General features: G+C 35.7%; 2 protein-coding genes across 4 annotated transcripts; one reads left to right on the forward strand and one right to left on the reverse strand.

Annotated features, from left to right (window-relative positions):
* Nucleotides 1–11,121: 11,121 nt before the first annotated feature.
* On the reverse strand, nucleotides 11,122–16,986 carry LOC121251119 (protein TPX2). 3 transcript variants are annotated; one of them, XM_041150440.1, is made up of 20 exons: nucleotides 16,675–16,984; nucleotides 15,260–15,345; nucleotides 15,042–15,173; nucleotides 14,892–14,959; nucleotides 14,517–14,783; nucleotides 14,349–14,445; nucleotides 14,142–14,255; nucleotides 13,917–14,030; nucleotides 13,652–13,804; nucleotides 13,508–13,570; nucleotides 13,351–13,440; nucleotides 13,110–13,265; nucleotides 12,887–13,018; nucleotides 12,706–12,786; nucleotides 12,487–12,606; nucleotides 12,228–12,394; nucleotides 12,023–12,131; nucleotides 11,826–11,885; nucleotides 11,615–11,709; nucleotides 11,122–11,474 (listed from the first exon to the last, which is right to left on the reverse strand). In XM_041150440.1, the coding sequence occupies exons 1-20, from the start codon at nucleotides 16,844–16,846 to the stop codon at nucleotides 11,351–11,353; spliced, it is 2,400 nt and encodes a 799-aa protein (XP_041006374.1). In that variant the 5' UTR covers nucleotides 16,847–16,984; the 3' UTR covers nucleotides 11,122–11,350. The 3 variants fall into 3 exon arrangements, with proteins under 3 accessions (XP_041006374.1, XP_041006375.1, XP_041006376.1); XM_041150441.1 differs by having other exon boundaries at nucleotides 13,351–13,431; nucleotides 16,675–16,983; XM_041150442.1 differs by lacking the exons at nucleotides 11,122–11,474; nucleotides 11,615–11,709 and having other exon boundaries at nucleotides 11,839–11,928; nucleotides 11,971–12,131; nucleotides 16,675–16,986.
* Nucleotides 16,987–32,354: 15,368 nt separating this feature from the next.
* Nucleotides 32,355–37,021, forward strand: LOC121250723 (probable protein phosphatase 2C 58). The gene is made up of 5 exons (XM_041149919.1): nucleotides 32,355–32,513; nucleotides 34,356–34,598; nucleotides 34,748–35,024; nucleotides 35,607–35,761; nucleotides 36,372–37,021. The coding sequence occupies exons 1-5, from the start codon at nucleotides 32,481–32,483 to the stop codon at nucleotides 36,522–36,524; spliced, it is 861 nt and encodes a 286-aa protein (XP_041005853.1). The 5' UTR covers nucleotides 32,355–32,480; the 3' UTR covers nucleotides 36,525–37,021.
* The last annotated feature ends 23,927 nt before the right edge of the window (nucleotides 37,022–60,948 follow it).

Raw genomic sequence — 60,948 nt, forward strand, 5'->3', positions numbered from 1 at the left:
CACATGGGAAGTAGAATGCCCCTTGGTGATTGTGGTGGAGCGGTATCATGTTTAGCCTTACCCGATGGCTAGGATATAGAATACCTTAGAGCATCATGTGTTGGCATCCTCGAGTTGGCTGGCCGGGTAGACATTTCAATAGTGCAACATGTTATCTTTGTGTAAGAGTTGACTTGTGTTGGGGCACATACGAGTTGACTTGCACCATATTGGATAGGTATAAGGGATTTCCCTGATTCTAACAGTGGAACGACTCATCCTCTATTGGCCTATCAGGCAATGTATATCTGTGTGATGAATATCTATATGATTAGTATCTATGTGATGTCATTTGTGCCTTTAGAACCAATATGATGATTTGACCTACTGGAGTGAAGGGTGATTCCTTGCCATGCTTAAATATATATATATATATATATCTTACTAAGAGGGTGATTCCTCACCATGTTTATGTGTCCATGTGTTTATGCCAAAGAGGGTGATTCCTAGTCAAGAATACATGTATGTGTCCCCTCATTATTTACATAAAACTATTTATTGCATATACAGGAACATTATCTCTTATTAGCAGTTTTTTCATAGCTATCAAACCTACTTATTGTTTCATCCTCGGAACTAAAGATTTTGTTATAAAGTTAGAACTAGGAGTGATGCACAAGGAGGAAGAGCCGATCCTGTCCTAACCTTGATGACAGAGGCTTGCCTCTATTGTGGGAACCATGTATCATTTTGAGTTGTACCTTGTACTTTCTAAAGGGCAACCACTTGTATTCGTTCTGCCGCCTATTAGCAGAGAATAAACTATTTGAGATGTATGTATTTCTAAGTTGATATTAATAAGGAATGAAAATAAATGTTTCTACCTGGTGATGTAGATTTCTAGTACTTCAAGGTCTTAGTTTACCGACTAATTTTTTATTTTTCCAATATGACTTTACATCTGTATTCGACACATGCACTTCCATCTAGACGAGGCATGCCTAATCAAACCAAATCTTGGGTGTTAACTTTTAGGCAGGCACCCTCGGCACCATGCTATCTTGCCAGGACTTGTACAGAAGGACAGGGCGCCCCAACTTAGTATTAGAGCATGCTTATATGTGACTCTGGGTAAGCCTATGTGTTACGTAGGACAGTATAAAAAACGTAAGGGTTGGTCCTAGTATTGTATGCTTGAATATTTAAGTATCATAGGTCTGATCTACAAGTAGGAATGAACGATAGGATATAAAGTGATAGGTTTGAGTTATGTGGCAAGATTTGAGTATGGTGCGACCGAAAGCCCTGCGAGGAGAGCAACGACCTAGTGGACACGAGGGAGGACCATCGGGTGATAGGAGAGATTTAAAAAAATATTTGACGATTTTTACTTTCCAACTATAATAAGGCAGCAGAAGTCGAAGGATTTCACTAACTTAGTTCTAAGAAGTATGACCGTAGAGCAATACACTGGCTGCTGAATTTATGAAGTTAGGAAGATTTGCCCCTTGTCTTATCTCTATGGAGAACATGAGGACGGAACGATTCCAGGAAGAATTGCAAACCCGGATCAGGACCCAAGTAACGTGCCTAGAGATTAAGTACTTCTAGAAATCAGTGCACGTGACATTCATTGCCGATCACGAGCAATGAAATTTATTGACTATACCTACGGGTTTAAAGCAGGATTTTTTTTAGTGAATGGAACAACTCAAATGTCCCTCAAAAGTTTGTGTTAGGACGATTACCAACTACTCCCGGAGTATGCATGGGAGGAAGGATTCTAGCATGTGAAAATTGCCATAAAAATCACGAGGGGAGGACTTCCAATAGACTCTGATTTTGTGTGTAGGCAAATGGGACATTATATGACAAGATTTTCCCTCAATGCCACAAGTACAATGACTGGGACATGACATAGAGCATGGAAACCACATATAGGCCGTGTAAGCTAGAGTGTAAATACTCACTCCAGGAGAAGTCGACGAGGATGCCTTAGAGACCCAAGAGGCATGCATCATCAAAGGTACGGCAATGTTTGTAGGCATTTAGTATAAGTAGTAAGTCATAGTTGATCATACAGGGAGAGTTAGGATATTTCATTTCTATGGGAGTACACTATTTAACTCAAGAGCTTCCTAGTCTTTTGTGTCTACTACATTTGTTAGGACGATTAGTCTTCAGGTGAAGCCAATGCATCAAGAAGTTTCTGTAGCACTACCTAATAGAGGGATAGTGTATTGCACCAAGGAAGTTAGAGAGTATCTTTTGGAGATAGATGAAATCTCTATGGAAGCAGATCTAATAGTATCTGACATGTTGGGATTCGATGTCACGGTAGGAATGGACTAGTTGTTTAGGCACTTCGCAAGTATAGATTGCCAATCAAGGATAGTGACTTTCTTCTTACCATGGTGGATAGGATCTTCCGTAGAAGCAAGTTAAGAATGATGCTGAAAGTGATTACATAATTGCAAGCCAAGAAGGATTTGGCGAATGGGGTTGATGCCTATTTAGTCCACTTAGTGCTTAAAGAGAGAGAACCCAAGGAAATCGAGGACATACCGGTGATAGGGAATTTTCAGAGGTCTTTAGAGAACTTCCAAGGTTATCCCTTTCTAAAGAGATTGAGTTTTCGACCGAGATGGAACCAAGAGTAGCTCCAATACAGAGGGTATCTTACAGGATGGTCCTAATAGAATTGAAGGAGTTAGAAAGTCAACTACAAGAGCTGTTGACAAAATGATTTATCAAGCCTTGCATCTCACCTTGGGGAGCTTTGGTACTATTTGTGAAGAAAAGAGATGGGACCCTAAAGAAATCCAAAAAAAATAACATCAAGACTACAGGGAACTGAATAAGATGACCATAAAGAATAGGTACCCATTGTCGATGATAGATGATTTATTTTACCAACTGCAAGGAGGTGCAGTTTTCCAAGATTGACCTTAGGTCAGGTTATCATCAATTAAGGATTAAAGAAGGTGACATACCAAAGAAAGCCTTCTTGAACTAGGTATGTCCATTATGAGTTTATAATGATGCCTTTCGAAATAGCTAACGTTCCAACGACTTTTATGGACATCATGAATAGAATGTTTTGGCCATTTTTGGACTTATTTATAATAGTTTTCATAGATGATATTTTAGTGTATTCCAGATGTGATGTGCAATGAATCATAAGAGCCACCTAAGATTGGTGTTGCAAACACTCAAGGACCCATAAGTTATTTGCCAAACTCAACAAATATGAGTTTTGGCTAGTTCCAATAAAGTTCCTTTATAATGTGATATCCAAAGAAGGAGTCACAATCGACCCAGGTAAAATTGAAGCGATAGTAGGATGTCAACGACCAACCTCTGTGCAAGAAGTGAGGAGCTTCCTAGGATTGGTCGGCTACTATTAGAGGTTTATTGAAGGATTCTCTAGATTGTTGAGCCCACACGGTGTTAACTAGGAAGAATGTTAAATTTTCCTGGATCAACAAGTGTGAATGAAGTTTTGAGGAACTAAAGAGAAGATTGACTACCTCTGTTCTAACCTTACCCAAGCCTTATAAGCCATTTGTGATATTTAGTGACGTGTCAAAATATGGTCTAAGTTGCGTCCTGATGCAGGAAAGTAAGGTGGAAGCCTATGTGTTCAGATAATTGAAGGACCACGAAAGAAACTACCTAACTCAGGACATGGATTCGAAAACGGTATGATAGTATTACCTGTATGGTGAAGAATGCAAGGTTATACTGATCACAAGAGTTTGAAACATCTCTTCACCCATAAAATTCTTAGCATGAGACAATGAAGGTGGTTGCAGTTCATTAGTGACTACCAAGGCGAAATTAAGTATCACTTGAGAAATGCTAATTTGGTTGATAATGCCTTAAGTCACAAATTAAAGATGAGAGACATAAGAGAACTCTCAGAATTGGACTCACTCTTGAAAGGAATGAGAAATCTAATGGTAAAAGATAGGCAACTGGAAGAGATCCTCACTGCCCTGCAGAAAATTAGGGTAAGCAATTTTTTATAAGTTGAAGGACCAGCAAGAAAGGGATTCGAAATTGCTAGGGATTCGATAGAGGATCTGAAGAGGCAAGGGACCTATGTATTTCAACAGATCAAACTTATACGTGCGAGGATGGCCACAACACAGAGTAGGCAGAAGAGCTATGCCAACAATTGGAGAAGAGAGTCGACCTGAGGATGGAGGCTGGGTGTACCTCAAGATATCACCTATAAAAGGTGTTAAGAGATTTGGGCTAAAGGAAAAACTAAGCCCAAGATACATTGGACCGTACCAAGTAATGAGAAAGGTTAGCCCAATAGAATACCAAGTGGAGTTACCTACGGAATATGAGGGGATTCACAATGTGTTTCATGTTTTTTCGTTAAGGAAAAGTTTTGGGAACCAGCAAGCCCGAGTAACTAAATCGAGTTCGATTCCATTGCAACCGAATCTCACTTTCGAGAAAAATTCAGTAAGAATCATAGATTGGAAAGAGGAAATATTGCAATCTAAACTCGTACCATTGGTAAAGGTGCAGTACTTGGGAGATGCGGGAACCAAGTAGTTCAATTGGGAAAGTGAGAAAGCCATGTGAGAGCAGGTTCCATGTTTATTCGATCCGTAGTGATGAGCTATAACGCATGATATGAGGGTGATTTAGAAAATCCCAAGGAAGGCATGTCTATAAATAAGCATTCAACCTACTCCTCTCAAACTCATCACTAAGGACTCTCAGAAAAGCACAGTCATGGTGCGAGAGAAGAGAACTACTTGCAAGGCAACAATGCCACTTGAAATAATTAGTTGATTCCTAGAAAAATGATGTGAGAGGGAGCGATTAGAGGCAGAACAAAGGATAGTAGAGGAGAAGCGTCATCAAGTTGAAAAAATTACTCAAAGGACTAGAGCCTTAACAATGGAGATGCTACAACATGATGACACCACCATGGCAAAACGTGGTGAGAAATGAACGGTGCCAAAATGTGACGAGCAAGATGAGGACAAGGGTGAGGATTCCCCAACATCCCATGGGGTCGAACTGAGTAAAGGAGCTAAAATCCTAGAGAGCATAAGCGACTAGCAGTCCAGCCGGTGTAAGCGAATGAGACATGAGGAGTCATCATGTCCCTGTCACATATGGTGAAGGTCAGTTTGTGGATCTAGATGAGGGAAGGCCCCATCTGAAATCAAAGACGACCAGAGGAATCAACGAATCTCCCATATGAGATCCTCCCTTGGAAAGATAGAGAAAGGGAGAACCCTTATTGAATTTCGAGGACGAAATTCCTTGTAAGGAGGGGAGGATGTGAGGGCCTCCCAAGAACAAAAGGAGGTAGATCATCATTAGATTTGAGTAGAAAGGAAGATGAGGAACACTCCATTAGTTGGGCGAAGAAAATAGTTGTAGGTTTTGCAAAGTGCAATAACTTACTCAAAAATGAGTAGCACAAAGGCTATCCCAAGTACAGGAGAGTGTCACGTAATAATTAGAAATAAATTCCTAGATCGTCTCCTCAGGAAAAATTACTTAAAATCAAACTCGTTTAAAATGATGAAAATATTCATAAAGAGAAAATAAAAGTAGTGATATGTGCAATGAATAAAAGAGTGCAACGGGAATGAAAAAGACACTAGTCATGAACTATATTCATATTTTTGAGTGTTGAAATGAAATGTAAAATACTAACAAATTGAAATTAACAATCAAGGAATCAACTAAACTAAACAATCTTAATTAATCTGAAAATTAAATAACAAAACTGAAATTATTTAAGTCCTAATTAAACTTTAATTAATCTAGTATGCAATGGAACTAAGAGATTAATAAAACTAAGCTAAGAATTAAGCTAGATTAGAAAGTAATTGACAAAATACGAACTGAGAATTGAAAAGCCTCAAAATCAAGATTCTAGAATTCATCCTTATTCAAATCACAAATTCTCAAAATCAATCTATAACAATTGTAATCACTGTTAAATGAAAGCTTAAAGAAGCGAGAAAAATAAATAACATGAAGTAAATAAATAGCAAATAAAATGCCCAAAAGTCTAAGTCAAATATCTCAAAAATACATCACAAAATATAAACTAAAATTAAATAAATAGTAGAGAGTGAAAAGAGCAAACCAAATGAATGGAGATGGAGGTGGTAAGCAATGGAGGAGAAGGCTGGAGCGACAGTTGGACCCCAAAGGAGTTCTTCAAGTGCGTGCGACGCTTCCCCAAAAAAATGTGTTTTTTTTTTTTCTCTCTCAGCCGAAAAGTTCATTTTTATTTTTTTCTTGTGTGTTGCGTCCGACTCCTTACGAAAAAGAAACTACTTTGCATCTTCCAAAAACAAAAGTCCCCCAATAATAAAAACTCTAGGCCTCTTACGCAAAAGCCAAGTGAAAAAGGACCCCAGCGTCCTTAGTTTTTTTTTTTGTTTTTTTTTTTTTTTTTTTTTTTTTTTTTTTTGCCCAGTTGCCTTTTGGTGCTTTTTGTTTTTTGTTTTGTTTTTTTTTTTTACTTTTCTTGCTTTTTTTTTTCTTGACCTATAAAAAAATAAAAAATAGAAATAAAATAAAATAAATAAAAAAAGAATAATAGAATATCAAAAATATATTGTGCATGTGAATGAACATTATCCAATTAAATCACAAGTTATAAAATTAAACATAAATCATGCTATTAACCAATTTAAATACAACTCGTATTTATACATTTTAACCATTTTTCCATCTAAAACCAATAATAATGTAATGAAATAAATAAAATATAATAGTTCTAGATATATAAAATATGTAATAACTCAGCTCAATCATACAACTAGTCCACAATGTGGGAGAACAAGCTTCTTATGGAAGGCCTGGCAGATATATGTCAGCACGAGGTGGAGATGAGCATCTCAACTCATCGTAGGAAAGCTACGAAAGTAGCCCACCGTGAAGGTGGGAACGAGGAGCTTAAGAGGCCAGTGGCTTTCATGAGATAAGAGCTACCTACATTAGGCGAGCAAGGGTTACTCGCCCAAGACAAGCAACAGTCAAGGACAAACTGAAGTAAATATCAGGACAACATGAAAGTGCTCAGAAGAATGGCAGAGTCATACGTAGAAGCCCACACTCCATCTAAAGAGTCACATCTGGAGGGTGTTTGTAGAAGGGATTATGACTCGACAAGTCATATCACATGAACCTAATGCCACGTGGAAGACCCTCATTCAAGGAAGGACTGAGGAGTTGGCAGGCCTTAAGGAGATGCGAACCATGCCCTAGCTGTTTCTCTCTGTCATCTTGCAGTATGACAGTTGAGACTAAATGAGTCTTATCTAAGCATACTTGGGGTAAAAAATGTGTCAGAAGGACGTCTGACAGTCCTGCCTTATAAACATTTTTGAGATCTTAAACACCTAAGATCTCACGAAGCAGAATTATTCAGAGGAAACAAGGAAGGAATGGTGTAGTGAAGTACTAAACCTGACGTTCTAAGACTGCACTTGGAAATGTGGGGTGAATGTTGTATATAAGAGGTATTTGCGTATTTTGTAACCTTCCCCTTTTTGAGCATGAATATATCTTTTTTAATCATTATGCTTATCTTATATTCATTTCCTATTTTCTGAGACTTTGAATGTGTTTGATATTTTCATTGATTATGATCTCTGTGTGATAACCTGTCATCTCTCTAAGAGAGAGAGAGAGAGAGAGAGAGAGAGGTGCATCAATAATCATGGAACAAGAAAGAGACCATTCATGCGAGACATTGCCACAAGCTGAACACCGGAAGTAGAATACGTCGTGGTGATTGGGGTGGAGCGGTATCGTGTTTGGTCTCACCTGATAGCCGAGATGTAGAATACTCTGGAGTATTACATGGTGGTGTCCTTGAGTTGGTTGGCCAAGTAGGCGTTTCAACGGTACAACATGTTGTCTTTGTCTAAGAGTTGTCCTATGTTGGGGTATAGGCAAGCTACCTTGCACCAGGTTGGATGGGAAGAAGAGATTTCCCCGATTCTGACGATTGAGTGGCTCACCTCTTGTTTGCCCATCAAGCAATGTATGCCTATGTGACGAATGTCTATGTGATGAGTATATGTGTCATGGTGTTTGTGCCTTTGGAACCAATATAATGATATGGATCTGACCTACTGGAGCGAAGGGTGATTCCTCACCTAAATACTAATTATGCTTTAAATTATATTGCGTAAAAGGGTAATTCTTTAGAGGGTGATTACTCATCATGTTTGTGTGTGTGTTTTACTAAGAGGGTGATTCCTCACTATGTTTATGGGTCTATGTGTTTATGCTAAAGAGAGTGATTCCTTGTTAGGTGTACATGTATGTGTTCTCTCATTATTTATAAGAAAATGTTCATTACATCTTCACAAGCATTATCTATCATTAGGAGTTTTGTCATAACTGGCTAACCTCTCTTTGGTTTTCATCCTAGGAACCATAGACTTTGATACATAGTTATAACCAGGAGTGATGCTTGAAGAGGAAGAGTTAATGCCACATGAACCCTAATGATGGAGGCTCGTTTCTATCATAGGAACCATGTATCATTTGGAGTTGTACCTTATACTTTCTAAGGGCGACCACTTGTATTCGACATGCCTGCTTGTTAGGCGAAGAACAAAACTATTTGGAATGTATGTATTTCTAAGTTGATATTAATAAAGAATGACGATAATTGTTCCTACTTGGTGATGTAGATTTCTGAGGCTTCAAGGTCTTAGTTTACCGACTAAATCTTTTTTTTTTTCCTCTGCGACTTTACATCTGTATCCGACATGGGCAGTTCCATCTGGACGAGGCAAGCCTAATCCAACCAAACCTTGGGTATTAACCCTTAGGCTGGCACCCTTAGCACCATGGTACCTCTCTAGAATCTTTACACGAAGGATGCGGCGCCACATGATCCATCAGAGAAATATTATCATTCATTGTAGATTCAAAATATTTCAAAATAAACAATTTATCCGTATCTTATTTTCTGGTTCTATACTTGAATTCCAAATCTATTTTGGTGACTTGATTGATATCAACAAGTCATAGATGATCAGAAAATGTATTTGGAATGTGGCCTCTACAAACTACTTAAATCTTCTTCACATTTCTTGCGGTATGCCTTGATTTGGTCGTTGCCATTAGATTTGGGTTATAAAAGTACTCACAAGTTCAAATTTAAAACATATGAAATTTTCCACGTAGTAAGAAGGAACATCAACTTGTCTTCTGGTGAGTAAAATAATTTATCTTCAAGATACAACAAAGTTACAAACTATAAACGATAATTCTAAAGTTTTTCCTTTATAGTTTCTCTACAAAATTGTGTACAAAACTGAGAATAATAAGAAAATAGATTACTTAAATTCGTGGGTTATATCCTCTATTTATCAAGAATGAAGTGGCACCTCTTGAAAAATCATAACTCATAACTCATAATTTGTGACTTTTCAACTAACAATTATTAGCTTAAATGGTATAACGTTTCATTTAAAGATTGGGATATGCTTGGTAAAGTGGCTAGTTGCCTCTCTTCCCCAAGGGACGTCACTGTTTGAGACTCAATGATACTTTTGGATGTATAAATTCTTGAAGCATTGTGTCCAACCAAGTGCCTATTCGAATGAACCGGGGTTATAAGCTCGCGCAGCGAGTCATGTTCCACCCAAATAAGTCTCATTTAACAAACCCACATTTTTAATCTTAAATGATCTACAATAATAGGGTATGGTAGGAGGATGAAGGTGTGATTCTGAATTTTTTTAAAGACTTGTTTGTTGCCTCACCTTAGAGAGGGAATTTGGATTTTTTGGAAGGTTTAAATGGGAGAATCACAGATGATATGAACAATGAGCTTACTAAGGTGTTCACAGAAGAAGAAGTGTGTTCAGCTTTGAACCAGATAAATCCTACTAAAGTACCAGGACCTGATGGAATGGCGCCTATTTTTTTTTTTCAAAATTACTAGAACATAGTTGGCAAGTCAGTGACCTCTATACTATGTTACAAGCACTGAATAGTGGTATGTTTCCTAGCTCATTCAATCACACTTTAATTACTTTGATCCCTAAAAAGAAGAAATTTGAAAGAGTCATGGATTTTGGCCTAATGCCTATAAGTCTATGTAATGTGGTATACAAACTAATTTCAAAGGTGTTGGCAAATAGACTCAAGCATGTACTTCTATTTATTATATATGGTTCTCCAAGTGCTTTTGTTCGAGGTAGGCCAAATTACAGATAACATCTTAGTAGTCTACGAGATTATCCACTTCTTGAGGCAGAAAAGAGTGGAAAAAACTAGGTATATGTCTCTGAAGCTTGACATGAGCAAAACCTATGACAGAATTGAGTGAGATTATTTGGAAGAAACAATTCACAAGATGGTTTTTAAGGTAAAATGGGTTGAGCTTATCATGATGTGTGTGAAAACTCTCTCTCTCAGTTATGATTAATGGAGAACCAAAGCCCAATCATACCTTCTAGAGGACACCATACCTCTTTTTATTGTGTATAGAAGGGTTGATGTCTATGTTACAACAAGCTGGAACTGATAAATAGATCACTCGAATTAAAGCTTGGGCATACACGATATTTTCTTGGAGAGTGATTCGCTGCTGATGGTGCAAAAGCTTCAAGGTGCAAAAGAACCAATTTCACTGTTGGGCGATATTTTCTTGGAGGTGGATAATATTAGTATATAGTGGAAGTCATTCCGAGATGTTATTTCTCAAAGTCCTTTCGACTGAAGACGCTTGTAAGTTTTAATTCAATAATTCTGTTTTGAGATAAAAAAACAAAAAATCTACAATAAATCCAAAAAAGTGTCGATCAAAAAGTGGATCTAGCCAGAGTTTGTGGTGAAGGGAGATATGAAAAGTCTTCCGGTGTGCGGTAGATGATGGCGAAATGCACGGATCTAAACTGTGAATTCCCTAAAAAATAATCCAAAAATGGACAAAAAGCAAGGAAAACCATTAAAAAAAGAGAGGAGAGAGATGGATGGTGGAGGGTGCAGAAATATGGTTGGATTGCACTGTGGGTGGGTGCCTCAAGTGTAGGACAAAAATGATCGTGGTCGCTAATATGGGGTTGGTTGCGAATGTTATGCGAACGCTATAAAAATTAACATGAAATTGAATTTCTGTGCGCATGGAAAAATAATATTGCATTATATCTCTCAGTCGGAAATTACAGTTTTACACTTTCTTTCTAAGAAAACATGGCTTTAAAAAGAATAATAATAGTACATTACAAATTGGCAACAAAGAAAAGTTCTACATTAAAGGTGGTGTGTGTGTACAGAGGGCCCTTCTCTACGAGGGGTTCAAGAGTTCTTGAACACTATTCCCACTCATGAATCAACCAACAATCATCTATCTCATATGAGCAGCGGCACTTGAAACTGCAGTAGCCACAGCATTGAACGCTTTTCGCCTTTCTTTTCTCTGTAGCACACGCAAATTCGGTGATTTTGCCTTTGTTGTTTCCCTGGAAGACCTATTATACAAATAATAAACATATATATATATATATATATATATATATATATATCAATCACGTAAAACCCGTGTCATTCATTCTATCAAGAAAAATGGGAAAAAAAAACCAAAAAACAACAAAAAGAATAGTAGTCATACTTTTGGGGGCAGAAAGGCTGGTTGAAATTAGGCACTGGTCTTGCATGGGGAACCAATGTCCTTCTCAATTGTTTCAGGGCCTTCTCTTCCTCCATCTGAAAACACAACATAAAAAAGCTGAGCTTTCTTTTGACATTCATCACAACAAAGGCCTGCTGCTGCACGACAAGAACAATTCGAAATGAAACCAAGACTTTTTTATTAGCCATACCATCCGTGCCACCTCGCTCTCTTCTCTGTATCTCTTATACATCATTTCTTTTTCTTTGATCTGTGAAAATATACTCCCATCAGTAAATAAGAAAAAGCTGTCTTTCACATAAAAAGACAGTGCCGAGAAAAGACTGTTTTCAAATAAACTATCTCTTCTCTGTATGTTTCCTCAGCAAAGAAGTTTGGTCATTTTACCTTTTGATCAAACTCAGCTCTATCCACAGCTCGATTATCTACATGGAGATTAAATTCCTGAACTTGAGTGAGGGGTTTGCGCACTTTCTCTGGAACTGGAATAGGGTCCCTGCATGATGAGACACAGCCATGAAAAAGTTTAGAATGATGATTCACTTGTATTTCTCTTCTGCTAAGCCATAAATAAAAATTACTACTGCCTTACTCTTTCAGAATCGGCAGTGCCTTGAAAATTTTCTTCTGGGCTTCTTCTTTCTCCACCCTACTCCTTTCTTCTGTTTCCCTTTGCATTTCCTCCTCGTGCCTCACCAAACTTTCCAATTGGAAAGGTTCTGGTTTTGTGCAATGCTTGGGCTCCGGCTTTGGTGGAATCTGTATTATGAATTATAATTTATCTTTTCATCATTATTATTATTGTAAACGCAATTATAAATTAGAAATAAATAAGTTAGTTATTTCTTTACCACAGGATAGTCAGTGGTATATGGGTACGGGTTTGCCCTGGGAACCCTTGCTCTTTCCTCTTCCAACTGTTTCTGCCTGAGCTCCATATACAATCTCCTCTCTTTCTCGGCCCCTCTTTCCTGATGGCAGAAAGTCACAACAAAGTACCGTTGTAAATGTAGCTCCAAGGAGACTCTTATTTCAAATGTTCCATTGACAAAAAGAATTGAAAGGCACACCTCTGTGTGAAGGTGGAATGGATTTGGAGTAGTGTTTCTTGGAATCGGATTATCATGACGAGGTTCTGAATTCAAAGAAAGCTGCAGAAGAGAACAATATAAAACTGCACTTGTCTTCCTGTATATGTATTTTTTTTTCCAATGATTACAAATAGAAAACAAAAGACGCTTTAAAAATTACCTTGTCAAACAAATCAACAACAGCAACAGACGGTGGAATTCTCTCATCCGTTGCAAAATGAAATTCTTGAGGTACAGTAACGTGTTTCTTTGCATTACAGAACATTCCCAAATCCCCTTTGCTTTCAAAGATCTAACAAAGATGAGGAAGAAATATATGTTATCTATGGATACCATGGTTGGTTGAGGGTAACCACTTGTTCATCAGAAGAGTGGAGCCATACCTTCTTATTCAAAGGCTTCGCCTTAAATTTAGGTAGTTTTTCAAGCTCCTCTTGCTCAAGTTCAAAAGAGCTTTTCACCCGAGGGGGACGAGCCCTCAATAATGTCTGAAGTAAAGGGCTTTTTGGTGCAGTCAGATGAGGCTTCCATGGATTATTCTGTTGTAAAAAGGAGGAGATATAAACATAAAGCACGAATTATAGAAAGTAAACAGAATATCATAGAACCCTCTAAAAGCCAAACCTGATGGGACAATTCTGTCGAAGCCACAGAAGCTGATTCTGCATTCTGATTGGCCCTTGCCATTGTCTCCAAATGGAATTCCTGCAACAACTACCAAAAATAAGTCCGCCCGTCCAATCACATGTTTCTTAAAGATCCATTCCTCAGTCTAATTTACCTGAAACTCTGGTGGCTGCGGTGTAGTTCTTGGTATTGCAGGTAAAGTTCGAGCTTCGAGCATCTGCAACAAGGTAGGAAAAGAGAGAGTTGAATAAAATATGCGCATCCGAGTGACGTTCATCATCATACAATCGATTTTTACCTTTTTATTTAGTGGTCGAGCTCTGAACTTCGGAATTTTAGCCATCATTTCTTCCTCAAGCTCAGCAGTACTTTTTACTCTGATGGAACGAACCCGTTGGGCAGTTTCAAGTTCAGGATCCTTGGGCCTTGTCAATGTGAGTCTAGTCTTCATCTGGATAATAGAAATTATCATCACCCTGACTTTAATATAGGAGGAATTTCGATATATCTAAAGCACCAAAGGCAATCAAAATGGTAGAAGTGAATTTTTAGGAATCATTTACATGTGAGAGAGAAGTATTAACGGGTGGCAGTGACAAGTCTCTGGTACTTGACTCGAACTTCTTCATCATTTCTGCCATTGAAACAAATGGTTTGGCTGGTTCCCGTACGTAAACCTTTGAGTAGAAAAATGAGTCACAAGAGTTAGATCCTTAAGTATGGAAAACATGAATTGCTGTTGCCGAGTTTAACAAATACAAAGCAAGGGATTCGGTAGAAGTGCAAACCTTTCTGTCCTCTTTGGTAGTTTTATTAGCAGCTGAAGAGCATAAGTTGGAAGTGCTACTGGTAAGACCCAGTTTTGACTTGTGGGGCAAAAGTTGAGGTTTGACATTAAGTATCTGGAATTTTGAGAGGGGAAAACAAAGTAATGCTTCAGATGATAACAAATTGTGAAATCAGCAATAGGTGTAGAGAGTATTCGTAACATTCACCTGTCTAGTTTTTCCTCCTTCCAACTTCTGCCGCTTAATGGCCTGGTTCTCTTGAGCTAAATTGGGAGTCCCAGCAGGGTTTTTCATAATTGCCTCCCTATAGATTTTGAGTAGCAGAATCAGTACATAAGCGTACAAACAGAAAAATTACACACTCATATAGCCAACCTCTTCACACTGGATGGTTTGATGCTTTTGGCATGGGATGACTGTAATTGATTTCTAGGCTTTAATGCTGATGGGTTCCTAACCAAACTGGCTATCTTTTTAGCTGTTTGGTGTTTCTTCGAATCAGTCATCAGGTCTCCCTTTCGAGAAGTCATTGTAGGCTTAGGTGTGCAAGCTTCAGTTCCTACATTAACACTGGATTTACAATTCGACTTGTCATCACTAGCTTCTATTTTCACACTGGCAGGAGCTCTTCCAGCACAAACTCTGAAATCATAAAAATAAATGCAAACAAGGAAGAGAAATGAGAATAACAGAATTAAACATGTATTCTCTATATTTTAGATGACTCGTCAAGGTTAAGAGAAAACAAACCTTCCAGTTTCTTCGGTGCATGCACCTTCTCCCTTATCATCTTCACCAATCACTTTATCAGCAGAAACCTGGAAGATGCTTGAATTAGTATTAAGGCAATTAAAAAATTAGAACATGTTTTCAATTAAAGAAATTCAGAAAAGTTACTACTTGGGCGCTATTTTGTTCTTTGGCCTCAATGGGTGTTACTTCTTGTTTCTTGGTTTCAGCGGGCATAACCTCTCCTTGAGGTTTAGCTTCTGAGTTACTATCAGTAGCCTTTGGGTGTGATGACTCTGAGGTCTGCATGAAAGAGTTAAAACGGCCGATGATATCAGAAAGCTAGTAAGACAAGTTTTGAACAAGAGGAATGAGGAAGACCACACCACCTTTTGCATTATTTGGTCAGCTTCATTGAAGCTGCATAAGCTCTCAACTGTAAAAGATCTACCAGTCCTGATTCTAGGCATACAAGCTGCATAGATTTAAGACCCCGAAAAGTCAGTCATTTTGAACAAGTAAAAAACAAAGAAACAAGCATAAGATCTTCTGTCCTACTGTCCAACCAGCATATATGCAACAAAATTTTGTTAGTTCACACAACGTAGAACCGGAGTATGGACCAATGGAGCAAGCAAAATCAGTGTTCTAAAATCCATCAAAAGAAAAGAGCATACTGGATGAACAAAGGAACACAATTCAAAACGTGTTACCACCTAAACCTTACATTCATTTTTTACAGACTTGTATCAAACCAAATGGCAAGGCCATCATTGCCAAAAACGAAAAAAACTTCTAGACTCTCTCTCTCTCTCTCTCTCTCTCTCACGAAAAACCATTTCATTCTAACCCTCACCTTTTACTCGAAAGCGAACGAATAAAAGGAAAATGCGGATTTCGTTCCTTTTATTTTAACGAAGTTCGATTCTTTTCCCCCCTTTTTCCCAACAGCCAAACAGAGTCCAACAATTTCCCCCTGGACAACCAACGGTACCTAAAAGTACCCTAACGGGGTCCATTTCCAATACATTCGTCTTCCGCAGCCCTAAAACTTTGTAGATTACCACAGAAAGCCAGAAACAGTTTTTCAAATCTAGAAAAAGAAAGTCTAAGCCCTGTGAAATTCCAAATAAGTCATGCAAACCTGAAAATTGGAAGAAATTTTTACACACGGGAATGAAATTAAAGCCCACGGTTCCAAACCCAAAAGACCCCCCCCCCCCCCCCCCAAAAAAAAAGAAGGCACCAAATCAAACGCTTAAACGAAGAATTCAGAGTGCTATTTAGTGTCAAACTCGAGAAAAAAAACGAAACAAATGTGAGTTTTCTTCTATTAGAATGGCGCTAAGAGAACCTTAAAAAAATTTCAGTACTCCAGCACTACGAAGAAAAACAAGAAAACCAAGAAGATCCAAGAATTGATAGGAGAAAGTGGATTCAAGAAGATTTCAACGAAAATCTACAAAGAGACCCCCCCCCCCCCAAAAAAAAAAAAAAAAAAGGGCAGCAAATCAAACACTTAAACGAAGAATTCAGAGTGCTATTTAGTGTCAAACTCAAAGAAGAAAAAACGAAACAAGTGTGAGTTTTCTTCTATTAGAATGGCGCTAAGAGAACCCTAAAAGATTTTCAGTACCTCCAGCACTACGAAGAAAAACAAGAAAACCAAGAAGATCCAAGAACTAATAGGAGAAAGTGGATTCAAGAAGATTTCGTCATATTTAATTAAAATAATATTTGAGAGACAAATTAAAAGAAAAAAAATTGTGAAGGGAGGAGGAGGAGGAGGGGAAGATTTACGTACGGGAAGGAGCGTAGGTGAGAGCGGAGTCGAACCAAAGCTCGGCTTTTATGACTTCTTCCTCCGTCTCTCCCTTTATAAAATCGTAGAACCGCGGCGCCGAGAACTCGTACGTTTCGTCTATCATCGTCATCGTGGATATCATTCTATTCGACTCCTCAGCCATTTCCGCCATATGATTACGACGCAGTACGTACCCACGAAATACGCTGATTCTTGTCTTTTAACTTCTCCTAATTTATAAGGGCTTTTTCTGAGTCCTCAAGCGAGGTCTTCTTGAGAAGATAAACTGGTGAAGAAGAACTTTGGTGGTTAATGAGCGTGAGATATGAGTTGGAGAAAAGTATAACGTTGAGATCTCTAACGGTCGAATGTTTTGAATTTGGGAGCGATGCAAATGCAACGGCCATTTTAGCACCTCGTCGGATCAATCGAGGTGCGTGTCTTCTAACGGTCATATTTCACGGTCCGCGCATTTTAAAACGGTGTCGTTCTAGAAAAACTACTTTTATTTTTCTACATTTTCCATAAATAACAAACGACCTTCTTAAAAGCTTGCAATTTTCGGCATCTTTTCTTTTTCTAGAATGCGTTTTCAATTACAATCTCACAAGTTTTTAGCATTTGAAAGTTCAGATTTCTTTTTATTTCAGTTTAATTTTAAATATTGGATGATATATAGTTGTAAATATATATATATTTTTTTTCTTGAAAGTTGTAAATATCTTAAGGAATACTAAATTTGGAAAACCTATTGCAGGGGAGTAGTTGAGAAGTTAATGATAAAGTGTCCTAATTTAAATATAAAACATAAATACATGATATACATACACACGCGCATATACATATTTATGTGTATGTATGATAACTCAATTAGTTGGAGAGAGCCAATTCAGGAATTGGGAACTAATCAACAATTTATTAGAGAAAATGATTTATATTTTATAAAGTTCTAGAATATGCAAGAATTTATGCACTCATTTTTTTTAAAAAAAAATAGAGTAAATTTGTAACCCATGTGAAAAAATCAATTTTTTTTTTTTTTTATTGACTTTCATTTTTTTTTTTTCAAAAAGAATGTGTAAGACTTCTATACTTTAAATTATATCTAGCATTACTCTTATACAGAACTATTTGTCTAAAACAGAGTGTGTTTCGAGTCAATAATCTTGTTTTATGTAAAGAAAAATGATATTTTCAGTCATAGATCAATACGCAAGCGCTACGCACTTATTTTGAGAAAAATGAGTAAATATGTGATTTATATGAAAAGATTAATTTTTTAATAGTAGATCTCTCTTTTTCAAAAGAAGTGCACGACACTTGCATAACTCATGATTGTATCTAATAGAATTAATAATATGTAAAAGCATCAACACAGAACCTAAAATGTGCAACTTGAGGGCCAATCTAGGGCTGAGCACCAACAATGTCAGAGTCGGAGTGCCCTATCTTTGACTTCGACTCCGACTTCGTCGGAGGTCAAATCCGACTTCCGATCGGACTCCAACTCTGACTTGTCGGAGCAGAATTGGATTTCGGCTTTTTTATTGGGCTTTCTTTCTTAGCCCATTTGAAATTTCAATTTGACAATCTTTGACTCTCACTAATCAGATTTGGGTTTCTAGATTTCAGTTTTTTTTAAAATATTTTTTCAATTTCAATTTTATTAAAACATCACCTAAACTGAAAAAATAAATCATTGTACAAATTAATGTTATTATACATTAGTATTATGTGCTATTATATGTTAATGTTTATACATTAGTATTACATTTTATTATACAATGATTATTATACATTACTAGTACATGTTATTATACTTTAGTTATTATATATTAGTATTACATGTTATTATAAATTTATATATTTGTGTTTATACATAATACATTAATATTAAATGTTACTATACATTAGTTATTATATAATCAATATTACATATTATTATGCATTAGTGTTTATACATTAGTTGTTATTATTCATTAGTGTTGCATGGTAGTAATAGTTAATAGTATGGTGTTTACATATACTAAACCATTATTATGATAATTTATTCTATTTATATTATATTATAAGCATATTATTTTATAATAATTTGCTCATATTAGTATATTATTGAATTTAATTAACAATATAAGTTATAGTTATATAAAATATATATGATTAATATATAAAAAATACATATATTTATATAAAATATGTACAATATCGGAGTCGAAATTAGAGTTAGAGTCAGACAATTGAAGTCGAAGTCGGAGTCGGTACATCGCCACCTCCGACTTTGACTTTTTTGATTAAAAAAACTTCAACTCGCAGAATCAGATTTTCGAATTTTTACTCAGGCCAATCTTTGTAGTAGAAAGAGAGTAATTTGAAAGCTTCTCATGTAATATTTTCATTTTATTTTCCGTATTGTTTATAGATGTAGTCCTTAATGTTGAACTAGAAAAATCGTTATTCTCATTTTCTTTTCTAATTTCTGTCTTACGCAAATTGTGGCCCTCTGCCACCACTAAGCCATCTGAAACCTTTGATAGCAACGTTCAACTGTCATGTATTTTAATTTTTTTTAATAGTTAAGAAAGTGATTATTAGTAATTTTGTGTATTTTTTTTAAATATTTAAAAAATATTTGAAAGAAAAAAAATAAAAAAATAAAAAATGTGATTACTAGGGGGCACGCACCAACGGTACATGTTGGGCAATAGAGTAGCATCATCTTATGTATATTATGTTGTTTTTTAGGCCTTGGCTTGGGACAAAATTTCCATGAAAAAAAAGTGTTTTGCAACTTTATAACTTGCTTGGCAGATGATAAATACACAATATTTTTTCATAATTCTTGAGGGAGATGAATGAAGAGATTGGCCAAGAGTTCACCAAAATAGAAATAGAGGAGGCTCTAAAATAAATGTCACCTCTAAAATCGCCTCGACCAGATGGATTTGGTGCTAAGTTTTATTAGCAGCATTGGAACATAGTGGGAGGAGAAGTCTATAATGCATCTCTTGAATTCCTAAACAGTGTGGTTATGTTAACTTTTTTTAATCTCACTTACATTGCATTGATTCTTAAAGTAAATAGGCTTAAGAGTGTTCTTACAACTATCATTTCTAGCACTCAAAGTGCTTTTATCCCTGGTAGGCTGAGTACTGGCAATATCATGATTGCCCAAGTTTTTCATACCATGAAAACCAAACAAAGAGGAAGCATAGGGAGTATGACATTGAAACTTCATATGTCAAAATCTTATGACAAAATCAAATGGAATTATTTGGAGGCAATTACGAGGAAACTGGGTTTCGAGGAGAAATGGATCTAGTTGGTTATGAGATGTGTAAGATCTGTCACCTACTCAGTGTAGGTCAATAGGAAGCCAAGTCAGAATTTTTGTCGAGCTAGAGGATTAAGGTAGGGAGAACTCTTTCTCCATACCTTTTCATTTTATGTGCTGTAGGATTGAGTTGTTTGATCCAACAATATGAGATAAACAAGGGAATCAATGGAGTGGCAGTTGTAAGAGAAGGCCCTAGAATCAATCATCTTTTGTTTGTTGATGATTGTGTACGTTTTTATTGAGCACAACTGACTGAGTGGTCAAAGTTGCAGTCCACTTAAATGTGTATGAGAAGCCATCTGGAAAGGTCCTAAACAGACAACTAATTTCTGTTTTCTTCAGCTCAAACACCATCTCAAGCACGGATCAGATCATATGGGAAGCAGAAGTAGTAGCTTGTGGAAGCTATGAAAAATATTTAGGTCTACCAGCCTTGGTTGGGAGATCTAAATATAACACCTTTCAGTGCTTAAAGGAAAGAATTTGGCAAAAGATTAATAGTTGGAAAAAAAAAATTTCTATCAAAGGCTGGGAAAGAAGTTTGGATCAAGGTAGTGTTGCAAGTCATCCCAACATACACAATGAATGTATTCAAAATTCCAAGGAAGTTGTGCCATGAAATTTTTGCAATGCTAGTGGGGGATTCAAAGGCTGTTTGGGGGGGGTGGCGGGCGGGCTGGGGTGGGCCGTGTTTTCGAGATATTGAAAATTTTAATATGGATTTATTGACCAAAAAAAACTAGAGGGTTTTTACAAGATCCCCACTCATTGGCTGCCAGAGTCTTCAAAGGGAAGTACTTTAAAATTTCCAAATATTACGGGTAAGCTAGGGTCCTCACCATCCATGATTTGGACGACTATATGGTCTGCAACAGAGTTCTTGAGAGAGGGGCTTCTATGGAGAACTGGGGCTTCTTGAGAGAGGGACTTCTATGTAAGTGAGTTAATTGATGAAGAGGTCAAAGGTTTGAATGAGAAACTGGTTGATGAGATTTTTGACAGGGAAGAGGCTCTACAAATAGTAGCATCCTGACTAGTAAGGTGGGGGCTGAGGATAAACTTATATGGGGATTTATCTCACGAAGTAAAACATAAAGAGAAGGATGAATGCAAGCAAGAAAGACACGAGGACACTAAGCAACAAAGCTACAACACACGAGGAAATATATGCAGCAGCAAAAGCAAACATGAAATACTCTGCAATGACCAAGAAATGCATGCAGCAGCAAAAGTTGAAGTAAAGCACACTGAAGAAAAAGAGAAGTGAAAAGCAACAGCAAAAGGAAGAAGAAAAGCAACAGAAAAAGGAGGAAAGTGTTGTCACAGAAAAGCAAGGGATCATCAGGAAATCAACAAGTAAAGCACTGCCTAAACCATGTTGTCCATAAAGCTGCAGTAGATTACTTGTAACTAAGTAGAAAGTTTAAAATTAATTTTTAGAACTTTTTCTTTCTGCCTTTGTAATGTATAAATAGCAGTAGGTTTTGTATCATTTTAATCAGATCAATGAGAATGAGATTTTTCTCTACATTGCTTATGCATTTCGAATTTCTATTCATGTTTTAACAATTTAGTAAGGATGAAAGATTCTCTGTCAGAAGTGCTTACCATGTGGAACAACAGAGCAGGAAAAAGAAGGTGGGGGGAGACATCCAGGGAGAGTGATAAGGAAGAAAGTGGAGATGGCCGTGGAGGTCGAGTGTTCCAAGGGCAGTTAAACACTTTAATTGGAGGGCAGAAAATAATATACTCCCAACCAGATCTATTTTTCACAATAGGAAGATCATTGACACTCATATATGCCCGATTTGTTTACAGGAGGACTAGCTTGAAGAAACAGTGGTAATCATGAGAAGTATATGACAGAGAAGGAACGAGTTCATTTTTGAAAGCAAGTTCATGGGTCCTTAAAAGGTGGTGCAAACAACAATTGAAAGCTTGGAGGAGTTTCATCAAGCTCGGATGCTACAAGAAGGAAAGAATAACAGAAGTGTGGCAGGAAGAGTAATTCAAATTTGGAGGGGAGCATAGAAGGAATGCCTTAAAGGCAAATTTTGATGCTGCCATTGACACCAAAAATCAAGTCATGGGCATCGGAGTGATTGTTAGATATTGGAAAGGAGAGATACTAGCTACCTTACATGAACAGGGAAGAGGGAAATATACACCTGATATAGCAGAAAGTACAGCTTTGTGGAGGGCCATGGAGATGTGCTCAGAATTGGGTTTTTGAAGTGTAACTTTTAAGGGTGATGCCCAGGTATTAATCAAGGCTTTAGAGAGTTCAGAAAACAACTGGGCATGACATGGCCAGGTCGTAGAGGATTTAAAACAAGTTTTCAAACACAAAGCCAATTGGACAACTGCCTTTACATACAGAGAAGGGAATTGAGTAGCTCACAAGCTTACAAAGATGGCTTTATGTTCTGTTGGGACTCATTGTTGGATAGAACAATGCCCTGTGCCTATTTATAATTTGGTTTTAATGATGTTTCTGTTTGATTTGTAATAAAATATCTTTTGGTATTAAAAAAATTATTTTTCATTCTAAATAAAAGCATTCCACATGGGAATGACAAAATCAAAATGGAAAATCCTTAATATTTAAATTCCACATGAGCACAATGTGTAACATTAACGGCTCGTTTGAATAGTGAGATAGGATGAGATGATTTTAGATGAGTTGAATAAAATATTGTTAGAATATTATTTTTTAATTTTATTATTATTTTGAGATTTGAAAAAATTGAATTATTTATTATATTTTTTGTGAAAATTTAAAAATTATAAAAATGAGATAAAATGAGATCGTTTCTCTATCCAAACAAGTCCTTTAAAATGTCAATCTCATGCAAGGGTAATAAAGTCTTTCGTTATTGATATTTCAATTATTTACATATTTATGAATTATCAATACCATTATTGTGGCTTTGATTTTGTCTTTTTCTTTTTCTTTTTCATTTTTTTTATTTTTCTTTTTTGGGTAACAATAATTATAAAATCGTAGAGAAGTCGGTCAGAAGAATTGAGCCTACCCTTGTAGGTAGATCGTCATTTTCATGGAGATAGACTTTTGTGAATTATTATTTAAATCATTGAAAGCAGTATTAAATGGACCACAAAACCATCACGTGATCCAATAGAAAAAATTTAGGTTGGTTTCTGTACACAAATTTTCTTATTTTATCTTTTCTCATTTTATTATTACAATTAGGACTGAGCAAAAATTTGACAATCTGACTCCGAATTCGACTCCGCACCGACTCCGACTTACCAGAGTCAGAGTCGGAGGTTTTTTCCTCCTAGAAGTCAGAGTTGGAGTCGGAGTCATTGATGAACCGACTCCGGCTCCGCTCCGATCCGATTCCGACCCTCCGCCTCCATCTTCGACTCCGCCTCCGACGTGGCCCTCTGACTTCGCCTCTGCCTCCAATTTTATACATATTTTATAAAAATATATATTTTCTATATATTAATTATTTAAATTTTATACAATTATATCTTATATAGTTAGTTAAACTCAATAATATACTAGTTAAATAATATATTTATACTATAATATATAGACTAAATTGACTAATAATAGTTTAGTATATGACTATATGTAAATATCATACTATTACAAATTTACAATATTACTACCATGTAACACTAAATTACTAATGTATAAATATAAATATAATAGCATATAATACTAATGTATATATAATATACTATAAACACTAAGATGCATAATAACATCGACATGTAATATTGTAATACTAATGTATAAGCACTAATCTATAAATTTATAATAACATATAATACTAATGTATAATAACTAAAGTATTATTCATATAAATTACTAATAGTATTAATTACTATATATAAATTAGTAAACCACTTTAAGCCTATATATAAATTACTATATAAATCACTATAGTATTAATTACTAATACTATATTACAATATTACTATATGATACTATTAACTATAGTGATATACTAGTATTAGACATTAGTGTACTAATACAATCAGTGATATAGTCAGTATAATATTTATACTAATACTATTATATAGTTATACTAAATTAAAATCACTATAGCAAATACTAATATATAATTATGCTAATCACTATAACTAATACTAATACTAATATAGACTATAGTTATAACTTATAGTATTATAATTATACTAAATTACTATAACTTATACTAATATAGTTATACTAAAATTTAAATCACTGTAAGTAATACTAATATAGTTATATTACTATAGGGTACTATTAACTATAGCGATATACTAGTATTAGTATACTAATACTATTAGTGATATAGTTAGTATAATATTTATACTAATACTATTATATAGTTATACTAAATTAAAATCATTATAGCAAATACTAATATATAGTTATGCTAATCACTATAACTAATACTAATACTAATACTAATATAGACTATAGTTATAACTTGTAGTATTATAACTATACTAAATCACTATAACTTATACTAATATAGTTATGCTAAATGACTATAACTAATACTAATATAGTTATACTAATCACTATAATGTATTAATATCACTATTAGTATAATATATAGTATTAATAATAACTAATACTAATATACTAATACTATTAGTGTATTACTAATATTTATATATATTAATATATATATATCAAGCATAAGAGATTAGAGATTTAATATATATATATATATATATATCAAGTATATTAGTGTATTACTAATATTTCGTATACGGTGCTTTTTTTTTTTTTAATATTCATATATAATAATATATATATCATATATTTTTTTATGAATCTTCATATATATATATAATATATAAAATAGATTTATACTACTATACAATACGGTGCAGTTTAGATTTAGAACTTAACTTTAGGTCAAGTGCTGAGGGTTCCCGTCCCGAGTTCCCCCTCTTTCAATTTCATCTTCAATCTTCACTGAATCACTTCAGAATCTCAGCCCTCCCCTCTCTCGCGCAGCGCCACAGGCCCGCAGCCCTCCCCTCCCTTTCGCGCAGCCCTCTCTCACAGCTCCTCTTGCAGACTCGCACAGCTCTCTCACACAGCCCTCTCTCGCGCAGCTCCTCTCGCACGTTGCCTCTCTCGCAGCTCCTCTCGCGAGTCGCACAGCTCTCTCTCACAGCCCTCTCTAGCGCAGCCCCTCCCTCACGCAGCCCTCTCGCGGAGCCCCTCTCTCGCGCAACCCTCCTCTCACGCAGCTCCTCTCGCGCAGCTCCTCTCGGTAGGTTACCAAACCCATCTTTATTCTTTAATCAAATCTTTGAGGTTAGTAATGTTGATTTTTTCTATGTTTATTTCCAGATTTGGCATTATAGTTTAATACATAACAAAATGATCTCCATAATTTTTGGCATTCATGCAAACACAACACTGACATTCTAGCACTTTAATTAACTAAATGAGCCAAGTGAACAAACAAATTTTGATGTTAAACACAAAGCACATCAAGTTTTAAGGTATTGATCAACAAATATCTAAAATTCCCAAAAAACAACACTAAGCCATTGACTAGAGTTTAGGGTATTGATCAAGTTTTAAGAAGCATACACGGCAAACAACATGCTAAGTTTGCTAACAAAAATGTATTCTAACCCAGCACTAGACAGCTAGACTAGTTAGACCATTGACTAGAGTTGTAGTTTGGTCTTGTTAAACTATATTAAGAGGTTTGACCTACAAGGCAAATAGCATCTTGCTGCAACTTTTTTTAGGGGAGTTTAACAGAAAAATGAATGCCAATGTGTGGTGCAAAAATGATTGGTAATTTGGGTTTATTTTGTTGATTGTGTTTGGGGAATCCGTTACCCAAAAATATGTAATTTTTGATGTTGTTTTAGTGGTGTTTTCGTTCATGTTGTTGAATGTTGGGTCTGATTTTGTTTTCTATTTTTCTGTTTAAGATGAGTATATATTTTCTCAAATATATTTATGTTTTAATGATTGTAAAACATCCACAAGTTGAGTTAATGAGTTTGTATTATGCTTTGGGGCTGTGTTTGGTTGTTTTAGTGATTGTCTTAATCGTACTATTTTATTTGTTTGTTGTGTTTTAGTTCTTAAATCATGAATATAGAAGACACAAACACTCCTACATCTACAGCTGCATTTTCTCCTGGCAGCCCAAAACAACCTATTGATGCTCCCTGTCCCATAGTTGAAGAGTCCAGTGGACCAATAAAATCTTCGGTAGGCACTCTTAGTGCCTTTTGTTCTAACCCTCGTCCTCCACCTGGTAGTAGAGTTCCTAAGAATAGGTCTTTGGTATGGGTCCACTTCACAAGAGTGCCCGATTGTGATCCCGAAAAGCCTATAGCTACTTGTAACCATTGTGGGAGGCAATGGAAATGCCATCCCAAAAGACAAGGCACTTCGGCCATGAAAACACACATCCAACTTTGCCCCAAAAATCGTAAGAGTAAGTTGGACAAGACTCAAACATTCTTGGTCCCGGAAGCAAGAATTGAAGGCCAAGGGGAGAAGAGTTTAGGGATGACCAAGTACAATGAGAAAAAAATCCGGGTAGCCCTTGCTAGGATGGTGATAGTGGATGAGTTACCCTTTAGGGTTGTTGAGGGCCAAGGGTTGTTGAGGGCCAAGGGTTTCGGGAATACATGAAATCCATCGATCCTAGGTTTTCAATTCCTTCTCGATTTACCGTAATGCGTGACTGTATGAGACTATTCTTGAAAGAGAATGATAGCTTGAAGAAAATGTTTTTGACCACCAAACAAAGAGTGTGCCTGACCACTGACACTTGGACTTCTATCCAAAATATTAATTACATGTGTATGGCCGCTCACTTTATTGATAGTGATTGGAAGTTGCAGAAGTAAATTATTTCATTTGTTCGGATTAGCGACCACAAGGGGGCAACGATTGGGAGGGAGTTGGAGGAGTGTATGCTTGATTGGGGCATTGACAAAATCCTCACAATTACGGTGGACAATACTACCTCTAACGACTCTGCTATTGATTGGTTGAGAACAAGAGAAATAAGAAGTGAGGATTGTGTTGCAGCTCACGAGTTTATTCACATGAGGTATACAACACACATCTTAAACCTTGTTGTGAGTGAAGGTTTGAAAGATGTTGATGACTCGATCATAAGAGTCAGAAATCTGATTAAGTATGTGAAGTCTTCTCCCAAAAGACTTGCCACTTTCAAGTCTTGTGTTGATATGTCAAAAGTGTCATGTTCTAATTTCTTGTGTCTTGACGTGCCTACTAGATGGAACTCGACTTTTCTTATGTTGGACGTGGCTGAGAAGTATAAAAAAGCATTCCAACTTTTGCTTGATGAGGATCCCTACTCACGAGTTTATTTGTCTAAGGATGGGCATGGGAAAAAGGGACTAGGAGCTCCTGGGGCTGATGATTGGGAGACCATAAGAAACTTTTTGAAGTTTCTTCATGTATTTTATAATGTCACCCTGCGTATTTCTGGTACACTATATGTCACATCAAATTTGTATGTCCAAGAGCTCATTAATATTCATAAAAACTTGAATACTTTTTGTAACAATAGTAATCGACGCTTGAGTTCAATGTCTTTGAGAATGAAGACAAAGTATAATAAATATTGGGGTGATCTTGAAAAAATAAATCGATTGTTGTTTGTTGCTGCCATTCTTGATCCACGGTACAAATTGGTTGCTCCAGCATATTGGTTCAACAAAACATTGGGCGATGAGAGAGGTGAGGAATTTGTTGTACTCCTCAAGAAGGATATGAAATATTTGTATGAACAATATGTAGGGTTTTGTGGTGGCTGCGTAACTGAGTCTAAGTCAACTCGGAGTTAGAGTGGTGAGGCTAGTGCATCAATGAGGAGCAGTAGTAGTAGTACCTGTAATGATGATGATCCCATGGACTTTTTGTTGGGATTCCATAAAGATTGAAAATCAGCATCCTTGATGGATTGTAAGTCTGAACTAGAGCGGTATTTGTTGGAGGATGTTGAGGTTCCCACAGGGAATTTTGAAATTTTGGTATGGTGGAAAGTCAACTCGAGCAAATATTCGGTTCTTGCTCTAATGGAAAGAGATATCTTGGTGAGGCTAGTGCATCAATGAGGAGTAGTAGTAGTAGTACCTGTAATGATGATGATCCCATGGACTTTTTGTTGGGATTCCATAAAGATCGAAAATCAGCATCCTTGACGGATTGTAAGTCTGAACTAGAGCGGTATTTGTTGGAGGATGTTGAGGTTCCTACGGGAAATTTTGAAATTTTGGTATGGTGGAAAGTCAACTCAAGCAAATATCCGGTTCTTGCTCTAATGGAAAGAGATATCTTGGCCATTTCGATCACCACCGTTGCATCTGAGTCGGCATTTAGCAAGGAGGCCATGTCCTGGATCCATTTAGGAATTCTTTGGCTCCTAGAACTGTCGAAGCTCTTGTATGCACACAAAACTAGTTTAAGTCAACTCCTATATGCTTGAGTCAAAATTATACGGATGCCATTGATGATGCGGAGAGTTATAAGTTAGACTCAGATAATGTATTTAGAGATTTTTTAAGTTGTTATATATGTTGATTTTGACATTTTCTGATATTAACCTCCTATACTTTAACATCTTAATCTAGAATTAATCATTGGTATGACCAACTTACTTCGTGAAGATGATTGACAATTTGACATATTGAGCCTTTGAAGTTTGAGTTACTATCCAAAATACTAAATGCTTCATGCTGAATTTTGTTTACTTTTCAAAGACAACTCTTCTATCTACTTCTACTTTGTTTATACCATAGGTCCAAATTTATTTAAGTTTCTGAGACCATAGTTCAAAAAAGCTAAATGGATCCATTCCTCCTAATATGCTTTTTGAAAATATTATAACTATATGCTTTTTGAAAATATTATAACTATGTAAGATTTTGCATCTTCCTAATAAGATGTAATATACATGCTTGTTATGTTTGTTTAAATTTATTTTTCATATGATATTAAAGTTGGGTTGTTTTGCTTACTAATATTTTCATTTTTTTTCAGGCACAACTTGAGAGTTGGAAGTTGGAACATTTGGAAGTTTGTAACATTTAATATATTTTGGTTCATTTGTTGGGCATTTAGAATATTGTAATTTGGAAGTTTGTAATTTATTTTATTTTGGTGTATTTGAAAGCTTGTAATTAAATATTTAAATGTTGTTGGGAACATTTATTTTGGTTGGCTCTTAGAACATTTTGGATTTCTTTTGTTTTTAGAATGATGTGGATATCATGATATGGATCATGGGAGTACATGTAAAAATATGATTTTCTTTTTAATTTTTGAATACACTTTATTGTAGTAGTGGTAAGTAAATATTATTATAATAGATGTGGATGATGGATGGTAGGTGTGGTCTGTGGATGTTTATTGTAGTGATTAGTATTTAGTTGGATGCGGATATCAAGATATGGATGATGGGAGTACCAGTAAAAATAGGACTTTCTTTTTACTTTTTGAATGCATATTAGTATGTTACTTGTTTTATTTAGTTGTATTTTTTGTTATAATCAAAAGTTTAATTAGTTTAGATTGTAATGTTGAGAAAATTGAAATTTGAAAGTCCACAATTTTATTTTTTTTAAAAGTAGGTCAAATATGAAGTTAAAAAAGATAAAAAAAAAAAAATCAAAAAATCGGACTCCTCTCCGACAAGTCCAAGTCGGAGTTGGAGCGGATTCTGTACGTCTCGGAGTCGGAGTCAGAGGTCGGATTCAACCTCCGACAAAGTCAAAGTCGGAGTCGGAGTCGGAGTTAGAGATTAGGCCCTCCGACTCCAAAATGGTCGGTGCTCAGCCCTAATTATAACTTTATGAAATTCTCATATAAAAATATAATAAACAATTCAACTTTTTTCAAATTCTAAAATAAAAATAATACTAAAAAATTATATTTAACAATATTTTATTCGACTACTATTCAAAACATCTCATTTCATCTCATCTGAACTGTCTATCCAAACCCAACTATTCATTATTCTCACACCAAACACCATACATAATTTTTTTATTTTTTATTTTTTTCTCTTATCAAATATATAGTGTATAGATAATGAGTAGAAGTATTCAATTAGTTTAAGAAAAATAAAATCAAAAACATTTTACAAAAATAAAAATAATAAAAATAAATATGATAGGTAGTATGTAGAGATGATAAGTGTTTTTAGTTGTCTTATCGTGACTTGAGCCTTGTTATATAAGCATGCATTCGTATGCAAATATCTAAAAAAAAAAATTAAAAAAAAAAAAGAATATATTAATATAACTGACAACTAGTTTTATAAATAAATTAAGGCAAAGCCTAATTTCAAAGTGGAAAGGAGAAAATGTTAAAAAATGATTAAATCTATATAAATTAAGAAATATTATTGGGAGAAGTCACTATTTATAGCAACCATTTTTGTATATATTATGTGGCAAAATCTACACCACACATTTTTTAAATTTAAAATTAGAGATGGATGAGAGAGAGCTGATGAGAGAGAGCTGAGATGAGAGAGAGAGAGTGGAGATGAGAGAGAGGACGACGAGGGAGAGACGATGAGAGAGAGGCCGAGATGACAGAGAGAGTCGAGGAGAGAGAGAGAGTCGGTGAGAGAGAGAGAACTGAGATGAGAGAGAGACACTGATGAGAGAGAGAGTTGATGAGAGAGAGAGACGAGAGAGAGAGACGTTGATGAGAGAGAGATGAGAGAGAGAGAAGCCGTCTGCATTTGAAGGAAAAAAAGTGGATGAAAGGTATCCACGTAGTATGTGCATTGTGTGCACCACTACAGTAGATGCTTTTTAACACTACTCATAAATTAAACATATTAAAGTAGCTACAATCCCATGATAACTAATAGTAATTGTATTCGAAAGATTTTATGTCATATACTATCTATACAGCATAATTTAATTTGAAAAAAGAAATTCTATATAAAAACCTTACCACATATTTCCATATAATCAACACGTGATTTTTCATTTTTATCATTCTTTTTTAAATTTTAAAAATGCCAAATCACATGAATTTCAAAAATGACAAAGTTTGGCTATCTAAACAAATTTAAATATTGCGAACCAAGCAAATTCAATTTTAAAAAAGAAAATACACTATTTCAATGTTTTAACTTTTCTTTTCCGTCATTGCTTAAACAAAAAGTATCAATAATTCTTACAAATAACAACCAAAAAAAAAAAATCATTCTTAAAAATTTATATTCTAATATTTTCTTAATTTTATTTATCCATTTTCACAAATTTTAATACAAAACTTATTTTTAAAGGTTTTTAATTTTTATCTTCATTCCTAAAACACAATAAACAATATATCTCAATAAAGAAAAAGTCTATCTATCATTCACTTAATCGTGGTTCTCTTATGTGGTATCAAATGATTTGATGATAAGTAATGAATGATAAATAATTTTTTAATAATTTAATTGCACATTAAAAAATAATAATAACAAGGATAGTGAATATACTTCCTGCATTCTCAAAATTCTCCTTAACCAAACATTAAAAATCTCTTCTCATGTGCTAAGTTGAATGCACGGCATTCTTTCCAATTTCGGTTCTGATGATAAAATTAACTTTAGATAAACAGCAATGCTATGTATAATCTCTATTTAGAAATTGGAATGTAGGTCTAGATAATTTTATCTTTAAAATTTTTGAAAATTACGAAAATATCTTCTTCTAAAATGATATTTTTTCTCATTTAATAAAGGGTCTGCACATACAATATCTAAATAGAAACTGTAAATAGAATTTCTATGAAATAATTGATATATTTACAATCAATTGTATACCACAAAAATGAAAGGCTTAAGCCCGGTTTGGATTCAAGAATTACTCCAACTCATCTCATCTTAATTCTCATATCATCTCATCATTATAATTTTTCTAAATTCTCATACAAAATATAATAAATAATTCAACTTTTTCAAATATTAAAATAATAATAATATTAAAAAATAATATTGTAATAATATTTTATTCAACTCATCTAAAATCATCTCAACTCATCTTATCTCACTGTCAAAACCACACCTAAATGTTCAATTATTGTCACATGAAACAAACAAAGCCTCTCTTTTTTTTTTTTTTTAATGAATTTTCTTCCTATACCACTAGTCATTATCGTAAAATTACCCATTCGTTATAAAAAATAAAAAAATAAAATTGTAATAATTGTATAGACAGTTTGAAGAAAAAAATATCAAAGAATTAGAAATAACAATTGTTTTGTTTTTCAAAAATGAAAAGAGAAAAGTCGTCGGAAAATGCGCGTTTGTTAATCAAAAAACGCGGCCTGACCGACCGGCTCTTAAAGACACCAAGACTTCATTCATTCCAAAGTCAAAACCTGTTGTGCTTAACATACACTCGTCTTCTTCAATCTTCTTCCAATCTTCTAGCTTCTAAACTTCTACAAACACAGCAGACGAAAAAAGGCATTACCATGAATGGTCGAGAAATCCTCCACAAGATTATAGTCAGTGAACTTCCTTTTCTCTTTTACTGCTTTTTTTATTTTTTGCGGAGTTGGTTTTATGCAGATAATGCGTGGTACTTTTTAGTTAATGGGAATCTGAATGTCTTCAAGTTCTTGTTGTAGTTCTTAAATCTTTTTCCTTGTTAGTTCGAAGTTTCCATCTTTCTCTCAATTAACCTTTTTTTTACGTATTGTGAGTCGTGACTTCTAGTTAGTGATTGTCGTGACGGTGAAGCTTTTTAAGTTTTTGTGGCAGTGTCTGAATGATGTTTTGATTTGCATTAGTGGCGAAATAAGGCATGGATTTTCGGTTCTGTTGTCTTTTATCATTGTCGGATAATTTCTGAGCGGTTTCTGAATTGGGTCCTTGGTATTTGGTGTTTCGTTTTAAAGGAGCACTGTGACAAACTTTAGAAATCATGGAACCAAGAATATAATAATATCATTCATGTGAAATCACCACTTGTTTTAAAAGTTTAACCTGATAGGAAGATGTATATTTTATTATTTTATATCTTAATACTCCTCATTTGTGAGCCAGACTTTCCCTCAATGAGTATAAGGCCTAACAAGTGGAATATTTAATTAAATGGGATAGAGTGTAGAGTCAGGGTTCGAACTCAGGACCTCTGCTCTGATATCATGTGAAATCACCACTTGTCTCAAAATGTTAAGCTTTTAGGACGAGATAGAAATGAGCAATCCTCTCTTGTAGAACCGGTTTTATGAGATGAGTTAGGCTCATGTGTTTCTATATAGTATCAGAGCAGGTTAACCTATGACTGATGATGGGCTCCTGCGACCTACCTACAATGATGGTACTGGAAATACCTGCCCACACGTGAGGGGGTGTATTGAGAAGTCCCACACGGCTTAGGGGCAAACTTATTCTGGGCTTCATAAGAAGTTACCTCACTCCTCCTATTAAACCTTTTATGGAGAGAAATATATGTTTCTATATGGTATCAGAGTAGGTTAACCAATGACCGATAATGGGCTCTTGCGATCTACCCACAATGATGATACCAAAAATATTGACCTGCACGTGAGAGAGGATGTTGAGGAATAATCCCACATTGCCTGTGGACAAGGTCTTGGGCATGTTTATAAGAAATGAGCAATCCTCTCTTGTAGAATCGGTTTTATGAGATGAGTTAGGCCCATGAATTTCTTCAATTCACAATTCTTTCACCTTTTTCTCAATTAAAGAAAAACTACTATAAAAACATAACAAAGTTATAGAAAGTTCAAACATAATCTAGAATGTTTATTTTTTTTCCTTCCAACTTCTTACTTCGGTTTTCTGCCTGTGACATGGATCAGAAAAACTGGTTTTTTTATGGTTATCCAAACGCACATGGACCTGATAACAAGGTTCTTTCAGATGAGATGTTGTCTTTGGTCTGTACTAGCTAGATAGGTACTCAAACGCTTCACTAATGGGTGAATATAATAAAGGGTCCTATTTCTAAATAAAAAAAGATGTACAAGGTGTTAAACCTAAAAACCTTTCGCTTAGGGGTTGTTTGACCAAAATTTTCAAAACATAAAGAAGAAACTAAAACAAAATGGCAGGCACTATACTATGTGAGGCGCTAAGATATGTATTTGTGATCCATTATGAAAACTTGTTTAGACTCATGACTTACTAATGGTTTCTTGTATTATGATATTAAGCAGAAGTGTCACAGTTTGATTTTAGTTTTTCCCTTCAACACTAAAAGGAGAGATGAAAACATAGTTGTTCAATATTGCTTACTTTCTGAAAATCATGTTTAGAGTAATTAGTTACTCTTTGCCTTTTCCCCCCCTTTTATGGATTCATTGGTTACTTGTTTCTAGGTAAAGGCGGGGTTTGGCTCGTCTGACACAGGAAAAGGCAAAAGCAAAACATCAAAGCACATCACACATGGCTTTCACATGGTAAAGGGAAAATCAAGTCATCCCATGGAAGATTATGTAGTATCTGAATTCAAGCAAGTTAAGGACAAGGAGTTGGGCTTGTTTGCAATATTTGATGGCCATTCAGGTCATGATGTTCCAAGCTACTTGCAAAGTCATCTCTTTGAGAATATTTTAAAACAGGTAATAAATATCATCTCCAAAAGATTTAAGCTTTATTTTCTTACAGTTTGAGTTTGTTCTTGTGTCTAGTTCTGATTTGCTCTAGTTTCAATGGCCATTATCTCTATCTAATTTTTTGAAATATACTTATTTTGCTTTTGTGCAAGCAGAATGACTTTTGGACTGAAACAGAGAGTGCTATAAGGAGGGCTTATCATGAAACAGATGATGATATATTGAAGAAAACTTCAGTTTTGGGAAGAGGAGGGTCCACAGCTGTAACTGCAATACTGATCGGTGGTGAAAAGCTTGTAGTAGCAAATGTTGGAGATTCTAGGGCTGTTATATGTAAGAATGGTGTAGCCAAACAACTCTCAGTTGATCATGAGCCAAGCAAGGAGAAAAGGTTGATTGAGGGTCGTGGTGGTTTCGTATCAAACCTTCCAGGTAGTCAGCTTTCCAAAGTAATAACCACATAGGAGCTTGTGTTTTTGTACAGAATTAAAATCATCGATTGAAAAGTTCCAAACCTTTTTGTTACACATATCTATTACAACCAGCGCTTAGGTGTTTCTGTATGAGTTGCAGCTGCCAAATTATTTGACATTTTTCAGTAGTTTTGAGTTTCCTAAGCACTGATGTTATTTTCAACGTAGTTACTTACGATTTTTTATTTTTATTTTCTATAGGCTTCAGCAATTGTCATGTGAAATGCACATTATTTTTCATGGATTTGGCTGTTTGAACTTTTGCTGAAATTTTCATTTTCAAGGGCAAACCATAAAGTTTGGCTAACAAATTAAAACATCGACATTTGAATGATTGTCCAGATGGAGAATTTTGTATATTTTCCTACAAGTGACACTTTTTATGTTAAGAAAATTTTAAAATTCTTTTTTCCATGTTTAGGATAGATGGTATATACGATATATAGTTTATTTGGCTGACAATAGAGATGGGATTCTTAAATAGCCCTTTTTCTACAGGATCTGGTTTTTTAATTGAATGCTATATTTTATATTTTTGCAGGGGATGTCCCGCGTGTTGATGGACAGCTTGCTGTAGCAAGGGCATTTGGTGATAAGAGCTTAAAGTTACACCTTAGTTCAGAACCTAATGTGGCAGTTGAGATGATAGATGATGATACAGAATCCATTATTTTAGCAAGTGATGGGATATGGAAGGTCAGTTACTCTTAATGCCAGTTATCATCTCCATTGTGTTTCTATTTAGCTTAGGTTATATTACAGTTCCCACCCCATCCCAGACTACAGTTTCATTTGCAATGCCTTTCATAGACTTGAGAATTTGAGCACTATATCCCCCCAATCATGCTAGTAGTTACAATGTCTGCCTAAGAGTAAATTTTCTCTATTTTCATCACAATAAACCTTAACTTTCCCAGCTTATTAAGTGATCACGGAATAATAGAAGCAAACTAAGTGTGCAATTGTGAGATAATTTGATAAGCACATGAAATTTAAGGTTAAGTGTATTAGATATAATTTGAGAAAATCTCAAATGCAGAGGAACATTGATGTTGACACCACCTTTAAGGAGGTTGACTGCTCAAAATTAAAGTCTAGGAGTGGTATTGCAACTGTGGTCACAGTTTAGGAGCTGAAAATGAAACTTTTTGTTGGTTTTGCAACAAAATAAGTCGATGGCCTCATTCAGGAGTAATATGATTTGTTTGGGGCATTTTGCGTGGATTATGTTTTCTTCTTTTTCTGGTACATGTTTGAATGTGCTTAAAATTTTCCATGTCTAACCTTTTCTCTATATTTTGGTCAGGTGATGACAAACGAAGATGCAGTAAATTGTATTAAACACATTAAGGATGCTCAGTCAGCGGCAAAGCGTTTAATAGAGGAGGCTGTTTCTAGGAAAAGTAAGGATGACATATCCTGCATAGTAGTGAAGTTCCAAGGAGAGGTTCTCTGCTAGGCTGACTCATGGTTTTCTCCAAATGAGGTCAAAAACTGGATCGCTAGTGTATATGAGACATAAATCTATTTCTCTTGCTACCTGCTGAGATTGTTGCAATCTTCTATGGCACTATTGTATGTACAAGTGATCATGTACCCCTCCTTTCTGTTTCTTTTTCTTTTTGGAACCACCCTTTGCTCAAAACTCTTACAGTGCCTTCCTATTGGATGTTGTGCAATGAAAGCGTCGTTTTATTAAAAACAGTAGTGTTACATGTATATTTTGTGGATACTTTTTCTTTATATTTGGGGGTGGAATGATTTGGAGTCTGTAGTTTACAATTTCAGCTCTGCCTAAATTTGTGATGGTGGTGTGTATTGGTGTTTCTGTAGTTATTGTTGCAGAATTCAGCTGATGTGTTTTGAGGGAGGCTGGGGGACTCTCGCTTGCCAAATGGTTTCGCTTGAGATGTATGTTTAGGAAGATTAATTTCAGGCATTTATATTCTTCCTCTCTGTTTATGCTTATATTGTGAAAGATGCTAGGTTATATGAAAGGGAAAAGCTTCCAGGTGGATGGTTTAAATTTTCACACCAGCCAATCGCATTGTGACATATAAGTCATCCAAGAAAAGGCTTGCTGCATCTCAAAACACCCGATTCCCTCTCATCTATTTCCTTCTCCACACGTAAACCTTCCATTCTCTCCATTCTCGTTGCACTGCACCTGCAACAACCCAAGCACTCATCCTCTCCGTTCCATCAGCGCTTGCACCAACCCAACATCCTCTCTGTTCTCTCCCTCTCCCTTCCTCAACCCGATGGAAGCCCCACTCGATGGAAGGGAAGTCCCAACAATGTTGTCTCAAAATGACTAAAGAACAAAGAGTCTCCGTTCAATACTAGAGATAACAATAAAGAGATCTTGTTCATGGAAGCAAAAGAAAAAATGCAATTGACTAAAGAATTTCAACAATGCATTTACTTGAGGGCCTTTCAAAAGCTCATACAAATTAACGAAACCCGATAGAAGACAAGGTGGCAAATTGGAGTAATAATATTTGAAGGGAGCTCTTATATGTTAATTATGCTTTGTTTTCTGGTTTTTCTTCGATATTCGCATTGGAATCTCTGCCATTCCATCTGGTTTATGGAAAGTAGTATGGGAGTGAAAAAGGAGTCAATAATAATATGTTTGTGCATGACATCTAGCTTCCTTCTCGTTCGTTTCTTTTGATCACATCCAGAGGGGCCACTAACGTTTAATGTGGATGTAGGATATCTCTTTGTGCGATCCGGTTTCACGACTTCTACCTAATTTGCTATGGCTTACCGCAGCAATGTATGAATCCTGCTTTTCTCTCTTAATAGAGATGCTATTGTTTTTTACAATTGTTTCTTCATATATGAACTGTGTTTCAATGTCGTTTTTTTCCCTGCATTTTACTTTTCTTTCTCTAACCTTTCATCGAGTGGAGCTTCCATCGGCTTGAGGAAGGGAGAGGGAGAGAACAGAGAGTCTGTCGTCTGGGTTGGTTGGCTTGAGGAAGGGAGAGGGAGAGAACAGAGAGGATGTTGGGTTGGTGCAGGTGCTGATGGGAACGGAGAGGATGAGTGCTTGGGTTGATGCAGCTGCAATGCAGTGAGAATGGAGAGAACAGAAGGTTTACGTGTGGAGAAGGAAATAGATGAGAGGGAATCGGGTGCTTTGAGATGCAGCAAGCCTTTTCTTGGATGGCTTACGTGTCACAATGTGATTGGTTGATGCGAAAATGGATTTTAAACCCATCCGGTTGGAAGATTTTCCCTATATGAAAACCTAGCTAAACATTTATTCTTTCCACCAGTAGGGAGTTCAACTTCTGTACGATTCGTTATAATGGTTAATTTTTCGAGTTGCTTCTAAACGTTATTGCTATGTTTCATATTTTGATCTTCCAGCGCCCATAAGTTTTTTGGGTTAGATGTCATGCAACCTTCCTGTTCTATGCATCACTGAAAGTTGCTAGGGTTTCCTAGAAACCGGTCATTGTTCATTATTATTATTTTTTTCTTTTTTTAATCAATTTGCAATAGTCAGCTGTGAAAGAGAATAAGGAAATAATTTATTTTTTCACATAATAATCTACATGTACACATTTTGGTATGATATATACAGGGCTAGCTGTAAGCTATTCAAGGAAAGATAGAGACCAGAGTTGGCCATAAGTTGTACAAGGAAAGAAAGGGGCGTTTCATGAAGTTTTTATTTTTTGTGTGATATATGGCTGTCATGATTCTATGATATCTTGTCATAAAATGTGGAGTCTTTCTTGGCTGTTGACTTGCCATGTTCTTTGTAGAAATTGGATTAAGCACTGATACGCCCACTCAAGCTCAATGAGGGTTCAAAAACAGTGAGCTTATCCCGTATAGTAGCAAATTTAGTTGCAATGAGGGGCTTGGTGAGAATATCAGCATGTTGATCCTTTTCGGATATAAATTTAACACCAAGATTACCATAGGCAACATGTTTTTGAACAAAGTGAAAATCAATAACCACGTGTATAGTACGAGCATGAAAAATAGGATTGAGAGTGAGATAAATGACTCCAAAATTATCGAACTACAAAGTGGGCAAGTGAGGTGGAAAAATGCCCATGTTCATTGAGAAGATCTTGGAGCCAAACGAGTTCAGTTATGCAAATGGCAAGGGCATGTTGTTGGGCTTAGTATTGGATTGGGCAACAATGTGCTATTTTCGAGAGCTCCATGAAATGAGATTAGGCCCATAAAAAATAAGATAATCACTAGTGGAGAGACGATCATCTGAAGCCAACCCAATCGGCATTCATGTGTGCTTTTAAAATAGGAGAAGAATTAGGGGTAAGTAGGAGACCATGATGGGCAATAGCTTTGAGGTAATGAAGAATTCACTTGATTGCAGACCAATGGTTGACAGTCGAACGTTGCATATATTGGCAAAATTTATTGACAGTAAATAAAAGATTTGGTCTAATGAGGAGAACATACTAGATAGCCCCAACGGTGCTACAATAAAGAGTGAGATCATGGAAATGGTCACTGTCGAATAGTTTGAGAGAATTAGCCAAAGACATAGGAGTGGACACAGTTTTGGCTTGTGACATGTTGATTTTGAGTAGAAGTTCTTTAATGTATTTGCGTTGAGTGAGAAGAAGGCCGATGGATTGAAAATGTGCCTAAACACCTAGAAAGAAATGCAGAAGCCCCAAGTCTTTGATAGGAAGATCAATACGTAGTTGATGAAGTAAAGCATCAATGGTAACTGAGGAAGAACCGGTAACAAGTATATTGTCAACATATATTAAGACATAGAGTTTGAGAGTAGCTTGACAAAAGATGAACAATGAGGTGTCAGCCTTTAAGGAGAAGAAACCAAGAGCTAGCTGGCGAGTACTGAGTTTGGAGAACCAAGATCTGGGTGCCTTATTAAGGTTTAGGCTGCACACATGGTTAGGATATTGAGGATGAATCAATCTTTGCGGTTGTGCCATGAAAATAGACTCAGAGAGGTCACCATACAGAAAAGCATTTGATATGTCAAATTGACGAACCAATCACCTTCGAGTTATAGCTACAAAGAGGATAAGCCGTAATGTTTGGGGCTTGACTACGGGACTAAAAGTCTCACTATAATCGATGTTAGGCTGTTGGCGGAAGCCCTTGGCCACTAACCAGGATAGCACCATCAACATTGTATTTCAAACAGTACACCCATTCGTTGCCATTCATACTACTAGTAGGTGGGATGAGCAACCAAGTCCGATTCCGAAAAAATACATCAAATTCATCATTCATGGAGTCTCACCAAGCTAGGTCTTTGACTGCAGAAGTAAAGCAAGTTAGTTCAATGGGAGCAAGATCTATAATGGCTGTGAGAGCCTGGGTTATGGAATTGTGCCATTAGTGTGATGTTTGGGACACTGGATGTTCTCTCGAAGGTGAGTCCGCATGGGATGGACAAAAGGCCCCGTTGTGATTACTAGAGGGTTTGTTGGTGGTGGTGATGCTGCAAGGGATGGTGGAACTTAAATGAAAGTTATGGGTGATAGTCGCATAGTGCGGGGCGGGGTGGACCCTTCCCCTCATCCCGCCTCAGGAGGCTGGGGCGCGGCCCCTCGCCCTGGTGCTGGGGGGCAAGGTTGAACATCTCATCCGTCCCTCCCCCCGCCTAAGCCAATACTAATTACTACGCATGGCCAATTGGGTCTAAAAATTATTTCTGGATCCAAAAATGTTTTTTAAACCCAAATTATAACATAATTTAAATTGTAAATTAAAATTTATAAATACAAAGAAAAATTAAAAACTAATAACATAGTTTTTAAACTCACTAGAATTGTATTTTGAATTGCTTTGGCTTATGAGACAAGTATTATATAATTAAAAAATTATTTATTATATTTTCTCTTATATATATATATATATATATATCAATCATTTAATGTCGTGATAGTGGATGCCAAAATGATTAACAGCTTTTTTCAATCGGCCAACCAATCAAGTAAATCCATCCATTAAATTACCAAATAATTATTGAATTACAATATCGAATTATAAAATATGCCTAAAAAGATGTTATCATCAGTAGCCTTTTTATAAGGATAAATGCCATGTGAAAAGAAGAAATCCAACAGACTTGCTTGTGCCAAGCCTATTCTACCTAAAAGGCTACACGAAAACAAGCATGGCAAATGTTTTTTCTATGGGATAAAGATACATCTATATTTTTCTCTAACTATTTTACAACTCATTTTATAATCAATCAACATAATTATACAATTTCATTAACCCAGATAAGACAATTTATCTAAAGAAGAAGTTGGGAATCCATGGGTGTTTTGTGGTAGATTCAGTTGGTAGAAGTAGAGGCGTAATATTGTTGGGGAAAGATGATATGAACATGGAAATAATAAATTACTCCAAGAGGCATGTTAACGCATGGTTAAGGATGATATCAACAACTTAAAGCCGGCTTTTCACATACTTTTATGGCCATCTAGACTCTAGTAAAAACATATGAAGGGTGAGAATTGTTGAACTCCTTTAAACCTAATAGAAATACACGATGATGTGTGGTTGGAGACTTTCATGATATTTCAATTCAAGGAGAGAAAGAAGGGGCAGGCCGAGGTGTGAGTCCCAGGTGGATAACCTAAGAAGGACCTTAGAGAAAAATAATTTATTTGATCTTGGCTGTAGTGGAGATAAATACACTTGAGAGTATTATGCACTGTGATGAGACATTCACCAAGGAAAATAGCATAGGGTGGTGGCTAACCCAACATGGTTTGAGATTTATATAGAAGTTAAAGTGGAGGTGTTGGCAACTAGATGCTTGGACCACAAACCTCTGCTTCTCCATTTTAGCAGGAATCATAAAAAAGAAGAAATAAGAAGAATTTTAAATATGAAATGAGTTGGGCTTTTGAACAAGAGTGTGGACAGATGATAGATGAAGAGTGGAGGAAGGAAATTCAGTTTAAAAAATCTTTGACTAGAGTACACGAAAGACTGGATTTATGTCGAGTTGCTTTAGAAAAATGGATTAATTTGAGTTATCAGAGAAGAAATAATGATACTAATTTTTTAACTGCTCAATTATTGAAGTTACAAGAAGAATAGAGACTAGAAAAGATCACAAAAATAAATAAAAAATGGCTCAAGAGGAGTTGAGCAAGTTGTTGGAACAAGAAGAGGTAAAATGGAAACAAAGAGTAAAGATACACTGGTATATGTTGGGAGATGGGAACACAAAATATTTTCATGCATGTGCATCTCAAGGAAAGAATCAGATCATTCAAATAAGGGACAAAAACAATAAAATTATTACTAAAATGGGCGAGATTGAATAGGCTTTCAAGAATCATTTTAAGGAAATTTACACTTCCAGTATACCTTCACAAGAAGAGATAACTCAATGTTTACAATCTCCCACTGACTAGAAAGGCATATTGTACAATATTATGAGACACTTCTCACCAAATCGGTATCTTGGAGGTCGAAACTTGATGATTTATCGTTTGAGGCAATTAATCCGCAACTTGTCAGTGTGTTGGAGAGACCTTTCGATGAAGATGAGATTTTCAAGGTCATCTCTAGTATGGCTAAGGACAAAGCGCTGGGTCTGGATGGTTTCTCAATGTGTTTCTTCCAAACTTGTTGGGATGTGGTGAAAGGTGATGTCATGCGGGTGTTCAGTGAATTTCACGCTTTTAAAAAGTTTGAGAAATCACTTAACGCGACCTTTATTGCGCTCATTCCCAAGAAACATGGGGCTTCGTGTATTGAGGATTTTTGTCCAATAAGTTTGGTTAGTAGTGTCTATAAGATTATATCAAAGGTTCTGGCTAACCGGCTTAGTCCAATGTTGAAAAATATTATTTTCAAGCCTCAGAATGCTTTTATTCGAGGGAGACATATACTTGATTTAGTGCTAATTGCAAATGAGAGTCTAGATGCTAGATTGCGGGAGGGAAGTCCAGGTATTCTTTGTAAGTTAGACATGGAGAAGGCCTATGATCATGTGAATTGGGAATTCTCTTTGTATTTGCTCAAGAGGTGTGGTTTTGGAGACAGGTAGATTTCTTGGATATTGTATTTCATCAGCTCAGTTTTCTGTGCTAGTTAACGGCACTCCTGCTGGTTTTTTTGATAGTTCGAGGGGTTTACGGCAGGGTGATCCGTTATCTCCTCTTCTTTTTGTTATAGTTATGGAGGCATTGAGCAGGATGGTGCAGGTTACTGTTGATGGAGGTTTTTTATCTGGTTCAAGTTGGAAATGGCTCTGGCAGCCCTTGTATCATTTCTCATCTCCTATTCGCAGATGACACTCTGATTTTCTGTGAAGCGGATAGGAGTCAGGTCCAAACTCTACGTGCATTATTACTTTGCTTTGAAGCAGTATCAGAGCTTAAGGTCAATTTTGTCAAATCTGAGATGGTTCCTGTGGGTGTGGTTCCTAATATATGTAGCCTAGCAAGTCTTCTGGATTGTAGTGTGTCCTCTTTCCCAATGAAATATTTGGGCCTTTCGTTAGGCGCAACTTTCAAGAATAGAACAATATGGAATGGGGTGATAGAGAAGATAGAGAAAATGTTGGCTGGATGGAAAATGGTGTATTTATCGAAAGGGGGTCGTCTCACTCTTATCAAGAGCACCCTCACTAACCTTCCCACTTATTTTTTATCTCTCTTTCCTATGCCTGCAGGGTGGCGAATAGGATTAAGAAACTTTTCAAGACTTTTTTATGGGGAGGCATATGGGAGGAGAAGAAATTTCATTTGGTTAATAGAAGACAGTATGTGCCCTAATTGTGAATGGGGGGTTGGGTGTATGTAATTTGTGAACTTTTAATAAAGCGTTATTGGGGAAATGGCTTTGGAGATATCATTTGGAAGGGGGATCTCTGTAGAAAGAAACTATAGATGCTAAATATGGCGTTGCTTGGGGTGGTTGGTGTTCTAAAGAAGTGAGAGGGGGGCATGGAGTGGGGCTATGGAAGTTTATAAGAAGGGGTGGACAAGCTTCATAAATCATATTCGCTTTGTCGCAGGAGAGGGCAACCGTATCAGTTTTTGGCTGGACGTGTGGTGTGGAGATCAGGCATTGGAAATGGTGTTTCCAGCTTTATATCATATTGCAGTTAACAAGGAGGCTTCAGTGGCGGATGTGCGTTATCTGCTCATGGTTCGCATCAGTGGAATATTCTGTTTAATAGGGATATTCATGATTGAGAATTATCCATGGTTTCAGACTTTTTCAGCTTGCTAACACTCCTTGGGGACTTCTATGGCATGACAGTTTGAAATGGAGGTTTCAGGATCACAAGAAATGCACCGTAAAGGCGTATTATAAACTCTTGATTGCACAGGATCACACCCCTTTTCCTTGGAAGAACATTTGGAGGTCTCGTGTACCCTCTAGAGTTGCTTTCTTTGTTTGGAATGCTGCCATTGGGAAGATCTTGACCACGAACAACTTGAAGAAGAGAGGATGTGTAATGTTGGATTGGTGTTACATGTGTAAAAAGAATGGGGAATCGATAGATCATCTTTTATAACATTGTGACGTAGCAAGGGGGTTGTGGGATGAGATTTTTAGAAAGGTTGGTGTGGCTTGGGTAATGCCTATGAGGGTGGTGGATTTGATGGCTTGTTGGAGAAAATTGCAGGGCAATCCTCAAGTGGCAGCAGTTTGAAGAATGATTCCGTTGTGTATCATGTGGTGTATTTGGACGGAAAGGAATGCGCGCTGTTTTGAAGACAAGGAACGAACAATGGTGGAGCTGAAGAATTTTTTTCTACATATTTTATTGCTTTGGTTTTCAGCTATTGTATTAAATGGGAATGAAATTCATGAATTTCTATCCTTAGTTCATTGTTCTTAGAATGTATTTAGGAGTCTATTGTATACTTCTTGTGTACATGGCACATGCCTATTTCATTCACATCAATAAAGTTTTTCTCTTATAAAAAAAAAAAAATTCAAAAGCACAATGCCATGTGTAATTTAGAAAAGATGTATTATTTTTTAAACAGTTCTTCTACGTACAACCGCGGTATAATCGGCTAATGCCACGTCAGAGGCTACATTAAAAAAAATGAAGAAGAAGAAAACGGACGAAAAGAAATTGACGAAAGGAGAGAAACTAACGGATGCCCAAACTTTGTTAGGAGAAAAAGCAGAGCAGAGGAGTCGTCTTCTACAACTTAGATCTGTGGTTGTCTTCGTGGGTAGGAGAAAAAACAGAGATTGCTTGTTCATCTTTGGTCTTAGATCTACCAGAAGCTCTCGAAATGATGGGTCGATTGTGGATTTGGGTAAAGTTTGGTTTGATTTTGAATGATGGACTAGTTTGATTGTCTTCGTGTGTAAGAGAAAAAGTAGAGAGAGTGGTCGTCGGCATGGGTAGGAGAAAAGAAGCAGAGAGAGGTCTGTGTGACTTGTCATGGGTAGGAGAAATTTGAACATCTACAGATTTGCTTTCCAGGATGCATCCCATCTAGAGCTGTGAAATAAATGCCTCATTTTTATTTATTTTTTATTGGTTGGTGATATCTTTGGTATTTTTATAGAGGAAGTTATTGATAGGTTCGATTAATCCTTTCCAACAATTTTCTACAAATCCAAGGTATCCAATCATTCACGTCGAAGAGAAACTCTGCGATTTTGGGATTGGAAGGGGACTGATTGGGACTATGCATGGCTTTAGCTGGTGACTCTTTTGAAGAACATGTAACAAGGCTATTTTGAAATTCCTGAAAAGCCACAGAAGAAGGAAAGAGATCCCTAGAATTCAATCTTCGTGGGCTTCTAGCAAGACTTGAAAAAACACTAATAGGAGCGCTCCTGGCAGGAACTTTTAGCCTAAAGTTGCAATTAAAACCTTCATCATTTAATTCTTAAAGCAATCATCCCCTACAATAATTGTTTGAAGACTTGGCTGAACTTGTGGTAGAAACAAGAAGGAAAAAAAATCATTGCTTGCTTTATGTAGGCTAACTGCAGAACTTGAGAATTCACTTATCAGAGAGCTCCTGGCAGGAATATTTAGCCTCAAGTTGTAATTATTGAGTTCGACATGTACATCCTGGGAGAGTCTCATATGATTATTGCTTGAAGATTTCATTGAAGTTGTGGCAACATTATCTGTGTTTTTCCTGAAGTTCATGGAGCAAAATCACTAAAACAGATGAACAAGATGATATAAACACACATGCGTATACATGAAAATGCAAACGGCATCGTTTACATTTTGCCAGGTGAGATCCGGTTTCCCCGCGGTTCCTCTAGCCGGTTACCTATAGAGTTTTTCTTTTTTAAATATCATATCAAATGTAATATTATATGATGTTTAAAATAAGACATTTTTTCAAAATTACACGGTGATGTTTAAAATAGTAGTACTGATATGATGTAGTAGTATTTTTTACGAGCAGGCTCCCGAGTTGGTCGATTATATAATATTCTTTTTGTTTGAAGTTATTGCATGATTTGTCAAACAGTAAATTTAAGGTCTTAAATATTTTATTATTAGCTTCTTCTTTTTAGATTGTTATTGGCAATTGTAGTTGTCAATGCTATTACTACTGGAATGAAAATTAAGCATTCGGAAGAAGATTTATTAGAACTTTCTATTCGGTATTTTATTGATTGCTGCAAAGCAGAACAGATGCTACCTTATGACTATAATTTTAAGAGAGTATTTGAGTGGATCCAATGTAATGAAATTAGAAAGGAGAAGTATTATCTTTTCAAAGACAAAGTTTTCGTGCAATTCAAAATTGAAGAGATTATATATTCGAAATATGTATATATATTTTCCTCTATAATAGTTTTTGAGCATACATGCAACAGAAAATTAATTTTAATATTTTCTCTTCTAGAAAAAGAGTGTTGTGTATATTGCTGATATAATAAGAATAAATTTTCAAAATGAATCCAAACTTTTTGAGATGGTTAAAAAGCAGCATGTAGTTGTTTCGATTAACGTGCATAGAGAATTTATGAAATACAAATGAGTAAGTATAACTAACTTCTAACTTTCATAACAATACTAATGTAGTAGCTATGCTTATCCATTTGTGTCGAGTATTTATATGAAAGTAGATTGATTTTTACATAACAAATATTACTTGTCATGATTAATTATATTTAACAATAGAAGTTTTTCTTCAAACAAAACAAATCCAAACTCGCCTAAAGAATCTAGAAAGTATTTTATAGATTTGGTTCGACCCTTAGAGATATAAATGTATTTGAACTTTGTTTGTTACTCAAAATACTCTCCTAGTTTTTATCTTATGTTGTGCTATAGTCAAAATTTTCATAGAAAACTTCATTGATATTTTAACAATTTCAAATTTTTTCTTCCCATTATATGACAGAGTATTTATGAAGGGCTACTAATCCTAATAGCGAACAAATAGCTAAACATGTTTTAATTATAAGATTTGGCCGAGAACAATAAAAAAATTATTTGCTGATAAAAAAAACTCATGAAGAGCGGGTTGGCGAATTTGCGGGTATGTAAAGGTGGCTCAGAACTCTAGTATACTAGATAATAGAGACAACATAATTTATGGAATTGCATGTCTAATAATGTTTTGAAAGCACGATTATTTTGTGACATTTGTATGTGTATATATTCTCATTTCATTTTATTTGGAAGAGATTATCATCACTTGCATTAATCTTATTGTTGTGAGTTTGAGTATTTTATTTTGGTGTAATTTTTTTTCGTGTCTTTTTTACAAAATTAAGATAATATATCTGCTTTTTTATTTGCAAAGAAACTAGCTCTAAAAAAAATCAAACTTGCATTTACTCATATCGGATCTGTGAAAATTAAAGATCATCTCTAAAATACTAGCAATCGAACACACTACTATCTTAAATAGTTTTAAAAGCTCTTTAATAGAAAAATTAGATTGTTTGGGTGTTACATATTAAAGTATTTTTTAATCCCAAATAATTTAAAAACTACGTTTGAAGAAAAATATCAAAATTTATGTTTTTACTCAAATGTGCTTGCGGAAGGTGACTCTAATTTGAAAAAGATTGTCAATGAGTAAAAATATATATACAATTTTCAGATAATTACAATCGTTCAAGGATATTGCCAAAAGAAAATCTTTAAAAGGGATATTGTCATAATCTTTAAAAAAGTCAAATAATCAATCTCCAAAAACACATTCTAAAAGGGAAAGTTTGCCATAAGAAACAAGTATACTTTGTATATATTGCCAAAACAAAAAGGAAAACCAAGTTTTTTAAAAAACAAGGTAAGAAACTTAACCATCAAAGGCAACATGTAAATGACACATATGACATGAATGACAATGATGTGGAGAGGGATATTTTCCAAATGTTTCTATATTTTCTTTACATATCGTTGAAGTTTTGGTCTATGTAAGGTTGTGATGTACAAGAAACTTAGTATGTAATTTAGTTTTGAATATTCGTAATTAGGTTGATGCTTAATAAAATGCTTAGAAGTTTAATGATTCCCACACTTTTGAGGTCCAACAACTTGGCACCTTACTTATGCAAGTTTAATTCAAGATATATGAAGACGTGAGATTTATGATCGATGCATAGCTCATTTATTAACTAATATAAATGCGAGGTATAAACCCAATTTAGAAATCGATAATTGACCTCAATGGGGAAAAACTCTACGCCAGATGCTCAGCAATGTTCTCATTGCCATGAAAAATATTATTAAATTTGCCTGCAGTTTCATTGATCAATACAATGTGGTTGAAGAAAGATTCCAGACCTCATTTTTTTAACATGTAAAAATCTGTCTTTTCGGAAAAATGTTGCACACCCGTCAATTGTGTTGGTATTTTCAATGTAAACCTGCAACCAAGAACATGGATCACCAGGTTTGCTATGCTTGTCGTTTATTCCTTTCATCATTGGACCAGTGTCGAAGCAGACGAGGCTGCCGTTGACTTCAACAAAGCTAACATGTATGATCCTTCAAGAGAAGAGGAAGACCTTCGACGAGAAGAATCCTATTGTCTTCATACCTTCACCACCCAGAGTTGCGTGCCCCTATGATTTTCCCCACCTCACTGTTTTTATTAAAGGAAATAGAGGACTGAATTATGGCCATAAGTTGTATTTTTTCCATGAAGCCAGCCCAACCACTCCCTTTTCTTCCTTCTGGTGTAACAATAATGCCCCTTCCGCCGGAGCCATGTTCAGTCAATTGCATATACAATCATTTTTGCGTACTTTTTGCACATTTCACTGATATGTTTGAACAAAAAAATTATTTTATATTAAAAAAAATACACCCGTCAATCATATTAGTAGTGTGCGTAAGGAATATGTAAAAATGACTGTACATAGAGTTTTTGATCGCACAAATCCTCCATATGCATTAGAACAACGTTGAAACAGCAAGACACAATTGCTCTCCCTCTTTGTCCTATAAAACCGTTCATCTCCTATAACCCTCCAACAATCATCCACCATATCAACCCCTCATGTCAAAATCCCTCTATTAAGATAAAGAAACTTCGATAGTTTCCTACGTTTTTCAGTAATGCAGAAAAGGTTTAACACCCTTCCTGAAGAAAGCAAACGTTTTGGCTTTCACCAATAATCTAGAAGCATTACTCATCCTGCCACAACCTCCAAACTGCAGAGAGAAGTCGAAAGAAAAAATGAAAACCCAAAACGAAGATAAGAAAGGAAGAGAAATTAAGCTAGAAGATGAGAAACATTTATTTCCGGCGAGAAGCGGCGTTAAAAGTGAAGTGGAGACTCTTGAGATAGAGTCCAAAATACTAACATAATTATGTAGAGAGAGAGCATAGAGCTTTGGCTGAGAAGACAAATTACAAACTAGGGCAGGAAGCATTTACAAGTTGGATTTGAACTTGTGTAAGCATATGGGAGGTCTATGAATGTCTCCACTGCTAAATCTTGGCTTTTAGGTCTAGTTTTGGCTACCGGTTTGTGGGTTCCTATTATTTTATTTTCCTTTAAAAAATTACTGAAATAACAAATCAGTACTTCTGATGAGAAATTTTATTTGCTTTGGAATTATAAGATAAGAGAGTGAACTGATAAAAAAAATGAGTGATTGTTGTAACTTTGCTTTTTCTTGATTTTTCATAGGTATTTGCTGTTAGGATTCCATTTCTGCTTCTCATTTTTCATTATTTTGTTTTATTTTTGTCAAGAGGATCCAGGAAACCATGGCAAAAAATGGATTTGGGAAGGCCATCTCTTCGATGGTTTGTATTTTTGCATCTTGAATGGATATGGGATCTATATATTTATTTTCTTCCCTCTCATGAATATTTGCTCTGTAGTTTTTTTACCTTAATTTCTATATTTTTTAGCGGTATTTCTATCTCCCGCTCTAACTGTAGGGCCCAGAGTGAGAGAGAAGTAGAGATACAAAGTGGGTTAAATAACATTTAAGTTACGTTTGAATAGTATGTTGTAATAAAAATTAAAAGTTAAATAAAATATTATTTTTTAATATTATTATTATTTTGAGATTTAAAATTTAAAAATATTGAATTATTTATTATATTTTATATAAAAATTTATCAAAATTATAATGATGAGATGTGCTGAGTATTTCTCGATTCGAACCTAACCTTTGTGATTATTGTATAACTATTGGCCTGACTTTCTCAGGTAACATTAAATACCTAATAAATGTTATAGGATCCACTGTAGACAATCCAAATCCTCCAAACTTAAAAGTATCATTTCTTTTATATTTTGTTCTTTAAACGATCAAAATTAATATATTGCACCCTTGAATGGGAAAGGCTGACAGATATATAGTACTTTGGTTTGACTCTAGCGGTTAATATGGATGGTAAATAAGTGGTGTTACAATTTTGATGCGTCGATGCTAAAGGATGGTGAACAATTCAATAGCGTGTGATGAAACAAGTGAATAGTTTGTAAGGCAAGCATTGTCCTTGTCATTGTTAGTCTTAAGGTTTCAAAGGTGGTGAAAGTAATTTAAACTGGGTAAAATTTTGTGCAGTTGACTGAGTGGCAAGACACCTTGTGTAATATTGGCTGCACCGAATTACATGCTACAATTAGGATTAAATGGTTGACTGCATTTTGAGTAGGACTGTTCATTTGGATTCCAGCTCGAGAACCGGGCCATAAACTCGGGTTCCGGGTCGAAGTCTTTTTTTTTTGTTTAGCCTACATTGTTTAGCCTTGATAGTACTGTTTCACGATAAATGCTTGGGACAACCCATCTTTTTTTATTATAAAAAAAAAAAAAAAAAAAAAAAAAAAAGAAAAAGAAGCCTACATTGTTTAGCCTTGATAGTATTGTTTTAGCATAGGAATGCTAGGGACAATCCTGGTAGGACCCCATGTTTTGTGGCTCATGGTCATGCCTGGGCCATGTCAACCACATGCCAGTAGCCTTGCCAACAATGTCAGCCATGCCCATGCCATGGGCATGGCTGACATTGTTGGCAAAGATCCAAATGCAAAGACTAAGAGTGCCATGGGCATGGTTGACATTGTTGGCAAAGATCCAAATGCAAAGACTAAGAGTTCTATTTATAAGGATTACAACTTGGAAACTCCTAATAGGTCTCTAGGAAAATAAATAAATTAATTAAAATAAATAATAAGAAATAACATAGTTGACATGGGCCAAGTTGATCCATAGCATGCATGAGCCCATGGGTGGGCTAGCCCATGCCATGGATCAACTTGGCCCATGTCAACTATGTTATTTCTTATTATTTATTTTAATTAATTAATTTATTTTTCTAGGGACCTATTAGGGATTTACAAGTTGTAATCCTTATAAATAGGACTTTTAGTCTTTGCATTTAGATCTTTTGGCAAATTCCCATTGTGGGTGGATTATTTTGTTCTTGAGATCACCATTCAGTGCTTGGCACTTGGGCTACTTGGGGGACATTCGTGAAACCCTTGTAGAGGATATTCACCTTGACGTTCGTGAATTGGTGTGATCCAATCTATCTTTTTTTTTTTTTTTTTTTTTTGTCAACTTTTTGAAATTCGTGAATCAAAGTTGGTTTATGTTTATCCTTATGTTCATTCATTAATTTTGAGTGTTCATATCTTTTCTATCTTATTCATCTATTGTTCATCCATTCAATACCATACACGCGTTTGATCTTCCAATTTTCTCTCCATTGATCCAATTACTTTTTGTGAATAGTGCTTGCATTGTTCTTGAGAGTTCTTGGTGATATTCGGCCACCACATTATCCATCCATCTATTTTGATCTTTTCACCTACAAAATTCGACCAATCCTAGTGTTTGCCCTAATTTTCATAAATAGATCACTTCCCATAATTGCCCTTCATCCATCACAAACATTGCAATAGCCAAAACCCTAATTGCCTCCCATCTTTCCATATTTACACTTACCATACTCGACTACGCATAAGTTATCCACCCATAAAACCCTAGCCGTCCACCTCAAGTCCCTATAAGGTAATTGCTTACTTTTAGAAGTCTTGACTTCCTCCCATTTCAAATCCCTTAACTCAAGGAATTGACAATCCCTTAAATTACTTTTCCTAAAATCTCTCTAGTCAACTATTGACTTGCCATTTTAGTTCAAATTCAAATTCTCCTCTTCCCTCAAAAATTCCCTCTATCTTACAAACTTTCCATATCCATTTCTAAACCAACCAAATCTAGTCAATCTTCCAAAGACCAAATTAACCTCAATCCGTCCACCTTAGCCAATACCAATCCAACACTTACCTAAAGAGATTCCTACCACTTAGGAATCTTTCCTTAATTTTATCCTAGCCAATCCCTAAACTCTAGGAACAACCTTAAACTCCTTCAAACACCATCCATCTTCATCCACTTACTTTATCCAAATCCTATCTTCCTCATCTTATCTTTAATTAATCCCTAAAGTCAAGGAGCAACCCTAGACTCATTCAACCACCAAACCCTAGTCTCACTCTTCCACCTCATTCTCAAACCCTAGCATCATCCTAAACTCTAACCCTAAGCCAACTCTTCCAAATCTTGAAATCCACCCTAGTCACCTCACAAAATCCTAGCTACACTTTACCATACCAACCCTAATCACCATCTAAGTAGCCCAAACATCAAGGGCACCCTTCAAGCCACCTACATTGCATCAAACACTCATAATCAGCAATTAGCCTACCCGAGTTCATCATCATCTCTATCATTTCATCACTCAAATACCATCCCTTTGTTTAAGGCCAAGCAAGTTGGCAAGGTCACTTGGTCATCATCATCACCAAGGCAAACTCATGGTCCTTAATGTTAGGGACAAGACTGGGATCCCTAACAAACCCCTCCATAACACGATGTCCACAATTTCTTCCCGAAAAGGTACTCCAATGGTGGTGGCACTTGAACACGATGAGGCTGCATATGTTGGGACTTGTGACTTTATAGAGACATTGATAATCCCATTTTGCTCCCCACTATTGTCTCTCAATCTGTAACTCGAAAAATGCAGATAACTCTGTGGCACAAAACCTCTGACAATATCTGACAGCGGAATCCTTGCCATCCCCAATGTTTTGTCCCCGATGGAGGTCTTACATTGTACCTCTATTGTTATAAATCACGCATGCTTTGGGATTTCCACGTTGTGCTTTTCATTCCAATAAGGATAGCTCCTGTTGTCCTTGTTCATCTCTGTTCTGCAGAGGGGTTGCGAAGATCACCGTGATCTCAAGGGTGCGGGATGCCATGCTAAACATGTCAATCGAAGAAATAAATATTTATATGTAAATAGCTAGCTGATAAATGCGTACATACATTTTGCGTATTTGTGAATTAATGATATTGAACGTACGAGTTATTGGGTCTCTGAATTCCAAATGTTTGGGTCTAATATCGATTAAAGGGGAGACGAATGCTTTTATAGGCATTTTAATGGATGAAACGAACGACCTAAGTTGAGAGAAAGAAGACAGAAACATGTACGTAGTTTTTGTGTTTGTTCAAAATTTTGAACTAATGCAGAAGGTCTATGAGAATTGCTATCTGTTTGCGGATTGAACGCACAAGGAAATTAGATGGCAGTCTTTTTATTTATTTACTTTTAAGTGTGTGGGACTTGGAATTTGGTGTGTGGAAGTGATAATGTGAAAAAAAATCCTGGTAATCGGGTGTACCCGGGTATTATTATGTCGGATATTGGAGGACCGGGACGGGAAAAAATCGAGCCCGGAGGAATAGTCTTAATTTTGAGTAGATTGAACTTGAAGGCTAATTTTGGGAAGGTAAAAGCCAAAGCAGATGAGAGTTTTCATTGTCGTTGTCTAGATGTCGGTATATGCATCACTTGAAGATTGATTCTCGAGTTTAAAACCTCGTACTGTTATCATCATCACTGGTGCGATTTTTTGTCATTAATTTTACATTAGTGACCAATTGGTGGATATATAGTGTCGCCTGTATGGTTTTATTGGCCGACTATTAATATTTAAGTATCATTTTCAAGTCATTTACTTGATGGAGCTTGAGAAGATATTTAGAAGTGCCATTCTAATGGATCGGAGTTTAAGGATGTTATTCTCAATGGTAGAATACTACTTTGTTTTTATTTGATTTTTGTGATATTTCAACTTTCCCTAATTTAACTTAAAATTTTGTTTCAAAAATTGTTTTAAATTTAACTATGGATGGCTGCTATATTTGAAGGTTTAAGTTTTTTTTTTTTTTTTTTTTTTTGTGATTAAGGTGGTCATGATGTATTATTAATACATGAAATCGATATTTTTTCTCCTTAACATGAGAAAAGACAAAAGTGTTGTCGATGTCTGACAGAAATACAACATTAATATTCCATTAGGGAGTGAATGAAATTGATTAGAAAAAAAAAATGAAGAGGAGTGAATGAAATTAGTCAAGTTCTTAAGAGTATGGCCACGGGAAAGCATGCAAAGAACTCACTTATAAGAAAAACCAAAAATGTCTCCGATCTTGAAAATGTTACACATAATTAAATTCTTATGTACACACGCCTACCCTTACCCATAATCTTGGCTATTTTTCATGTGGTTTGTTATCTCAAACATAGTCCTGGCCAAGGTATATTTTTTTCTAACATGCCTTTTGTGATTCCGATTGGGCATGTTGCATGAATAAATGCCGCTCTGTTACAAGCTACTACATTTTCTTGGCTAATTCTCCCATTTCATGGAAGTCAAAAAAACAAGTTACGGTTTCATGTTTCTCAACTAAATACCGTACAATGGCAACAACTGTTTGTGAAATTACATGGATCCTCTCCATTCTACGTGACCTCATTGTTCATAATCAACTCATGCTCCTTTATTGTGACGATAAAGCAACCATTCACATCACGGCAAACTCGGTCTTCCACAAATAGACAAAGCACATCAAAATCGGCTATCATGTTGTCTGGGATAAGATCCAGGCAGTCCAAATCAAAAACTCCTATTTTTCCTCCAACAACAATATCGAAGACATCTTCACCAAGCCACTTGCGACAGTCCAATTTACCAATTTGCATAGAAAGCTAGGCATCAAAAGCATTCACTACCCACCTTGAGGAGGAGTATTGATATAAGATTTATCTTCAAACTAAATAAAATAATTGCAAACTACATGTTATCTCTCAACTTCAAATATATGATAAGTCACCACTTAAACAAACTAGATAAGATAACTTCAAATCACTACATTTTTTTTTTTTTTTTATATCTTCTACATTTACGGATATGCTCCCACTATAATATATATATCCCCACCATAAACTTTTGAGATATCAATAAAACATAGAACGTTACTTTAATCGTTGTCATTCTAAGTTGAGACTAAGTGATAGTTTAGTAGTTTAGAGGTTGTATTACAAAAGAAAATGCTTTTGAGATATCAACAAAGTGAGTGATATTTTGGAGTAGTGTATAATTTAAAAGAACAATGCTTAATACTTAGAGACGAATATAAATAATTTAATCACCTATTGTCACGCTTGTACACTTGTAGTCCGACTTCGCAAGTGTCTAGTAGTTTTTTAATTACACATCTTTGGCTCCCACATCCCTCATTTTCAAAGTTTTATTTTGTTATGGAGATCTTTCATCATCTTTGTTATTTATTTTTCTATGGAGATTGAGGGGTAGTGCTATGCAAAATCACCACCAAGGACACGCTTTGTGAGAAGGAATCAGCCAGAGTAGCCCGCTCTACTTGACCGCACATTGCTTTTGAGTTTTTTTTTTCATTTTTCTATTCTTATTTTTTTAATATATTTAAATATTTTTTTAAAAAAAGTATATACCAATACACTTAAAATCAATTCCTTAATCATTAAGTAAAAATAATAATTTTTTTTCCCGAGTGGTCAAGTAGAAAGGTACACTTTGGGAGACAAAGTAGTTTTTTTCCTTGTGAAAAGATTTTGGGCATCCAAATCTATTGTCTCGCGCCTAGGCCACACTCGCAACCACATGATGTGTTATTTTTTCTATGGTGACGCTTTTTTTGCCATGAAAATGTGGACATAAGTCAATTTCTTGGAATCACTACCTATATAGTTTTCCTTTTTCTTGCAGTCATAAAAATTGTTAAAGGATGTTTCTAGGATCTCCCTCCCCATAATTTGTATCATAGTTGGATCTTAATGTATTTTTTATACGAGTAACACTCAATACAAGTATCAAATAGACAAGTTTCATGCATACTTTTTATAAAAGAGTAGATCTCACTAAAAATAATTTTTTTTTTAATTTTTTTACACTTTTTTAAGATAAAGCCTACTTTTTATAGAGACTTGCTTGTCTATTTGGAGTTGGCAAATCCGAAATGGCTAGACTTGTTTGCAGTACTTGGATAGCCCAGCTCACCATGGGCTAGGCTAGGCATGAGATTTAATAGTTTCAATCTCAGCAAGAGTTCGGCATAAACCGGGCTCAAAGTACGTATTGTGTGTCCGGTGTCTGATTTGTAGTTGATTTAGATTGGAGACTGAAACAAAAAACCAAAACATTCATGACGTGACCGTCCCACAAAGTAAATATGAGCCCAAACTCATGTCGAGATGGATAAAAGGTAACAAAAATGAAAATATTATTACTTATAATCTTTATAAATATCATCCCTTTTATCATCTTTTGATTTGATATCATCACTTAATTGGAATAACGTCTGTCATCTCGATAAATAGTTAGAATAATCACTATCAATTTGGCCTTGGAGATGACGGTCGGAAATGTACCGGACAACCAGCGGCAACAACCGAAATTTGAACGGACGATGGCTGAGAATCCACCACCAACCGCCACACTATTTGTTTTCAAAATTAAATTTCATTGTTTAAACTTTTGTCATGTGTAGTTTAGTATTAATGCTTGTAATTTATCATTCAATTGGTGGGTATAAAAGAGAAAATCCTGATTGAAGTTAAAAAGTAATAGTATTGTGATAATTTGATTCCACGTCAGGAGTTGGGGGTGTGCACCGACATTGTTAGAGTCACATTAATCCAAGATTCTTACTTTGACTCCAACCCCGATCGAATCTCACATAAAAAATCTGACTTAGCCTTTGTTCTTTTCTAAGCTTCGACTTCAACAATGTAGTGTAGGAGAATCAGATTTTTTGGTATGCCTATCAAATAGATAATGAAAACATAGATTAAAAGGATTCTAAAAAAAAAAAGAACAAAAAAGCACAAACCTCTACTAGAGGACAGAGGTTTGGCCTTTGTTCTTCATTTAAGACCCAGCTTAATTATGCATGCCAACCATTGAATTGGCCCATCAAATGATTTTAAAAAGCCAGATGTACTAAAGAGGATCCACTACAACAAATTGCAGTTTTTGTCGTGAGGGACAGTGGTCGGAACAAGTTTTGGTTTAGTCAGAATTTTTTTTTCCACCAATTCTTCTTGTGACTTGCTCGTGGCATATAGTTCATGACGAATAATTATTACCCACCAAAATATCATTTCATGGCAAAAGCTATATTTTTTCCATGACAACAAATTGCGACAATGCCTTTTTTCTCTGTGGCAAATTATGTTGTCAACCTGAATATTGTGGTGACAAATAGGCTATTTATCTAGGGGTGCTACCCGCCCCCTCTGAGGTAGGGCCACCCCTTCCCCGTCCCCCACCCCCTCATGGGCAGGGGTGGAGAATTTTTTCCCTTACTCCGCCCCCGCATGGGAGGGGGCAGGGTACCCCGTCTACTTGTCGGGGTGCGGGGGTAGACCTCTATCCATTTGCCCCCCCCCCCCTCCCTTGCCTTCGACCCAGCTCAGTTTTCTGGGCCCTAAATGGCCCAGAATCTATTTTTGGGTCACTTTAGACCTAGAATCCGTTTTTTAGTCACTTTGGGTCTAAAATTTAACTAAAAAAATTAAATACATTTAAAAATTGAGATATATAAATAAATAGAAGTATTAACTATATACTAAGTTTCAACTATTAACTAATTAAGTAATAATCATCATTAAGGCACTAAGGTATTACAATTTACAATTATACAAATTAAGAGAACTAATAAACTATTATCATATTACAAACTCCTTTAAAAATATGAAATATTATACTATTAACTATTGTAGTAACATTACACTTAATTGTAAATTAACAAAATCATAATTTTTCTATTTGGGGTGGCGCTGTGACGGTGAGTTCACTGAGTGGTGAGTTGTGTCGACTGCTGTGAGACTGAAAATCAAGATCATAAAAGTTAATAAGTTATAAAACCTGAAATATTAATAAGTTAAAAATAAAATAAATTAGAATTATAAAGTTATAAAATGAAACAAAAATTAAAAAAATTAAAATACAAAATATTAAAAGTACTAACCAAGATGAGATTGAGATTGAGCCATTGGAATTTGAGATGAAGATGAGGCAGATGAGCATAGATTGGTCATTAGGATTCGACATATGTATATTGAGAATATAAAAGCTAAAAAATATACCAGCAAAATAATTAGATACTAAAATATGATATAAAATTGTAAATGCAAAAAAGAAATAAGGGACAAATTGTGCAAACCATGGCAATGGTGGGTCCAATACAAAGTCATATTGCATCGGAGGTAGCCATAGACGCCGTCTCATGTATCACTATTACAATTAAATTTGAAATGAAATTAATGAATACCAATTAAATGAAAATAAATAAATTAATAAGAAATTAGAAAATGAAATTAAAATAAATACCATATCCAAGTTGATCACCACCCTCCTTTTCGACATTGGCCTCATCATACTCAAGAACATCTGGAATTTGAATTGGAGTTCCCTTGATCCAATTCTGCGTACAAATCAAAGCCTCCACAGTGGTAGGAGCTAATGAACTCCGAAATGAATCCAATACACACCCTCTGGTGCTAAAGGCCGACTCTGAGGCTACGATGCTAACAGGAATGACCAAAAGACTGCGGGCTATCTCTCCAAGGATGGGATACTTCACGGCATTCACCTTCCACCAACTTAATATATCGAAGTCTCGTGAAAATGGTAGAAGCTCCGCTGCTAAGTATCTGTCTATCTCTGACTGAGTCTCTACAAAACTCTGGATGAAGGGGGTCTGCTCAAACCTCTCACACCAGTTCAATCTACGTCTTTTCCCAACCTCGACTTCTGGAACCTGTGGGGGGTAGGTGTAAATGCAGCAATATTACCACCCCGCAGGACGGTAAATTCATCAAATAATCTACTAAAAGTTTTCCAAACCCTTGTTGCAATAAGTTTCACCCATGCTTACCCGTACGCAAGGCCTAATCCAAATACCATGGCATCCACCTTAAACCTTAGGTCAAGGATGGCAACTACATATAACAAAATATTAGTGCTAATAAAATCTACCCAATACTTGTCGTACTTTGACTTCATAACCAATACCATCTCTCGCAGCCTAATGTGACCACCCACGACTGTGTCATCTGATTCTTCTTTTACCCTATATATTTGCTAACAGAATTGATGGGATGTAGAGTACAAAGTTCTAGATATCGTCGGAGTGACCTTGTAAAAAAGCCTAAAAAACTCTATAAAAATAGATACAATTTCCCAATCATCATCTACGGGTTTCCCCAATCCCCCGTAATCATCAGAATATTTAACATATTGGATGTCTTCATCACCCAATAATGCAAATGCCATCTTATATTCTTGGGCCGCTTCCAACATAAAATATGTTGAGTCCCATCATGTAGCATATCAATACAAAGGCCCTTATTGGATGTTAGGCCCGCAGACCTCACAGCAACCTTGAATTTCTCCAACCTCGAAGGAGAAGATCTCACCCATCTCACAGCAGTCCTGACCCAAGCAATCGAGTCATGAAGATCCCTCAAACCATCAGTGACAATAAGATTCAGAATATGTGCCGCATATCACACATGCAGACTCACCACCCAAGATTGTCTTATTTGCCTCTCTAAGATAGGTCTTCAGATGTTCCAATATGACATCGTTAGACGAGGCATTATCAACTGTGACTGTAACAATTCGGATCAACCCCCACTCCTTTATTGCTGCCTCCAAGGCCTTCCCAATTGTCTCACCTTTGTGATTGATGATTTGACAAAATTTTGTAATTTTTTCATGCAATGTCCAATGACAATCAACAAAATGCATAGTTAAAGACATATAATTAAAATTTTAGACTGATGTCCAAGTATCAGTGATAAGGCAAACAATTTGACCGGCCAATTCACCCCTCAACTTCTCTTTTTCAAATCAAAAATATTTTTTTACATCATTTGCCACCGTGTGGCAAGAATGAATATTGAACCTTGGTTCCAAGTAACAAGAATACGCTTGGAACCTTTTCCCATCAACAACTTGAAAAGGCAGCTCGTCCATGATGACTATACGAGTTATGTGTCTTCTACACTCATCATGATCATACTTAGTATACCCCCTCAAATTTGCACCCC

Source organism: Juglans microcarpa x Juglans regia, chromosome 2D (assembly GCF_004785595.1).
Source record: "Juglans microcarpa x Juglans regia isolate MS1-56 chromosome 2D, Jm3101_v1.0, whole genome shotgun sequence".
NCBI classification, from domain to species: Eukaryota; Viridiplantae; Streptophyta; class Magnoliopsida; order Fagales; family Juglandaceae; genus Juglans; species Juglans microcarpa x Juglans regia.

What these genes read in the sequence shown, in the direction of transcription:
- LOC121251119 (XM_041150440.1), bottom strand. Translation starts at nt 16,846, where the DNA reads ATGGCGGAAATGGCTGAGGAGTCGAATAGAATGATATCCACGATGACG. An exon ending in CTCGACCACTAAATAAAAAG is followed by an intron (nt 13,571 to 13,651) that starts GTAAAAATCGAT and finishes ACCTTGTTGCAG; the next exon opens with ATGCTCGAAGCTCGAACTTT. An exon ending in CGCAGCCACCAGAGTTTCAG is followed by an intron (nt 13,441 to 13,507) that starts GTAAATTAGACT and finishes TATTTTTGGTAG; the next exon opens with TTGTTGCAGGAATTCCATTT.
- LOC121250723 (XM_041149919.1), top strand. Translation starts at nt 32,481, where the DNA reads ATGAATGGTCGAGAAATCCTCCACAAGATTATA. An exon ending in AAATCCTCCACAAGATTATA is followed by an intron (nt 32,514 to 34,355) that starts GTCAGTGAACTT and finishes ACTTGTTTCTAG; the next exon opens with GTAAAGGCGGGGTTTGGCTC. An exon ending in TTTCGTATCAAACCTTCCAG is followed by an intron (nt 35,025 to 35,606) that starts GTAGTCAGCTTT and finishes ATATTTTTGCAG; the next exon opens with GGGATGTCCCGCGTGTTGAT.